Here is a 72,089-nt window from a genome sequence, read left to right on the forward strand (position 1 = left end):
TCCCATTAACAGATGAGGAAACTTAGAGAAGTTAGGTAACTTGCCCATCATCACTGAGTTAATAACGGGTAAGCTGAAGACAAAATATAGCAATCTGACTCCAAGGCTGATTTAACTATGCAATAATACCAACAAGCTTATGAAAAGATGTTAAATTCAGCAGCAATGAGAGAACTCTGAATAAAACAGGAAATTATGTCACCACTGTCTAGATATGAGATAGAAACTTTAGAATGGTGGAGATAGATAATACTATCAAGTGTTGAGAATGAAAGTTTTAGACTCACATAACTACTTAGAAGAATAATTTAAGAATATCTAGTAAATTTGAAAGTTCTAAACTCTGCCACATTCACTATTACACATAAATCCTGGGAAAAATACTTACATAAGGAGAAATGTCTAAAACATTTGTGGCAGAATTTTTTAGATAATGAAAAACTGAAAATAAACAAATATTCAATAATAATTAGATAAATTAAATGTGATACATACATTAAATGCTTGTTAAAGAGAAAGGGTTAGGCCTATATGTGTTCAGTAGGTAGATGTCAGAAACATGATTGTTGAGTTAAATATTTTCAGAGTGGTACTGATTTCTTGATATCATTATAAAATTTTAAGTTCATACAAAAACAACTGTATGTATTGCTTATGGATACAATTATATTTAAGGAAAAACTTAAAGACACACTAAATAGACATGGATATAATGATACTGGTAGATTCAGAGGAGTTGGAAATAATCAAAGCACACTTCAACTATACCTGTGTTGGGGCCAGTGTGAGGAAAGCAGGGGAGACTCCATCTTGAAGCCTGTCATCCGTCTTAAAGACAGAATGTGAACTGGGCCTGAACCCTGCGCAAGAGTGAGGAAATCACTACTAGTGAAAACCAGGTCTCCTGGAGACTTCCCTCCCTACAAATGACAAACGGAGATTGTAACTGAGGTCAGGCTGCCCCTATTAGATTAACCATGGAGACATTTCCCCTTGATGTATAATCATTGTACCCCCCTCTTTTAACCTTAATTGCTTGTTCTCCTAGCACCTACTTGTTGTAAAACTCAATCATATATAACAAAGAAGTTGCTAACATGTAGCCAGTCATGTAGTTGGGGGGTATAAAACTGGGCTTCTCAGAAACATTAGGGTCTTTGTTGGGAACTGATTCCCTTTGGACCCACTGGCGTAATAAACTGTACTCCGCTTGCTTGAGTGTCCTCCGAGATGTGTTTTGCAACTCTGGATTCCACAACATCCATAATTATTTAAACCTTTTTTAAAGAAAAAAAAGACTCAAATTAATATGGCAAAATATTAAACATGTTTTTGCTATACTCTTTTCTATAAATACTTTCTGCATATTTCTGACTCTGACTCTCTCATTATATAAATATACATAGAGAGACACAGATAGATAGATAAACATACATGTATTTTTCTTTCATGAAATATACAGTTTTATTTTCTGAGAGTAAAAGTGAAATTTAAAATGTAAAACCAGGAAAGAGTCATTTTTACAACCTGAGTCAGACCAGATTATTAGCCACACTGTTTCACAGATGTGTTAAAAATAATTCTAGCTTACATTTTATAGCACCAAGTGCAAAAAGCAAAGCTAAAATTACTTGTGAGCACTTGTCAGACAGTAACGCCAGACTGTTCCTACATAATCTGTCTACTCTTTATGTCATCTTCACCCCCAACCCTTTAGACTGCAGAAAAGCATGTATGCATGTTGAACACTTGACTATGATTATATTGAACTGATAAATAATTTTCCAGAGGTGAGGCGAGAACCCAGGAAAACCAAGAAATCAATGGCCTTGGGCCATAAGGACATCCTTGTTATAATATAAATTCTTTGCCTTCAATACTCAACCAAGTCCATTAATGGTAGCAGTTGAAAATTTTTAAGCCAGTGGGGAGGACTTCAGTGTAAGAGTGGCCTCACCTTTTCTGGGTATCTCATAGATATAGGAAGGTTCAGATTGGTCGGAAATTATGTACTTTAATGATACCATATGAGCCCCATCAGATCTGTCCATGATTCTGGAAAACTCTGAAACATCCTGAGTCATTGAACTGTGCCTCTCTGGCCAAGTACTTTCAGAAAGGCCCTCTTTACATCTTTGTTCCGGAGACTGTAGATGATGGGATTGAGGAAGGCAGAGATGACATTGTAGAGCAGGTCCAGCTTCCTGTCTCTCTCTGGGTCATACCAGGACCTAGGCCTCATGTACATGATCATGGCTGGCCCATAAAACATGGTGACCACAGTGATGTGGGTAGCACACGTGGCATCTCCCCTGGGATGTACGGATGCTTAAGGTGGAGGCAAAGAGGCAAACACAGGAGGCCGGGATGAAGGAGAGTGGGATCAAAAGAGGGATGAAACCCCAAATAAAGTCCAACTGGTCATTGAGGGATGTGTCTGCACAAGCCAACTTCAGGTCTTTAAGCACTAGCTGCCTGGACCCCCTGCTTGGCGCCTGCAATAAACACTGCACTTTCCTTTACTACAACCTGGTGTCAGTAGATTGGCTTTACTGCTCAAGTGAGCAGACCCAAGTTTAGTATGGCAACAGAATTTCTTCCTTAAAGTTCTGGTAGAATTCACAAGTAAATCCATCTAGGTCTAGAGTTTTCTCTGTGAAAAGATTTTACTCAACATTCAATTTAAAAAACAGATGTATGGCTATTTAGGTTTCTTATGTATTTTCAAATGAGCTTTGATAGTTAATTTGTTCATTTTATCTAAGATATATATATATTTTGGAATTAAGTTCTTCATACTATTCTCTTATTAATCTGTTAGCTTCCTTCATCCTCTGGTGTTTCCTCATATGCAAGCACTGAGCAGCCCTCATCTGAAGACTGGAGAGGGGCCTTCTGCAGACTCCTGGGCTTACTCTCCGTGAAGCTTTCCTCTCTAGTCCTCTGCTCTGAATTCTAGCCACCTTGACCTCTGTCTTAATCAATTCAAGCTGCTATAATAGAATACCACAGACTTGGTGGTTTAAATTACAAGCATTTATTTCTTGCAGTTCTGGAAGCTGCAAGTTGGAGATCAGGGTAAAATGCTTATCACATAATATTAAGTTTTTAAAAGGCAGAACACTTGATTCATGAGGATTTGCCTGCACAACCCAGGAAACCCAGCTAACAGCTGCTCAGATATACAAGAATTCATTTTTTCACTTAAGAAGAAGACTTGAGGCAAATGGCATCATGTATTAGCTCACAGATGGATAATGTTGATGAGAGGACCCCTGTGCTTCTCTGAGCTCTTTCCTCAGGATCTCAAGACAGGTGCCCATTTCCACTTATGGCATCTCATTCATGGTGATAGAAAGGAGGTTTGAGGGAAGGGGTTTGTATCATAGTCACTCTATTCCATTTTTGTAGGAAAACAAACATTTCACTAACATTCCTCAGCTGAATTCCTCTGGAATCTTGCTGGAAAGGACCAAGTTATGTCACTGCCCTCACTGAGAGGAATTCTGGGAAAGGGGGAAATGGAACCAATGTCTGGGCTTGGTCCATGATGTATTCACTGCACCTAACAAGAGTTGTCAGCAAGAGGATGTTTCTCCCAGCAAAGAAGAAATGGATAGTCATTCAACTAGTGTCTGCCATGATAAAACGTATGTAAAGCGTGACGTCACTGAGGTGAGGAAAAAAAATCCACTTTCATTTAAGGATAGGAAAAAATATGAGAAATATCCACAAGTCATAACTAAAATTTTCTTTGTCGTGTGGAAGGAACTAGAAGGTAATTATTTTCTCCTTTCTACCTTCCTGGGTCTGTGAATTTTCCTTGATGAACACGATCACTGTTGTAACTCAGAAACAAGGGAAGACTCTCTCAGGAGTTATCCTGGGTGTGAAGGAATCCAGACTGAGAATCAGAAATCTCGATTTCCCATTCAGCCTCCACCAACTTGCAGCTCAGGTAGAGTCCGGAGAAACAACTCAAGACCCTGAAAAGTCTGCAGTTCAACTTGGGGGAAGGGGTGTTAGTAAAGCCGAGGGAAGGGCTGCAGGTGAGAGACTTGGGTGGTCCTGACTCGTCATCCCCACTGCCCACCTCAAGCAGAGTGAGCTTGCGGCCCTTTACAATCAGGCAGGCCTAGACGGGGATCTCAGCCATTTGCCCTTGGAGAGGGCTTTGCATGGCTCTGAACTTTAGTGTCCTCTTCTTGAACGTGGAAATAATGTGCTTCTTGTACAGAGTAGTTGGAGGACTAAATGGAATGATGCCTCTGAAGTGCTGGGCACACAGAAGGTGTTCAGTAAATGTTGGTTCCTTTCCTCTCCTAGCCCCAGGAGAACATGTATCCGACAGAAGCCCCCAAAGAGCTTTCTGCCTTTAAAACTTGTGGCTCTTGAGTTTAGAGTGAGTTAGTCAACCACTTCCCACTGTACGTGTGACACTGTCCTTCCTACCCGAGAGGCTGTGAGGCTCCCCGCCTCTGGTCTGACTTGTGTTGGATCATGACAGTGGGTTCAGTGCTGGTTAGGAGCAGAGCTTGGTGGTCTGACAAGAATCCCAGCTCCGCACAGCCTGCTTAGTGCTCCAAGTTTCCTTTTCTGTATCTGTAAAATGAGGGTAATAATGCTGCATGAATTTAGTATACATCAAATGTCTTGCCCATAATCACTACTCAACACAAAGAAACCCAATGAGAAGTCTTGTTATGTTACAGGGAACACAGCTCCATTTCACAGAGAGGAAGCTGAATGACTTGGCCAGGTCACAGTGACCGGGTCTCTCTGACAACAAATCCTTGTGCATCGGATGTTTCCCCAGAGGTTGTTCCTGGGAGCCCTTAGCCGCTGAGCAGAGGGGTGGGGCCATCCCTGTGATGCCAGCAGGAAGTCTGCTGGGGCTGCTGCCTGGCATTAGATGCAAGAGATGGGAGTAGGGATCAGCTTAAGCAGAAAGGGCAGGATCAGGGCATGAGAGCTTATCAAGGGGAAGAGGATGACCCAGACAGCCCCACTTACCCTCATAAGGAGAGGTGAGACAGGTAAGCCTATGGCATTGAAATGCAGACTGGGGACTCAGGAGAACAGAGGAGAGGTGGGAGAGTGCAGGGGCAGAGTCTGAGACAGAGGGGTGCTTTAGAGAGAACACCACTGGGGTCATAATGGACCAGAACTTAGCTAAGAATGAGAAAGTATTTTATGAAGGGTAGATTCAAGGCTACATAAGCTTCCTTGAGAGGTAATGAGCCTGCTGTCCTTGGAAGAATGTGAACAGGAGCTGGAACATCTTTTGCCAGGTAGGTTGCAGAGCAGATGTGTGCCCTGGTAGGGGCTGGATTCTCCAAGACTGCCTCCAGCCCCAAGGTCTGATGAATCTCTGAAGTTGCCCAGAACAGATCTGTGGGGTGTCACCAAGGACTCAGGGAGAGACCTGCAACACAGAACACAACAAAGCAAGATGCTCTGGACTGCTTGCTCTGGACCTGGGCCCGAAATTATCCTGAGCTCAGCATCAGCCACTGTAGTCTCAGGCCCCTCCCAGACACAGACCTGAGAAGGACTGGGTGAGCCCTATTTGACTGGGAGGGGAAGACCAGGGCTGGGTCAGGGTCTTACTCTGAAGGTAGCATCTGTCTGCAGTGTGTGGGGAGGCTGAAAGTTTCTGGCATTTGTCTAGGTGTGCCCTGGCAAGAGTGGGTGGTTGAAGGTAGCAGCTGCCCCAGGCTTCCTGCCAGAAGCTCCTGAGAGCCAACACTGCTCCCTGGGGGTAGGCTCCAAGGGCTCTCTGGCCCATGGATTCTGTTTCCAGTTTTCGACCTTTTTCAGTCTAGTGATACTGCCCAGTTCTTTTTCTTCTTCCCACACTGAGAGATTCAGAGCACTTGGTGCCAACTCTCCCAATCTTCCTCCTCCAACCACCTTACGCCCTGATTTCTCCTGGGCAACAATCTTCTCTGCATCTCTGAGGAACAGGAACGAAAAGTGTAGGGAGAGAAAGAATGTCTATACTCTTTCTTTTCTCTTTTTACCCTGGCTTCTCCACGTCTCCCTCTATGTAGATCATTGAATAAGTACTTACCAGGTCTTACTATCTGTCAGGCTCTGCATTAAGTAAGGAAGTTACTGTGGGGGAAAAGTAAAATTATGCACGGTGAAGTCAAACTGCTAATGGGTGATATGTCTGATCTGCAGAATTTCCAAGTTATCTTGGGCTTGCCTTAAGTTAAGACAGAACCCAAAGAGCTGGCCAGCTGGCATCCTGGAGTTCTGGGTCCTCATCTCTGTGACAAAACCCCTCTGTGACTTGGAATGCATCTCCTGTCTATGTCTCCTCCTTGTACCTGGCATCTCAGGCCACTGTGATGCCGTTTCAGTCCTTGCAGCAGCTGGAGATCTCTTTAAAGTGTCTGATCGACCTTGGAGTCTGGTAAACAAAACTGAGCCTTGCTTTAAGGAGTGAAGCCAGGGTATTTGTCTACCTCTCTTAGTCTTTTCCCTGTAGGTAAGGGAGTCACCAAAAGATTGAAGGGGGAGCCCAGTCAGATTTTTGTTTTAGAACGGGTACTCTGAAGTCCAGGGCAGACAAAATGGGCTGAAACCAGACTCTTAAACAGCAAACACATTCATTGACTATAAGGGAAAACTGAAAACTTAGAAATGGCAGCACATTTGTCAACTCTTGGCCCCAAGAATGAATATTCTCATATTTTTGGAATTCCTCTAAGGAAGAACGTGACTTATAAGGTAGATATTTTTATTCCCATTTTACAGTTGAGGTAACTGAGACCTAGGAAGTAAACTAACAACCCAAGTTCACATAGTGAGTAAAGCCAGAGACAGGATTCAAATAAAACACGCTGTCTCTAAATCTTTCACCCTTTCCACACTCTTGTATGGTTTCTCTTCTTGTAGACCACGTGCCCCAAATACATAATACTTTCTATGGAAACTGAGGCCAACCTGTGGGTACAATGTGACCTACAAAGTCTCTATGGTGAAAGGGATTTAATAAGAATAATTACCTGTCAGCTACTGGATAATGTCTGTGAAGGTCTTAGAAAAGGGCATAGCATAAGGGAGGTTCCAACTGCGTGCAGTCCTTTAAACAAAGTCAAGAAACCATCCAGTGTAGTGAATGTAGACACAGGTTCTTGTGAAGACTCATTAATGGTATCTGAAGGAAAACAAGCAGATTGGAGAACAAGTAGGATGAGTCCAATAAAATGGTACCAGGAGAAGGAATAATACTGACAGCATCAAGATTGCTTCATTCCCTGAGTACTGACAATACACATGACGCCTCTTCAGTGATGCTGGCTCCTTCCTGTTCTCCATGAAGAAATAAAGGTTCAGGAAGGCTAAGTTGGGGAAGAGCTAAGAGTCAGTAAGAAGTTAAAGGATGGAATGAAATGCTGGCTTTTGTGGGGAGAAGAAACAGAAGGTAGGCATCTAGGGGAGTGAAAATTGATTGTGAGCACCAAATATGGTGAAGTAGTTCTCAAGATGTTTGCTTGCATAGCTTGGACCTGAATCCTAGTCCCTGTATATGGAGAACCATCCAGAAATGCAATTTACATTTATTATGTATCTGTCACATTAGGTCCTCTGTATGATGCTTTCATGCCAAAATACCGTTCAACCTTTGCAGCAGATTTGTAACAAAGAGATAATTACTCTCATTTTGTACTCAAGAAAGTGGCCTCAAAGGGTTAGAGGGCAGGGTAAAGTGCTTACTCAAGGTCATTTGCTTAATAAACCTTAAAACTGGGACTTAGCACTCAGTGTGCCTTCTAACACACCACGACTTGTGATGGAGTAGGTGTTGGTCAGAGAGCTGTCCTCACCGGGAGCAATCTGAGGGTATAATTAAAGTGGAAAAATAAACTGATGTCCTCAACAAGACCAAGTAGTTTTTCTCACTGTAATGTGCCAAATTGCATATCTGTATGACAATGTTTATCTGTAAACAGCTGGCTGCCTTACTAAGGAGAAGAGGATGCTAAGAGGAGGTAGAGATCACCTAACCAGTGCTTTCACTTCACAGCTGAGTAAAGTGAGGCTGAGATGGGCAATTGCTGGTGGGTCAGAGGCAGAGCCAGGCTAGATGTGGAAGCCCTTCCCTCTTCATAAATTTCCTGAAAGTGGTGGCAGTGGACAAGGGGAGGTAAAATAACCTGTCGTGGGGGATCATGATGTTTCATTATAACTGGACACTGACCGCTACCCCAACCCCATCCGCAACCCTTATCCTGGTACATAGTTTAGCTAATCTTCTGTCTAAATTGGTGTCTTACTTTTTCATTCAGAAATAGAACACAATGCAAGAGACTAATCAGTCTTGTGTGACTGAATTCATCCTTCTGGGTTTCTCCTTCAGCCCCAGAACCACTCCTCTCTTCTTCTCAGCCTTCCTGACCACCTACCTGTTGATCATTCTGGGCAATGGTTTAATCATCATCCTCATCTCCCTGGACTCACACCTCCACACACCCATGTACTTCTTCATTGTCACCCTTTCCATGTTAGATCTGGGCTATACCACCACAACTATGCCCCAGATGTTGGCACATCTGGCAAGCCAGAAGAAGACTATCTCTTTTGCCAGCTGTGTGGCCCAAATGTACATTTTCTTGGTGTTAGGCATTACTGAGTCCTGGCTCTTTGCCATCATGTCTATAGACAGGTATGTGGCCATCTGCCACCCACTCAGGTACAAGGTCATCATGAGTCCACGGCTGTGTAGGGTAATGGTCTTGTTCTGTGGACTCTGGGGTGTCGTCTCTGCTCTTGTCTACACTGTTTTTGCCATGCGTCTGCCCTACTGTGGTCCCAACAAGATCAACCACTTCTTCTGTGAAGTCCCTGCTGTCTTGAAACTGGCCTGTGCAGACACCTCAGTCAACGACCAGGTAGACTTCATTCTTGGCTTTAGTGTCATCCTGGTTCCACTTTCTCTCATCCTTGTCATTTACATCAATATCTTCATTGCCATCTTAAGGATTCATTCAGCCCAGGGGCGGCTGAAGGCCTTCTCCACCTGTGCCTCCCACATCACTGTAGTCACCATGTTCTGTGTGCCTGCCATGGTCATGTACATGAAGCCTGGCTCAGAGGCCTCCCCAGAAGAGGACAAGAAGCTGGCCCTGTTTTACAATGTCATCTCTGCCTTCCTCAACCCCATCATCTATAGCCTCCGGAACAAAGATGTGAAGAGGGCTTTCCTCAAGGTGATGGGCTGGGGCAGGGCCCCAGAATGAGGCTGTGAAAGAGGTGCTGGGGGGGTCAGAGGAACAAGACTCATGATACAGTCAATGACCTAAACACTCATTCATATGACCCACCAGGACCAGTACCTCCCCGTCCCTATGCCCAGCCTGGAATCTCAACTTTATTCAGGCCTTTGGGGACAGACCTACCAGGTAATGTCTTCCAAGCATATCAATCTTTTATTTTCATCTTGTTCTAGTCTTGGTGGTTTACAAAAAAAGGGTATCTGAGCCATTAAAATCTTTGATTGAAACAGAGGAATGAGCATTGGGGAATGGCTTGTAGCTGAATTTTGAGAAAGGTACAATACCCTCCAGAAACTGCACTCATGGTGTTAGGTCAGTTGGAGAGAAGGGCAAGGACACAGACATTGCAGGATTCCTGGCCAAGGGAGGAGACAGGGTGAATGAGGCCATGTACAATCTGGCCCCCGTGGCCTTCCCAGACTCATCTCAGGTCACTCTGCTCCTCTTTCTCTCACTCCAAGTAAGTTGGATTTCTATCTTTGCCTTGAATGTGTCATGCTCTTTCCCATTCATTTCAGGGTTTCTACATAGGCTATGCCTTCGCTTCTAACACTTAACCTCACCCCATTATGCCATTGATGTCCTATTCATCTGTCAGGTCTTGGATTAAACTGCAGCTGCTCAAAGAAGCCTTTCCTTGAGCTCCCAGAGTGCGTTAACCTTCCAAAGCACGCTGTACCTCTCATAATAACAAAGGCACATGGTTCTGAGTTCTCTATTAGACAGCAAGTTCCACAAGGCAGGGATCATGATTATCTAGTTGAGTGCTGTATCCCTAGAATCTAGCCCATGCTGCTTACCTACTGGCCTTCAATGGATATTTTATGAGTGAAGGCGTAACAGTCCACCCAGTCAGAGAGGGAAGATGAAGTCAGTGAGTGGAAGAGTTGATGGATTTGGACTAGTAAAATGTAAGAAACACTGGCAGATACAAAAAGTATGTGTGCAACTCAGTCATGTCAGACTCTTTGTGACCCCATAGACTATAGCCTGCCAGGCTCCTCTGTACATAGAATTCTCCAGATAAGAATGTCAAGGAGATAAAAAGGATTACATCTTGTTCAGCTATCATCACATGGAAGAAATGTTTTGCTTTTGTTATTAATAAAGATGAATTGAATCATTTTCATCATCAAACTAGCAAAGTTTATGAAAATGATGATGCCCAATGCTGGGCAGTGTGCAGTAAGACTTACACTCATGTTTGTTACTGAAAAGAATATTATTGGCTTTACCTTTTCAGAGCAGTGCCTTCCACAGAGTAGGCACTCAATATATCTGTTAAATAAGGAATTATGTCTGTACTTATTAAACACTTTTGTGCCAATAAAGTTTTAAGAATTTTACATATATTCATTTACTTAATAAGAATATCGTATGGAAAGCATATAATAATCTGTATCATGAACCTTCACAATGTTATAATCGGGTCCAGAAATTTCACTTCTAGGACTTTGTCCTAATGTTAGAGTCCCAGCTTGCTGACTGAGAAGATGGCAGACTGATGTCTCAAAAGAACCATATCATCTATCAGGGTCTGGATACCAGGTTGTTTTGTAGATCAGAGATGGGGGGAGGTGAGGAAACAATATAAAAAGACCTTTTAATCTTGCAAATATCACCCAGAATGGCAAGTCTTAGGTAGGGAATGTGTTAATTTCTTCCTTCCTGCCATCTACACAAGTACAGAGTTCTGAACAAAGGCACTTTAGTTTAATAGTCAGGCAGAGGGGCAAGTCCCTTGGACTGCAAGGAGATCCAACCAGTCCATCCTAAAGGAAATCAGTCCTGAATATTCATTGGAAGGACAGATGCTGAAGCTGAAACTCCAATACTTTGACCACCTGATATGAAGAACTGACTCACTGGAAAAGATCCTGATGTTGGGAAAGATTGAAAGCAGGAGGAGAAGGGGATGACAGGGGATGAGATGGTTGGATGGCATCACCAACTCAATGGACATGAGTTTGAGTAAGCTCTGGGAGTTGGTGATGGACAGGGAAGCCTGGCATGCTGCAGTCCATGGGGTCGCAAAGAGTCAGACACGACTGAGTGACTGAACTGAGTGAGAGGGGCAAGATTCCGAGGCAGGCCATTATGTATGATTATAATAACAAAAGCAATGAAAAGCAAGTCAAAGTGACAGTTCCAACAGGGAGTCAGAACTGGCTTTTCCTGGCAACACTAAGAACAAAGTCAGAAACATGGACAAAGTTTTCTGTTCAAATATGTTCATCAAAGAACTATTGGAAGACTTCCCTGGTGTTCCAGTGGTTAAGAATCTGCCTTCTAGTGCAGGGGACGTGGGTTTGATCCCTGGTCAGGGAACTAAGATCCCACATGTGCATGCTAAGTCACTTCATTTGTGTCATACTCTTTGTGACCCCATGGACTCTAGCCCACCAGGCTCTTCTGTCTATAGGATTCTCCAGGCAAGAATACTGAAGTGGGTTGCTGTGCCCTCCTGTAGGGAATCTTCCTGACCCAGGAACCCCAGCCTCTTATGTCTCCTGCAATGGCAGGGAGGTTCTTTACCACTAGGGCCACCTGGGAAGCTCAAGATCCCACATGCTGTGGGGCAAAAGAGCCTGCGGGCCTCAACTAGAGAGAAATCGTGCTCCACAGTGAAAGGTCCCACATGTCATAATGAAAATCCTGCATACCACAACTAAGACTCAAAGAAGTAAAAAATAAAATAAATAGTAGAGTAAATATTAAAAAAGAATGATTGGAAACAGCTGCAAATATCATATGTCAACTTTATGAAATACTTTGCAGCTAATATTATTTATCATATTTAAAGCATTAGTCAATCACAGTGAAAAGTATGATATAATGTTAGGTGGAAAAATTCAAAATGTAAAATTGTATGTATAAAGTTAATCCAATTTTTATAAAATATGCATACATTCATATTTAAAAGCCTGAAAAGATATATATTAACATGTTAACATTGGCTCTCTCTGGGTAGTAAGATAACAATTGATTTTTATTTTTGGTCATATTTTTCTCTATTTTCTAAAATTTCTACAATCAGCACAGATTGTCTTTATAGCAGAAAGAAATAAAGATGACTTGAAAAATATCTGTTATCAGAGAAAAGAAAGTGAGCCATGATGTTGGCATCATTTATTCATTCATCAAATATTAATTGATGCTTACTGGCATCTCATGTCAGGCATAATGCTAGGTTCTGTGGATGCAGGCATAAATAATGCAAGTCCCAGTCTAGTCGGGGAGAGACACATACTAAGACAAGGATGCTATAAGATGCTGCTGGAAACATTCAAAGCTCTGAAAGAGTGCAAGGGGGTGGTCCAGGCTCTAAAGACAGAGTTGAAGTTCTGCTGGGTCTTCAAATGGTGAGTAGAAGTTTGATAATTGGATTAAAGGGCAGGGAGCAGAGGTTGAAGTGTTCTGGAAGAGGAAATGGGATGCTGAAAGCCTAGAGACATGGAGGTTTTGGAGAATGGGCAGAGTGGCTGGAATGCAGTCCCAGACAGAGGAGAGTAGATGTGACAGGTAGGGCCTGGCACATTGTGTTGAAGAAATTAGATTTTTTTCTCTAGACAAGCATTTTTCAAGGACCTTACTTGAAACTCTGGTCCTATGAAACATTTTGTGATGAAAAGATTTCTTGCCCAAATAGGCTTAGAAACATTGTTCTATTCATGCTTCATGCAATAGTAAAGAGTCTTGAGAATTCGGAGACTGTCTTTAGAGCCTGGACCACCTGCTTGCCACTCTTTCAGTTTTGAATGTGTTCCCAGCAGGACCTTATAGCATCCTTGTCTAAGTATGTGTCTCTCCCCCACTAGACTGGGACTTGCATTATTTATGCCTGCATCCACAGAACCTAGAATTAGGTCTGACATGCAATGACAGTAAGCATCAATTAATGTTTGATGAATGAATAAATAGGAAGCAAATAGGTAAATGAGCTATTAAAAACAAGGAAAATATAACACTGACTCTATTTAACATAATATTTATCAAGGTTGGATCATAAAACCCTTGCTTTCTGCAACATTTATTAGTTAAAGAAACTTTGTTGTTGTTTAGTGGCTCAGTCGTATCCGACTCTTTGTGACCCCATGGACTGCAGCACGCCAGGCTTCCCTATCCTTCACTATCTCCCAGAGTTTGCTCAGATTCATGTCCATTGAGCCAATGATGCCATCCAACCATCTCACCCTCTACCATCACCTTCTCCTCCTGCCTTCAATCTTTCTCAGCATCAGGGTCTTTTCCAATGAGTCAGTACTTTGCATCAGGTGGCCAAAGGATTGGAGCTTCAGTATCAGTCCTTCCAATGAATATTCAGGGTTGATTTCCTTTAGGATTGACTGGTTTGATCTTGCTGTCCAAGGGACTCTCAAGAGTCTTCTCCAACACCACAGTTCAATGTATATGCAGAGTACATTGTGCAAAATGCCAGGCTGGATGCATCACAAGCTGGAATCAAGATTGCCAGGAGAAATATCAGCAACCTCAGATTTGCAGATGATACCACTCTATTGGTAGAAAGTGAAGAGGAACTAAAGAACCTCTTGATGAGGGTGAAAGAGGAGAGTGAAAAAGTTGACTTAAAACTAAATATTAAAAAAACTAAGATCATGGCATCCAGTCCCATCACTTCATGCCGGATAAATGGGGGGAAATACCAGCAGAGCAGCTAAAACTTGGGTCCTGGTATTAACTGCCTAACTGTACTCATCTAGCATGCCCCCACATGGAGGCCTGAGTAAAGGGACAAAACTTCACACCGCTTCTGTAGTTCTGCTGCTGCTGCTAAGTCACATTAGTCGTGTCCGACTCTGTGTGACCCCATAGACGGCAGCCCACCAGGCTCCCGTCCCTGGGATTCTCCAGGCAAGAATACTGGAGTGGGTTGCCATTTCCTTCTCCAGTGCATGAAAGTGAAAAGTGAACGTGAAGTCGCACAGTCGTGTCCGACTCTTCGCGACCCCATGGACTGCAGCCCACCAGGCTCCTCCATCCATGGGATTTTTCCAGGCAAGAGTACTGGAGTGGGGTGCCATTGCCTTCTCCTTTCTGTAGTTCTAGTTCCCCCCCAATCTTAGGATTCCTTTGGGGGCACATTCAGCCCTTCTTTCTCTATTCAGATGACTCCCTCCTTACTGAACAATCCCTTGAAGAATGGTATCCCTTAGGATTAGAAGGCTCCTGAGGTGACATCAGGATCTATTTGTCTGCACCCTTAGGGACTCTTTGATCCCCAATACCCATGGGCCTCATTAATACACCAACTAGGTATTTCCCAGGGAGCTGCTGAGATGTGGCAACTTCTGGAGAGTAGCTAAAACAGGATTCTCTTATACCCAAGGCAGTTATGGCACATGGGTGTGGAGGAAGGGTGTGTATTGGACTTGGGATAAGGTGAGGGTAAAAAAGACAGGTAAGGGGCATGAAAGACAAAACCAGAATCCTGGGACGGGTTCTCCCACCAGATCACTGTCAGCAATAGTCCTGACAGAGCATCACCTGTAGATGGTGCAGAAGCAGCAGAGCCCAGTGAAGAATGGCCTTTGGAGAAAGACCTGGGTTATGCCCTTTAATGCTGTGCAACATCAGAAAAGCTACCCTGTTTCCCAATTTCCTTTTTTCTAAAAATTCATAGTTTTTTAGAAAGACTTGTTGTGGGTTAAAATAGTAATAATAATAATAGCTACTCACTTTAGAACAATACTCTGCAGGCTTAGTGTTAAGCAACTTCACATGTGCTGTTTCAATTAATCATTAAGACAATCCTTTGAGATTAGTGCTATCATTATCACAGGTTTCTAGAAGAAGATGTAGACACACACAGTTTAGGTAACACTCCCAAGGTCACTCTGCTAATTAGCAATGGAGTCAGTACTCAAACCCAAGTCTGATTCTAGTGCTGTATGTGCTGTATTCAGTTACTCAGTCAAGTCCGACTCTTTTGGACCTCGTGGACTGTAGTGCCATACTCTTAATGATTTTCTTATCCTGGATGTAAACTAATTGGCCCACAATGAGCGCTTAATGAAAATGGGTTTTATCTCTGCTTCATCCCCTACCTAATGACATGTCTAGTTGCACAGACCAAGACTGGAAGAGAAGCACATTTGAGGAAGATAATACAAGGACTGCCTGTGTGTTCTTGATTTCATTTTTCCTGTTTCCCTTTTAACGTTATTTCAATTACCAACTTGCCAGGAAGAGGATTTTAGTTATTCTGGGCATGGATAACCCAGGTAGACGTCACCGAGAAAGAAGACCTGGGTAGTGATTTTGAAAGAGAAAGTGATGGGGAAACCATGGGACTGGGAGTCCATTCTTGCAATAAACTCACTCTTATGCCATTGACATAACTTCACAAAGGCATTAATCTGACATTTATTAGCAATGACCCATATATTGTGCTAAGAATTGGAGATAGAAAGGTAAGATATGGTTTTTCATCTTCAAGGAGTTCCACAAACTGGTGTGTATACGGGTGTGGGGAATAATAAAAGCACATTAAAGGTGTATCAGAGCCCAGAGGAAGAAGAAGTTATGAGGAGACTCACAGAATACTTCCATGAATAGGATTTTTACCAAGAGATAAAAGCAGGGGAGGACATTTCAACTGGAGGGTGATTTAACATTAGCAGTAATAATAACTGACATTTATTGCTATAGTTTACATACACTTAAAATATCATTTAACCTTCACAAAAACCTTCAAGTTATATGCTATTCTCCCATTTTTGCAGATGATGAAATGGGATTTGAGGTTAATGACTTTCTCTGGGTTGTGCTGTTGGTAAGTGGCAGAGCGAGACTCAAACCAAATTTGACCCCAGAGCCCTACTGTCTCCTTGGTTCATACTGCCTCACGGAAAATAGATTTGTGAAGGGACCTGGACTATTTGGAGGGTCATGAATGAGCTGGTTTGCCTTCAGCTGGAGTCAGCAAACCGTTCTTGTAAAGGACCAGATCGTAAATATTTTAAGTTCTGTGGGACATATATGACCTCTATTACAGTTTCTCAACTCTTGTTGTAAGGCAAAGCAGCCACAGACATAAATGAATATTTTTTCAACCATATCAAAAAGCAAAAACCATTCCATTCCTAGATAGCAAGTCATATAAAGCACACAAGATGAATCAAAATACAGGAAATAAAGCTAGAATGCCAGGTAGGTAAGAATCAAGTTCCAAAGAGTTTTGAAAACCAAGCTAAGGAATTTAGGCATTAGCTCATAGATAGTGAGAGTTTTTTTTAAGGGTTTGTAAACAGGGGAATATCATGATCATCTCTGCCTTGTTTGAAAGTCATTCTGGCAGTGTGTAGATTGGGTTGGATGGAAAGAAGACTAGAACAGGAAAGATCAGGGAAGACACTCCTCTTCTCCTTCAGTGAAAATATTCTTCTGAAATGTTTCTCTTCTCCACTCTGTCTTGGATGTTGTATAGTCCTCCTGTGATTTAAATATAGTTGCTACTTAACAACTTTTAAAATTGTCTATATTTTCCCAATTTGATTCTTAGAACATTCTCTCAAAGACACAAGCATAAAGAACTTTAAACAAGAAAGCATAACAAAGATTTAATGTAGGGTTTATAATAGTGTTCTCCCTTCAGCTTGTAGTCTGCTATTTTTCCTAAGCTTTCTTTTCTTCTTTCTGGATAGAGACTAGGTGGGACCTTCTCAGGAGCAGGAGAGTAACCCCTCCTAGGTATCAATCATAGCTCCCAAAGGAGTTCCATATCTGCACAAATAAGACAGTAGGAACTTTAAATTATCTTTTGAAATTTTATATTACAGTTGATAAATACTGTATTCTCACTTTCTTTCAGACTTCCTTGGTTCTCATTATTAACATATGATTTTGTTTTGACTCTAGACTCTGTTATGAGGTTGGGTACATAGTGAGAAGTCACCCCTAAAATGATAGATTCTCTGAATCTTGGTGTCATTGAGCTTTAGAATCTTAGGATGTTTATGACAAAGCTTAATTTTAATGTAATACATCATAATCTCACATCCAAAGCAGTGATACTACACCTGAGTGACATGGCCTTATAGCTTATGCTTGAAAACGAAAAATGAAGATACTACTCATTATTGAGTAGTATTAATCACCACAAGTTTCTTGCTTTTTTTTTTTTTTTTTGGTAACTGAGCTTAAAATTTTCCTTTTTACAACTTTTGCCAAAATAGTTCTAATTTTCTTCCCTTCAGGAATATACAGTACACATTTCTACCTTTTTATGCATGACAACTATCAGAATATTTAGTGAGATCTCTTAAGTTCCTCATTAATCTCCCAGCTAAGCTTTCTCAGTCTCTTCCATTCTTTCATAAATAACAAGGTTTCATGGATTCCTTACTGATAAGCTCTTTTCTCCATATAGAGAAGCTCCAGTTTGTGTTTTTTCCTTCTAAATTGCAGGTTCAAGAGTTAAAAACAGTGCTCTGGGTGGCCCTTGGGTTTTTTGCTTAACTCTGATAAATATCAGTTTCCTTAGTTGTAAAATGCAGCTAATAGTAGGTATTGACTTTGTGGGATGACCATGGATAATGTGTGTAAATGGTCTGGACCAGTCTGAGTTCAGAAATCTGTTGTTTAGTCGCTAAGTCATGTCTGACTCTTTTGCAGCCGTTTAGACTGTAGCCCTCCAAGCTCTTCTGTCCATGTGATTTCCCAGGCAAGAATACTGGAATGGGTTGCCATTTCCCTCTGCAGGGGATTTTCCCAACCCAGGGATCAAACCTGTGTCTCCTTTGTCTCTTGCATTGCAGCTGGATTCTTTACCGCTGAGCCACCAGGAAAGAAATCTGTTGATAGCTATGTAAATCCAAAGGAAAGCCTCAGAATGTGGTCAACTCCATTGCTAGCTCAGTGGGAAGCAAAGTTCAGCAACAAGGATAGCTCCCCTAAGTACAAATAGCACCAACTGATGCCCTTAGTGGGTCAGCTTGGACTCAGCCCTTTCATTTATCCAACATTTAAAATGCCTATATGCTAGGCACTGCTCTAGAATCTGGTAATATACAATAAATCAAGAAGATAAAAATTCCTGAATTCTTGTGAGGGAAACTGATGATTTCAAAAAATCATTTTGTACATTAGAAGTTGCTAACTATTATGAAGATAGATAAAACAGAAAATGTATGGTGTACGGGATATTTCAGATTCAAACAGGATGATCAGGAAAGATTCAAGTCTTCCCTGCAAAGATGACAATTGAGTAAATTCTTAAATGAGAGAAGAGCATGAACCATATCCACTAACTCTTATACTACTGCAAACAGCCTCTAATGTGAGTAGTAATATCATTTTTCTCATTTATCCAAGCCTGAGTCCTGTCCACGGCTTTATGTAGTGTTATTTTAACACATATTGTGAGCTACCAGCCAGCCTTGTCATGCCAGTGCAATGCTCTAAATGTTGAAATTCTGATCCAAAGTTTTGAGATTCTCTATGAAAAACACTTGATAATTTGCAATGTTTTGCAAAATGAATTTTCTGCTCTCTAAAAGTGTTGATACACAGGTCAGCTTTCTCTCACAATGTTACCTAAAGTGGGTCTATTTTGTGTTTGTGTGTTCTTAGTCACTCAGTTATGTCCAACTCTTTGTGACCGCATGGACTATAGCCCATCAAGCTCCTCTGTCTATGGGATTTTCTAGGCAAGAATACTGGAGTGGATAGCCTTTCCCTTCCCCAGGAGATCTTCCTAACCAAGAAATCAAACCCAGGTCTCCTACATTTGCAAGAGGACACTTTACTGTCTGAGCCATCAGGGAAACCTGCTAAACCCTGCATGAAATTGGTGTGAGGGACACATTTGGGACTTGGACTTTGAGTCCTGGCTCCATCATTTACTCTGCCCAACCTTGGACAGGTGATTTTATGAAAAGGAAGTATTGATATTGACCTCAGTGGGTTGTGGTAATAATCAAATGAGATTACATTTATTAAAACATTTTCATGGAATGCCATTTCAAAAAAGACTGTTTCCTTCTTTGGTGTCTGGAAAAGGTGTGTATCCAGCAGTTATGGTTCTGTTGCAAAAGGGCTACGAAAAAAGGACTGGTCAGCATTGTGTTCTGCTGTCTAGGCCTGCCAAGGTGAGATGGAGGATTGAGTTCAAATCACACTGAAGATCCATTCCCACCCAATGTTCAACTCTCTCCTGTGAGCAACATGGCTGTGGAGGAGTCCTTACTAGTTTTCAAGAAAAGCTTCGAGACACACAGGCACCTAATTTCCAGGTAAATAAGCTTCATTTTCTTGAGAAATGCCAGGAGCACAGACATGTTCTCTAGGTTTCAATTCTTGAATCTCTGGCTGTCTTTATACATCAATTTATCTTTATAGTTGTAACCACTGCAGGTAATGCTGGAATGGTGGGAGTGAGGGAAATAAAGTTCTATAGGAAAGATTTCTTTTCCCATAAAAGCTTCCTTGAAACTCCCCCTTTTTCTGAAAATTTATGGTATGTGGGTTTTCAAAGGTACAGCATCAGAGAGGAAGGCAAAGGCAAGAAGCAAGGGTTTTTGTTTGTTTCACATTTACACTGTCCTTGGTAGCACCTGCTTGTCTTGACATTTGAAAGAATGACTTTAGGATCTATAGAGTGCTCTACAACTTTCTGGTTTACTGTAAAACATTATATATTTCCCTAGCCTCCTTCCTTTGATGTATGGGATGGGTATGTGTGTGTGTTCTTCAAAATAAGATTTATGCCATGTACGTGTTTTCCATAGGGCCCTTGGAACTTTATTAAAGCTAATTAGACAGATCAATATTATTTCTATAATCCCCACCAAGTGCCTATAGCAATGTGAAGCCAATTTAGATAGAATGTTCCCTGGCATGGAGGAGGATATCTTGGTTTGATTGCTTGCTTAGTTCTGAGATGTCTTCAGTCCCTGCAGCTGTGGATCTTACACGGCATTCTCTCACTGAGACTACAAGGTATGTAGGAATATGTCCTTTTCTTTCCCCAGAAGGAAGGCCACCCATAGCCAAAGTTGGAAAAATCAAAGCTCTGTAACCCAGTTTATCCTCCTGGGCTTCTCCAGAAATCCCAGAACCAACTGGATCCTTTTCTTTCTTTTCCTCTTCTTTTACTTATTTACAGTCCTGGGCAATGGTCTCATTGTTACTTTGATCAGAGCAGATGCACGGCTCCACACCCCCATGTACTTCTTCCTCAGCATCCTCTCTCTACTGGATCTCAGCTATGCTACCACCACAGTGCCCCAGATGTTGATCCATCTAGTAAGCAAGAGTAAAACTATCTCTTACGTTGGGTGTGTGGTCCAGATGTATGTTTTCCTAACCTTGGGCATCACTGAGACCTGGATTTTTGCAGCTATGGCCTATGACAGATATGTTGCCATATGCCACCCACTCCATTATGGGGTCAAGATGAGCCAAACCCTGTGTGTACTCCTGGCAGTCAGCTCTGCCCTTTGCGGTCTCACCTGTGCCCTTGTCTACACAGTCTTTGCAATGAATCTGCCCTACTGTGGCCCCAATGAGATCAACCACTTCTTTTGTGAAATTCCTGCTGTCTTGAAGTTGGCTTGTGCAGATACATCCCTCAATGACCAAGTGGACTTTATCTTGGGCTTCATCTTGCTCCTGATTCCTTTGTCCCTCATTTTGGCCTCATATGTTCGCATCTTCATTGCTATTCTAAAGATTCGCTCCACCCAGGGCAGAATCAAGGCTTTCTCCACCTGTGCCTCACACATCACTGTGGTCACCATGTTTTGTATTCCATGTATGGTCATGTACATGAGGCCTGGCTCTGAAGCCTCCCCAGAGGATGACAAGAAGTTGGCTCTATTCTACAACGTCATTTCTGCCTTCCTCAACCCCATCATCTACAGCCTCCGGAACAAGGATGTAAAGAGGGCTTTCTTCAAGTTAGTTGGAGTGAGTGAGGACACTCAGTAGGCCACGGATGAGGGCTGTCTGCTGTGCCTCCGGTCTCTGTCTATGACATCCACACTTTCACTGAAATCACTGGACTGAAGAAGGAGCCTAGGATAGGGAAGATATCTAGAAAAAAATACTTTTGCATTTAAATAGGCTACTAGAAACAGTAGGAAAGAAAGAATTGTGTTCAGGGATGAAATACATCATTGACTTTCTGTGATTTTGAAAACGTCCACTCATTTCCCTGAGATTTAGTTTTTATATCTGTACAATGTGTTCCAGAATATTCTTTGGGCCTAAATAATAACTGCCTTTATTGATCACTTTCCACATGACAAGCATTGTCTAAGTACTTTATATGTACTTTATTGTAATTCTTATAACAACTCCAGAGGTATGTGTTATGATCTTCTTCATAAAATTTAAAACAAACAAACAAAAAACTGAGGCACAAGATTAAACAAGTTGCAAAGGCCACCCAGCTGGAAAGTAACACAATTGAGATTTGACCCCAGGTTGTATAGTTCCAGAGCCCAGGTTCTTCTCTGTTATATTATGCCACATCTCAAGGAGTTAGGAGAGCTTTTTGAGGCTCAGCTGAGATAGTGGATAGGATACCACTGAGGAAAATTCAAAATATTGAGGATTATGATTCTAAGTCACAGCTATAGGGTCAGATCCATCAAGTCAGAGCTCTATTGGCTACTTTAGATCTTCCTCACAAGTGTTTCATAGCCTAAGCAAGTAGCATCTTGCAATGGAATAGTAACTTCTCAATAAATGTTTGTTGAGTGATTTCCTAGCCCTTCTCCATCCCTGGTCTGTCCACCTCCACACTTCTTCTTTTAGCTCTTCTTCACTTTCATGGATTCCTCTCTTATTTCCATTGTACCTAACCCACCATGGCTTTCAGCAATCCAGACCTTTATTTACAAAAAGAGTATGTTGGTTTCCACAACTGACTTACCCTTAAATTTCCTCTGCCACCTTAGAGAACAGGGGGAAGGGCCCCAGACTTTAATCTTGACATAATTTGATCTTGGAAAAACCACCTAATCTCTCTGGAGCTCAGGCCCCTATCCATAAATTGGAGTCTGATATGGGGATAATGATCATATCAGACTCTGACTATACCATAATATTATTCTTAGGTTCAAGTAGAAATAGGCCTTAGAACTTAAATAATTGTATAAATTATCATTCAATAGTCATTGCCTTCAAAGCCAGATACCTTAGAAAATAGTCATTACTTTATTAACAGTAGCTTGTATTTGTCAACTACAATGTTAATATCAGGCTTATTGTGAGGTCAGAATATATGAGTTAGATACTAATGATGGTAATTGAAAGCATATAAGGGCTTCCCTGGTAGTTCAGATAGTAAAGAATCTGCCTGAAATGCAGGAGACCTGGGTTTGATCCCTGGGTCTGGAAGATCCTCTGGAGAAGGGACTGGCACCCCACTGCAGTATTCTTGCCTAGAGAATTCCATGGACAGAGGATCCTGGTGGGCTATAGTGCATGGGGTCACAAAGAGTCAGACACAACTGCACAACTAACACTTTCTCTTTCACAGAGTCCTACCTTCAACACACACACACACACACACACACACACACACATCAAGATTAGTGGAATGCAATCACATCAGTTTTCATTCCAATCCCAAAGAAGGGCAATGCCAAAGAATGTTCAAACAACTGCACTCATCTCACATGCTAGTAAAGTAATGCTCAAAATTCTCCAAGTCAGGCTTCAAGAGTACCTGAACCGTGAAATTCCAGATGTTCAAGCTGGATTTAGAAAAGGCAGAAGAACCAGAGATCAAATTGCCAACATCTGTTGGATCATCAAAAAACAAGGGAATTCCAGAAAAATATCTTTTCTGCTTTATTAGGGGCTTCCCTGGTGGCTCAAATGGTAAAGCACCTGCCTGCAATGGGGGACACCCGGGTTCCATCCTTGGGTCGGGAAGATCCTCCAGAGAAAGAAATGGCAACCCACTCCAGTACTCTTGTCTGGAAAATTCCATGGACGGAGGAGCCTGACAGGCTACAGTCCATGGGGTTGCAAAGCGTCGGACACAACTGAGTGAATTCACTTTCTTTCTTTCTTTCTGATTTATTGATTACACCAAAGTCTTTGACTGTGTGGATCACAACAAACTGTGGAAAATTCTTCAAGAGATGGGAACACCAGACCACCTTAGCTGCCTCCTGAGAAATCTCTATGTAGGTCAAGAATCAACAGTTAGAACTGGACGTGGAAAAACAGACTGGTTCCAAATTGGGAAAGGAGTATGTTAGGGCTGTATATTGTCACCCTGCTTATTTAACTTATATACAGAGTACATCATGTGAAATGCTAGGCTGGATGAAGCACAAGCTGGAATCAAGATTGCCGGGAGAAATATCAATAATCTCAGATATGCAGAAGACACCACCGTTATGGCAGAGTGAAGAGGAACTAAAGAGCCTCTTGATGAAAGTGAAAGAGGAGAGTGAAAAAGCTGGCTTGAAACTCAACATTCAAAAAACTAAGATCATGGCATCCGGTCCCATCACTTCATGGCAAATAGATGGAGAAACAATGGAAACAGTGAGAGACTTTATTTTGGGGGGCTCCAAAATCACTGCAGATGGTGACTGCAGCCATGAAATTAAAAGATGCTTGCTCCTTGAAAGAAAAGCTATGACCAACCTAGACAGCATATTAAAAAGCAAAGACATTATGTTGCCAACCAAGGTCCATCTAGTCAAAGCTATGGTTTTTCCAGTAGTCATGTATGGATCTGACAGTTGGACCATAAAGAAAGCTGAGCACCGAAGAATTGGTGCTTTTGAACTGTAGTATTGGAGAAGACTCTTGAGAGTCCCTTGGACTGCAAGGAGATCAAACCAGTGAATTCTAAAGGAAATTAATCCTGAATATTCATTGGAAGGACTGCTAAAGCTGAAGCTCCAATACTTTGGCCACCTGATGCAAAGAACTGACTCGTTGGAAAAGACCCTGATGCTGAGAAGGATTGAAGGCAGGAGGAGAAGGGAATGACAGGGAATGAGATGGTTGGATGGCATCACTGACTTGATGGACATGAGTTTGAGCAAGCACCGGGAGTTGGTGATGGACAGGGAAGCCTGGCGTGCTGCAGTCCATGGGGTGGCAAAGAGTCGGACATGATTGAGTGACTGAACTGAATTGAAATGAATCATATCAGCTGCCACAGTAACCAGGAATTAAACTCGTGCTATCAAAGTAAATTTAAATTTATCTCCTCTGGGGTCAGATAAATATTAATTGCTTTGTAAAAAGCAATACAAGATAAATCTTGTAAATTGGCTGCTCTCTACAAGTCTAATAGGATTCAATTATCAAAATATTCTAATTGCACTTAGTTGCTTAGAAACAAGTTTTATTTGTAAACCAAGGATTATCTGGATGTTGAGAAAATACTAAAGAGTACTAGATGCTAAGAGTGCATTTTGCTTATTAGCAACTTTCCCCAGGAGATAAATTTAAGGGAGTTGACAGCCTAGAGAGCTCTTAGCAATCCCCAAGCATTAAGGGAACATAGGCCCTAAGAGTGATATGGATGGATTGTGAGAAGGGAAGAGCCTACTCTAGTCCCAGGGTTTCTGCCTGAAGGCCGTAGCCTCTAAAAAGAGAAGTCCGAAGGAAAGAGGAGCCTTGATTTTCCTGAGGAAAAAAAAATGAAATTGTCAGCAAGACATTCTGATTGTGTTTCCTGAGGGCTTATAAAGAATTGTTCTGGGGCCATTAGAAACGATATGTGAGAGGACTTCCCCAGCAGTCCAGGCGTTAGGACGCCATGCTTCTAAAGCACAGGGTGCAGATAGATATGATCCCTGGTTGGGGAATTAAGATCCCACATGCTGAATGGCATGGCCAGTAAATAAATAAATAAAAAGGAAGTGTATGTGAGGATTATCTGCTGACACGATTGGACCTTATTTTTCAGAGCTCTCAGGGCAGTAGAAAGCCACAGCAGGCCCACCTAATTTCCCCACCTCCCAACATGATCCCTTACTCTGGCCAGTCCTGTCTCCCCAAGTCTTTGCATAGGCTACTCCACCTGGAGTGTCCTCCTCACTCTTGCCTACTATCCCCTTACTTGTTCATTAAGGCCTCGTATGGGTCTCTTCTCAGGAAGCTTTCTAACTACTTTCATCTAGGATGAGAGATTTTTTTCTACTCCCCAAACTCAGTGCCACCAACTAAGCTCTCAACTTTGGCCTCAGAAACACATAGAGATCTTAAAGGGTCTAACTCTCATCTCATCCCTCTGAATCCCTTTGACAACAAGAACTACTAACGCATCATTCAGATATATTTGCATAAAGCTATTTCAAATGTTTATGACTACAAACGTCCGTTTTCCACATTGATGATTTGAAAAAGAATATCTCAGTGAACTGGAAATAAAAGTAAATTTCCTTATTCTAACCAAAAAAAAAAAAAAAAATCTGTATTAAAACCTCCAACTAACATCACAAAGTGATGAAAGATTAAATGCTTTCCCTCCTAAAATCAGTACCAAAATAAGGATGCTGGCTCTCAACAATCCTATTCAAAATAGCACTGTAAACTTTAGCCAGTACAATAAGGCTAGGAAAGAGAATGCAGGAAAGGAAGAAGTAAAATTGCATCTATTTTCAAATAACCTAATTGTCTATGTAAAAAATCAAGGATTCTACATTAAAACTTCTATAAGTAATTAGTTTAATGATGTTACAGGGTTCAGGATGAACACATAAAAATCAATTTTATTCCTATATACTAGCAATGAACAATTGGAAACTAGAATTAAATACATAATATTATTTATGATGGGCTTCCCAGGCAGTTCAGTGGTAAAGAATCTGCCTGCTAATCCAGGAGCCGCAGGAGATGCAGGTTCGATCCCTGGGTCAGCAAGATCCACTGGAGAAGGAAATGTCAACCCACTCCAGTATTCTTGCTGAGATAATCCTGTGGACAGAGGGGCCTGGTGGGCTACAGTCCATGGGAGTTGCAAAGAGTCAGAAACAACTGAACACCTGAGTGTGCATGAACATTATTTTTAACTCCATAAAAATGAAATTCTTAGGAATAAATTAACAAAACATAAACTATCATACCCTTCAAAACAGCCTAAAGAGGGTAGATTTTGTAGTAATAGAGATAAAATAGGCATGACATCATCCATTAAGAACCGTGACATTAGATTTACATCTGGAATGATCACTCTGGCTCTCATGTGGAAACTAAATTGAAGGAGAAGGATACCAGCTGCTGCACTCACTCAGGCAGGAACTGATGAGAAACTGAACTATTAAATAAAAGAGTAATTACTGAACATGAGAGGTTGGTTTTAAATAAGAGGTCTTTATGAGGTAGACTCTATGGGTCTAGGTAGCTCATTAGGAAATGCTGAGGTAGACAGAGGAGTCAAGGATGAATCCCAGGTCTGGTTAATCAAATGAGTGATGGAGCCATTCACTGAGATTGGGAACAGGGGATTGGGAAAGGAGGTCAGGAGGACAGATAATTAGTTTAGTTGGACTAAGGGAGCTTGTGGGGCCCCCGTTATCTATTGAATTGATGAGGTTAGCGCTCAAGAGAAAGCTCTAAAGATAGGAATCTGAGTGTCATTAGCACTTCTGTAGAAACTGAAGCCATTGGAGGGGATGAGATTACCCAGAGGAAGTGTGTAGAAGGAGAAAAGAGCTACAAACAGAATTCTGCCCAATACTACAGGTATCTTGTCCAATACTGCACCATCAGTTAAGTGGCAGAACCAGGATTTGATCACAGGTCTTTGAATTGTTCAAGGCTTTGCTCCTATGTTGGAGAAGGAAATGGCAACCCACTCCAGTATTCTGGAGAACACCATGGACAGAGGAGCCTGGTAGGCTACAGTCCATGTGGTTGCAAGAGTCAGACATGACTTAGTGATTAAACCACCATTGCTCCTATGTGGAATATTTATCAGCTGTTCATCCTGATCCAGGTTCCATGAAGGATCTCTTAGGGCATATTCACTTCTCTACAGGATGCCACAGTCTTTTGAAACCCTAAGATATCAGGATATAATGCAGACCAGTACCCAGCAGGGCATGATGAAGACAGGGTCCTGGGGGATGAGTGCAGAGTATAGCCCTTTCTTGCCCCCCAAACCTATTCTTTATGGTGCATAGAAACCTTCCCTGGCTCGCCTGCCCAGCCACACCAGCCCCACTGCCATTTCTCAATCCAAGCACTTGCTCTAATTGATACTCATATTTCTGGCCCTTTGAACTGTAAAGCTGAGTAGGGAGCGCCTGAAAGAAACAGGAGGCATGGGGATGGGAGGATCAGACTCTTGAGTGTTTGGTCTTCAGTGCTACACTGGGAGGGTGAAAAGTGAGTTTGGGGCTTGGAAGGGCTGCTGTGGGGCTTGGAGAATCCCACAGAGGCTCATTAAAAAAATCTGATCTGTTCTCCCTGAGGATCAGGAGCAGAATACTAAAGGAGGACCCAGCAGGCCCCATTGCATCCCACCCTGAGCCCAGCACCAGGTAAGGAGAAAGGCCTGAGACAGGGAACTGAAGCATGCTCTCTCACTCCTGGGCAACCCTGTTTTCCACATGTCTGACTATGTGCCTGCCTGCTTCCACCTCCTTTCCATCTACATCAGGCCACCCAGGCCTGCTCCCTGATCTTTGTCCTCCTCTGTTCACTGATTTCTCTGTGAACAGTGATCTGTCTGTCTCTTTGTCATATTCTTTCCTTCTTTATTTGTTTTCTGGGTGAGCTTCTCAACTGAGGGAGAGGAAAGTAGAAGAAAGTGAAGGCTGTTGTATGGAGCTGAGGCATTTGACTCTCCTTTGAAGCCCAGTGAGGATACAGGTCAAGACATTGGTAAGGATAGATAAAGGTGTTGATGACAAGTTAATAGAAGTTGGAGCCTGGAAGGAGACATTAGAAGTGGGAAGAGCTGTGAAGTTCTCATTTGGGAAGGGGAAAGATGTAACTGCTTCTAAACAGGATATTGGTATCCTAGCATTCTTTTCTGGTACAGCCTTAGGCCAGGCCTTGGGATGGATGGAAAGAAGGCTCATAGTGGGCTTGGAGCTCCCCATTCACTTCCTCCTGGTCCTTCTATCCCTCTGCACATTCCTCATTCTGGTTCCTGAGTATGTGGCAAAGACTACCAGTGGGATGCTTACTGAGAGACTACTACGATGGTCCAGGCATCAGGCATCAGGTCCAGATGAAGCTGAAAGAAGAAGTGCATAGAAGGATGACAAAGTCCTAACTCCTCCAGAGATAGTGAACCAGAGACCTTCCTACCTGACCAGCAGGACTGGTCCCAGTGACACTTTGTTTGATCCTCTTATGGGGTCAGCAAGTTCACTATCTCCCAGGTCAGTTGATCCTATCCATGATCTGCCCTCACTAATGTAAGTTAGTTATACTTTGCTGGAACTTACCTCCCTAGTATAATTTACAAGTGCACTTTTTAGGATCTGGAACAAGTCTCATCCATCTTCCACAGGAAAGCCTTTCAGAGAGTAGGCCCTCAGCTTCCAGAATTCTCCTACCCTTTCATTCCACATGGCAAACACCCTACTTGCCTCAACTCTTCCTCACATCATGTTTCCAGACATTTCATTATAACTTCTTTCAACTTACCTATTGTCCCCTTAAAATGTGGCCCCAGAAGGTGGTCTGGCTTCTGCAGACACAGTTCCATGACACCTCCTGTGATCTCACAGCATCTTTTCTCAGTTTTGTCACTTTATGATGATGTTTTAGAAACATCCTTGTATTGATCCCCTTTCAGTCTTCAGGTATTTCTCAGCTGAGCTGGCTATGTATGGCTGGCTCTGTGAGCACAAGGGAGGGACAGGGAACTTTACATTGATGCTATAGCATCTCTTTTGGCTGGCATACACTTCTTGTTCTATCCAGTTGAGATTTGAAATCTGATTTGCAATCACATGATCAGAGCTTCTTCCTCACCACCTACATGAGATGTGAAAAAGAAGCTGTGAGACTGGTCCATGGGAATGTGATCTTGAATTTCCTGGTGGTCACAGTTAAATGTCGGACACGACTGAGTGCATACACACACACACAGAGTTAAATGATCTGTATCCTCCTCATTCGTACATCTTCCCCTTTGTTTCTGCTCTATTGAAACTGCCTCTCAAGACTGGTGCTCTTAGTTTTGTTGCTGTCTGCTTCCTCAGAGCCCATGCAATAGCACCTCTTTCCCTCTCTTTTGGATTTCCCCCAGTGTAATACACAGTCTGAACTCTCTTTTACCTTAAGAAAATGACAAAGGAAACAAAACACTCTGTCCACCTTATGGCCCAATCTTAGATATCTCCTCATCTCAGTCCTTCTCTTTGTAGTCAAGTTCACTTCTCATAACTCACTGATACCTGATTTCTGCCTTCATCACTGCACAGAGATTTCCCACATCCAAGCCACTAATAACTTTGGCATTTTACATCTTTTGAACAGTTTTAATTCCTCTTGCTCTCTCTATAGCATTTAGCATCATATGCACCCTTGGAGATGGTGGCTTCCTGAACTTACACTGTCAAGCTCTCCTGCCTCCTGGGATGCTCTTGTTCAAGCTGATCTCTTCTCCTGCTGATCTCTCCAGTGTTCCTCCTCCCAGCTTGCATGTTTGGAGCTTTTGCACTCTCTCTGAGCTACCCCTGAGAGTTCTCCTCCATTCTGTGCCTTAATTACCTTCTAAAGTTTGATTTTCTGCTCAGATCTCTTTCCTGAGCTCCAAGGCAATCTGTCTAACTCTTTGATGATCAGATCCTCAAGGACACTCAGTGTTTCAAACTCTGCATGTCTATAATAGAATTAATAATGACTTTCTGGCCATTTTCTCCCCCACCCATCACTCTTTCTTTCACCCCCACCTGTCTTGTAATGGTATTACTGTCAACTTAGCTTCCCAGGTCTGAAACCTCAAACTCTTCCTTGTTTCCTCCCTCTTCCTCATCTTCTGTACCTCTCAGTTACCAAGTCCTGCACACCTCTCTCTAATCTCGCTTCTCTTCTTTGTTGTCTGGAATATTACCCTTCTGTCTCTCCTTCATACCTCCCAGCTGGTCTTTCTCCAATGTCTTTTCCTAACTTCCACCCAAACAGTGATTTTCTAAAATCTAAGCCTCAATGAATTACTTCTCTGCTTAAAACTCATCTGATACTTGACATGGCCTAAATGATCGAGTCCATGCTCATTACCAAGGTACACAATACCTTTTTCTTTCTATTGTTTGCAAACCAGCCTGCCCTCAGACCTTATCACATGTGTTCCCTGGTTGCACAAAGCTTGCTCTTCACTTGACGCTTTGTACATACTACTCCATTTGCTTGCAAAACTCTTCCTTGATTTCTTTGCTTAGCTAATTCCTATTCATGTTTTAAGATTCACATCATGGGCCCTCTTCTTGGAGAAGTCTAGCTTTCAAAGGCTAGTTCAGGAGCTCCTTTAATGGGTCCCCATGACCCCCTATACTTACTCTTGTCACAGCACTTATCATTTGAGTACCATTAATTGTTTATCTGTCTCCTTCCTATATGTGTTCTTTGCGGTAGAAGTTTTTTATTTCTGTATCCCTAGTGCTTAGCACAGAGCATTGACTGCCAGCCCATATTTCCATCAGAGTGCTAAATACATTGGAATGTGGTTTGTGTCTTTATTCTATTTCCCCCAAAAGACCGTGAACTTCTTCAAGATTAGGAATATACCATGTTTGTTTTGGTCTCTTTCAGTTTTTGTTTACCATCTGATGAACAACACCAGGAAGATAGTTTGACTGGAATGAACATCATTGAGCTTCCAGTTTGTGCCGGCAACAGTGCCGTGTGTGCCATGCATGTCATATATTACTTCTCACAGGTTCCGTTCCTATTCCTGGTAGATAGTATGTAGATTTTACAGAGAAGGGAATGAGGCTCAAGGAGATTAAATTATTTGAACAGGCCGCAGTTGAAGTACCAAGACTCGACTATCAATCTTCTGATTTCAAATCCCATGTTCCTCCACTAGAACCACTTCCTATGACGCCACAAACGAAGAATCAACTCTAACTTTTGACATATAAACTAAACTCTGGGGCTCCCTAACTGTTATAAATCTCAACTCTAGGAGAAAAAGAGACCCCAAAGTACTGATTACCACTGGGAGGGTATTCCCATCAAGCAGACAGGGTCAGAGACGGCAAAGCCAACTTTAGGCCAAAAAGACAGCTATTACTCTGCCTCAGTGATAGTTTGAGCGTCAAACAGGAAGACTTATTTTCAGTTGTGAATCAGGCCAGGAAGAGGCCCAGTGGTGAGCAACTCCATCTGAAAGAAAATCGGATATGAGGAAGCTTCCAGAGACACCAAAGACTCAAGAAACACAGGCCTGGGTAAAATTTCCAAAAAATTTTTCATGTTTCTGGAATCATATAATCTTGCCCATATTTCTGACTTGCCCTGCCTATATATATGTAGTGATCCGAAGTTCAAAGTACCAAAGGAAAGAGTTTTGAGTGATTTGGTTTTTTACAGGAGGGAGAAGGAAACTTCAAATCTTTGTCATCACACTCTACACCAAGACTAAGGCAGAAGAACCTCAAGCAATGCGCTGTGTGGTGGTGGCTCCTGAAGCACAGAAAGGGTGCCCTTTCCTAATAAAATCTCTTCCTTTGTCAGCAAAAAAAACAAAAAAAGACTAAGACTTAGTCTTAGCAAGACTTAGTCTTGCTAGGACTAAGAGAGGGAACACAATGAGAAACTGGAAGTTTTGATGAAAAATTCACACTTGAGAAAATGAAAATCTCATAAAGTTTTCCCTCCCCTTTCCAAATTTAGCCTCATCCTAGATAGACTTCAGTCAATGACCTGGTATTAATCCCGAGTAGTATCTAAATAAAATCATCAGCCTTGCCAACAACTGAACAATCATGGTAATTGATATGCATCCTAAGCTGGGCCAATAGTTGGTTCATTTCTCTTTCTGCAGCTGAAGGAGAATGCAGAATTTCCTCTGGGAGAACCAGAGCTCTGTGTCTGAGTTCATCCTTCTGGGCTTCTCCAAAGATTCCCAAATTAATGCAATCCTCTTCAACATCTTCCTCTTCCTCTACCTCTCTACCCTTGTGGGCAACGGGCTCATTGTCACTGTAATCCACCTGGACTCCCGCCTCCACACACCCATGTACTTTTTCCTAAGTGTCCTCTCTCTGCTGGATATGAGCTATGTCACCACCACTGTGCCCCAGATGCTGGTGCATCTGGTCTGTCGGAAGAAAACTATCTCTTATGTTGGGTGTGTGGCCCAGATGTACATCTTTCTGGTGCTGGGCATCACTGAGGGCTGGCTGTTCTCTGTCATGGCTTATGATAGATATGTGGCCATCTGCTACCCACTCAGGTACAAGGTTATCATGAGCCCATGGCTGTGTGGGGCAATGGTGGTCTTTTGTGGACTTTGGGGGGTCAGCTGCTCTCTAGTTTACACTGTCTTCACTATGCGCCTGCCCTACTGTGGCCCCAATGAGATCAACCACTTCTTCTGCGAGGTTCCTGCTGTTCTTAAACTGGCCTGTGCAGATACATCCCTCAATGACCAAGTAGATTTCATCCTAGGTTTCATCCTTCTTCTGGTACCCCTTTCCTTCATTCTGGCCTCTTACATCCGCATCTTTGCCACCATATTGAGAATTCGCTCAGCCCAAGGTCGGCTCAAGGCCTTCTCCACCTGTGCCTCCCACATCACTGTGGTCACCATGTTCTGTGGACCTGCCATGTTTATGTACATGAACCCTGGGGCCAATGCCTCCCCAGAGCGGGACAAGAAACTGGCCCTGTTCTACAACGTCATCTCTGCCTTTCTCAACCCCATCATCTACAGCCTCAGAAACAAAGATGTAAAGAGGGCTTTCCTCAAGCTAACAGGCTGGGGCAGGACCACTGAATGAGGTCCCTGGAACACAGAAGGCTACGACCAGACCTGAAACCATAGGTTCTGTGGTCCTTCCACCCCATTCCCTCCTATAACCCTATGGACAGGCAAGAATCACTGACTGTTAGGGGAGATGATATGTGAAAGTAAGTACCTAGTAGGACATGATGATGGCTCCAGCGGGCTGTCTTCAAACACCAAGAGACTAAACTATGGACATCTTGCCGAGGAAAGACCCATGTCTAATTCTTTCCTGTTTCCCCAGGGCCCAGCAAAGAGTCTGATAAATCAAAGCATTTACTGAAAGCAAATGTTGAGTAACTGAAGTCATGAAGATTGGACCTATTAAATCAACTCTAGGTAGATGGGACAAGATGTCTCATAGGACCCAGATTAGTGAACTTTATTTTATCTCAATCAAGAGCATGAACAGATCTAAAGAAACATAGTTTCAGGGTAAAGGAAAGGTGACCTTTGGAATGGGATTCAAGGGTTGGTGATTGTCCATCCAGAATTTCCATGATGTGCACCTGCTATGGTGAAGAGATACTTTGAGGGAGTCTCTCAGTACACAGGTAAAATGTCACCCAAAAGAAACTGTAGTGGGTCAGAGCTCATATTTTGCAGCAAACCATCACTTTATAGGGTTGTTGTGAGAAGTCAATGTAGGTAACATTCTCAAAACAGTGCTTGATACACTGCTTGCTTTACATAAACATTGCCATTCTTCTTGTTATAGTTGACTTCTTTTTCCTAACGCCTCAATTACCAAGCAAACAACTGAGACCATTTCCACTTACAGAGAGAAGCCATTCTGCTCTCTGGAAAGGGATAGCTAGCAATACAGTTGAAAAGGTTGGTATTTGTGTATATTTCATTCTTACGTGGATTTAGTGAGTTTAATAAATAGGATCTGTCACCAAGAACCTTATCAGCAAAACTGTAGAAAAATAATATCCCTTCAAGATACCAAACAAAGAGGTCCTGATTGCAAACAACCACTGCTCCTCAGGGATACCTTCATCTATGTTCTCCCAGGGTAGAGCTTTCAAAATAAATATTTGTTCAAATCTGAATTGAGTAATAATGGTGTTAACAGAGTACTTTATTCAAGAGGATATCAACAGGTATGGAAGGATATAAAGATCATAATGGGTACTGGCTTCTCTTACCAGTGTCAGAGCCTTTTATCCATGGCTGTGGCCCCTTAGAGTCCCCAGCACCTTCTAGGAGGCACAGAAAAATTGCTCCACAGAATCTTAGGACTTGTACTGGCCACACAGCATCTATCATACCAAGAAAAGCAAGGAATACCTCAGTGAAGCCTGAGTCAGAGAGGTAAGCTTTCACCCTGAGAGAATCACCTCCAAGTTTTGCTTTCACTCTTTCTACTACTAGAGAACAAACAGAAAAAGAGGCAGAAGTCCCTGGCATTTATTTTATCCTTGTCATCATCCTGATATCCCACAGTTTGTAGAGCCATCCCAGACTTTCCCATTCCAAATTTAGCTTTGAATTTGAAAGTCTAAATCACCTAGTGGAACAAATGACAGGTTATTCAAAGAAATGGTGCCATGGTGAAATACTGTTAGAGTCTTGCTTTGAACCCAAAGGAAATTTAAAACTATTAGGCTCCCTTCCGACAAATACTGGGCCTCTTTAGCACCAGAATTGTTGCATATACATTAATTAAGAGTCCTCAGTAAAAAAGTGATGGTTCCCATGAAGGTGATACAGATTCAATCTAACTGAATATCAGTGAAGCTGCTTTGGACTCAATAAGAAAGAACTGATGATTGTGGTGTTGATGCCAGTTAGGATGAATATAACCTGTAGAGAAAGAAAAATGTTTGACCTTCCCACTCCACCGCAGGTTATAGAATGTTTGCTGACCATAGTTTGAAAAGTAGTAAGGAGCGAGTCTTGAGGAGAGATCCTGGGGCACTGGGAGAGCAAGCAAGCATGTACAAAGACTGGCAGGATGCACCAAGCCCCCAAATCACAAAGGCAAAGGAAGGATAGGAGTTGATGACGCTATCCCAGCTACATCAAGATATTAGTGGTACAATAGGAAGAAATGGGAAGACAAAGGGTTTTGATTAAGCCAGAGAACAGCATGGTAGGATTAGAAGTTGGAGAGAAAAGAGAAGAGACTGTGTTGCAGAAAGTTTAGAATTAAGAGTGGAAACTACTGAAAGAGCTTATGAATAAGCCCATCTGAGAGTGTTGTCCCTAGGGAAATTTCAGATTTTTGGTAAAGAGATAGAAGGCAAATTCAGTGAAGAGATTTGGGGTGTGGTTTAACTTTAGGAAACAGGATTTCAGAGAGAAGTTGCAGGGAGAAGAGATGAAGCTCAGTATGGGATGGAACATATGGGATACATGGATGCTCAGGGGCTAAATATTTTGGTAGGCCAATATTTTGTATTGACCATATTTTTGGCCAGTACATTGGCTAAAGATGAAACAGACAAAACAGGCTTGGTAACCCAGCTCCTCCATTTACTAATTTTGAGACTTCGGCTGCGGTTTCTAACCACACTGAGCAATTGTTATTCAAGCTTCAGATTTTCTCTACAGTAAAATGGAGATAATGATACTTACTTTGAAAGGTTTAGAGAGATTGTAGCTCTCTAGGTCCAAAAAAGAGATACCTCTCTAGGTCCAAAAGGTTACAGAAGGGAAACTTGATGTAAAGGAGTGTTAACCACAATAAGAGTAACATATAAGAAGCTCAATATGGTATCCAAGGGCCAAGGGATAGTAGCCAAGGAAGAATAGACCTGGGAGGGATTCAGACCTCATTGGAGAAGGTATGGTTCAGGCACTGAATTGTAAAGGAGTTCACGGATATCTTCTGGTTCCTCCCTATAGCTCAGATGGTAAAGAACCTACCCGCAGTGTAGGAGACCTGGGTTCGATTCCTGGGTCGGGAAGATCCCCTGGAGAAGGGAATGGCAACCCACTCCAGTATTCTCGCCTGGAGAATTCCATGGACAGAGGAGCCTGGCGGGTTACAGTCCATGGGATTGCAGAGGGTTGGACACGACTGAGTGACTAACACTTACTTACTTCATGGATTTAGACAAGCCAGAGTTAGTCTGAAGTTAGTCTGAAGCAACCTATAGGTCACCTTCCAGGGAGCAAGTAAGCTGAAACTATATATTTTTAAGGTGAACTTATATATTTTTAAAGAAATATGAATTGGACATTTTTAGCTATTGGTTTGTTTGCATTCTCTGAATTCTGAAGCTATTTTAGTAGCTTTGGAAAGTTCAGTTCAGTTCATTCACTCAGTTGTGTCCAACTCTTTGTGACCCCATGGTCTGCAACACACCAGGCCTCCCTGTCCATCACCAACTCCCAGAGTTCACTCAAACTCATGTCCATTGAGTCAGTGATGCCATCCAAACACCTCATCCTCTGTCGTCCCCTTCTCCTCCTGCCTTCAATATATGTGAAATGAATAACAGATGTGCAGTGACTGACAGCCTTAGAAAGAAGTGATAATTGTTCACTAATCATTATGCATCTGCTATTTATGTAGTGATTTACGGACTGAAGAGCTAGTAGTAAGTTGCATTTACTCAGTTACTTGGTGAACAGTATTGTTGAGAAGCTACTATTATTCAATTTCACCTTGACAGCTGAAGTCCATTCATGTTTGTAGTTGCTTAGTCGCTACGTTGTGTCCAACTCTTGTGATCCCATGGCTTTAGCCTCCCAGGCTCCTCTGTCCATGGGATTTTCCAGACAAGAATACTGGAGTGGGTTGTCATTTCCTTCTCCAGGGGATCTTCCCAACCCTGGGATCGAACCTATGTCTCCTGTATTGGCAGGCAGTTTCTTTACTACTGAGCCACCAGGGAAGCCCCCCATGCATGCTAAAATCAAGCAAAACAAGAATACCCTGCACTCGTGTTGGGAACTGCTGGTTCCTGCCTGTCGTTCAATGTATGGAATTGTATTTTAAACCAATGTGACGGATAATACTTCCTACACCCTGATTATGCTTTATTTAAGGGCTGTAATGGCAGAAGATGTGATGTAAATGAGTTCTTTGAAGTATACCTCTCAAATTAAGTGAATTGATTCCATTTTCTATGCGCAAAAAAAAAAAAAAAAAAAAAGGCAGAGGAGGAGGGAAGAAGAAAGGTACATAGTTTTCAAATCCTTTAAACTACTTGTATCAATAACTTACTATTGTCTTTACCAGTGTGAACTGCTGTCAACCTGAGTTCTCTCTCTCTCTCTCTCTTTTTTTTTTTTTTTGAGTAATAAGGGGTTTTTATTTCAGTATAGGGTACAAGAAACATGTGTCAACAGAATATATTTTTACAGCCTCCAAATAGATTACTTACAAATATTTGCAAAGTTTATTCTTATGGGATTCATGTAGTTTTGTACTTGATATAACAGTTTACAGAGATGAAAAATTAAAATAGAGCTTCTTACTAGAAAGACAACAGTATACAATTTAGCCCTTGCTAAAGGTATTCAAGAAAAAAGTGGAGATATTTTTATTCTCAGTTAAGCGTCACATGTAAGTCTCTACTCTCCATTTCTGCTCCATTCTTTTGGCATCACTCTAGTATGTTTATCTCCCGATAATGCTCTCTATGCACTTTCCCTCCTCTGTACGCATCCATGCCACGGCATCTGGCGTCACTTCTGTCCCACTCTTCACTTGGACTGCGCCGCGGCCGTTTCCTTATTTCTCTCGGCTTGTGACCGCCGTGACTTCTGCTTCGGCTTCTCCTGCTCCCCTCATCCCAGCTCTGGCTCCTGCTGCTCCTCTCCTTTCTCCCAGATCCTCTCTTCTCTGGACTCTGGTCATGGCTTCTGGGCTTTCTGTCAGAATCAGAATGGCTCCATTTGCTGTTCTCCCCAGAACTCTCTTGTTTTAAAAACTTAGGCTTTTCCTTGTTACTGTGACTGCAAGAACGTTCTTCATCCCATTTTCTCTTCTTAGACTTGTCTGTCTCTTCAGAATCACTGTTGTTATTCCCTGAATGCTTGTTTTTCTTTCTTTTCTTCTTCCGTACTTTTTTTCCTTTGCTGTCACTCTCACTGCTGCTTTCTGAACTGTCACTAGAGGAGGAGGGGGAGGAGGAGGAGGAGGAGGGCTTGTTTTTATGTTTTTTTGTGTTTACTTCTGCTCTTCTGAAGCTTTTTCTTTTTTCTATCTTTTTTCTTTTTCTATTTTTTCTTCTCAAGTCGATCTAATTTCCTGAGGAGTTTCTGTTTTTGTTTGGTTGTTAGTGACTTTAAAAATTCAACTTCTGGATCTTCTTCACCCTCGCTTGCAACATACTCCTGTGATGGATCATTCACGGTCAAGTTTCTCCCCAGTACATTTCGTTTCAGTGCAAACCCACTGTTCCTCATCTCCACTATTAGCTCCGAGGGGTGCATCGATGGCCCTGAGCCATCAGTGGGAACTGAACTTGCATTAATTCTGGAAAGACCAAACAAAGGACATTCTCGATTTGTGCTGACATGACCCCATTTGTGACATTTAATGCATCTCACATTTCGAACCTGATTACCAAAGGGCTGATCTCTGATGTTCATGTCATCTTTGGCATATTTTTCCCATGGGGCCCCTTTCTGCCATTCAAATTTGTATTCGGTCTCTCCTTCTGTTTCTTCTTTCTCTTTGTTTTCTTTCTTAGCCCCTGGTGGAGCCTCATACGTGAAATTAAGACCATTCTTTACACGATCATCTCCCATTAGCAATCTATTATCATATGATTCTTGTTCTTTTAGATATTGTTGCATTAACTTTTCTTGTTTCTTCTTATCATATGATATTTTCTGTTCTGCCATCCAAACTTTTTTGATGTTGGATTTAGAAGCAGGATGAAAGTCCTTCTTGCACATGAAATTGGCGAAGGATTTCCCCATTTTGGAGGTTGAGCTGGGGTATGCAACCACTAGGTCTGAGAGCAACATAAACAAACTCTGCCACCTAACCGGAACTGCACCTCCTCTTTTCTTAAAACTCTCAATATGTCCCATGTATAATCCAAAATCTCTAATTAATTACTTATTAATTACTATGTGTGCTAAGTTGCTTCAGTCATGTCTGACTCATTGCAACCCTATGGGCTGTAATCTGCATACTATGCATTAACCCATTCAATATGGTATAGATTGTCAAACATAGATCAGGGTAAAAAACACTGTGGTATTCTGAAAATGTGACCTGTTTGCTCAAAATTTTGTTCATTGAAATTAATTTACAAAAACAAAATTCACTCTTTTTGCACTAGAAAATCATTTTCATAATGCTACAAGAAAGGAAATGATGTAAAAATATATATATTTTTCTGTTTGAGAATATATAGTTCTCAGATATCTCTAGCTTCCTAAAAGTATGGTCTCTAAACTGGAATGGACAGAAGGGGAGTCAATAGGCTGCCTTCAACACAGGGGAAAGTCCAACAGCTAATGGGGCCTGCCCGCCTCGTCCTACCTGTTCAGAGCTTCCAGATAGCATTTGAGAATGTCTCAAATATGTACCACCAGGGTTCAGCAGACATTAAGAAAAACCACCTCATCCAGAAAAATAATCCTATACAAGTGTATATTCTCACTATATGGCAGACAATGTTCTAAGGGTTTTATGTATATATATTACCTCACTTAATGCTGACAGGAGCCCTCTTTGGTAGATACTATTATTATGTCTACATACAGGTTACAAAGTACAGAAAAATAGCAAGTATGACGCAGAGCCAGGCGTCAAACCCAGCAGCGTGGCCCCAGCGTCCACACTATCAACTTCCACTTGGCTCAACATGAAAAAAGGAGGCTGAAATGCACAGGGAGGGGCTGAGGAAACAGAAGGAAGAGAAGAGAAGAAAACTTTTAAAAAACCAAAACTATAATTCATATCCTGAGAGATATGATTGAACACATCATCTATAGAATAAGTAAGTGATATGAAAGAAGAGCAATCAGAGAATAAAGAACTCTCAGGTGATAAAATAAAAAATGAAAACTAAAATAAATATTCAATGACATAGAAAAAAATCAAAAGAAATCTTTCTTCTAAATAAAACTAAATCAAAAGAGGTTCAAATCTGACTAACAGAAATTCCAGAGTTAGAACAAAGAAAATAAAAGGGATGTTGTAAAATAAAATTTCCCATAACTGTAGAATCTGAATCTTTCCAAATTCCCTAATCGAGGAATGAAAACAGGCCCACACCAAGGCAAATCACCACAGAACTTCAGATGCTGGGAGAAGGAAGCTTCTAGAGAGGAGAATGAGAACTAGCACGGCACTGACTTCTCAATGGCAGCACTTGGGGCTGTAAGGCAAAAAAGCAGTGCCTGCAGTATTCTCAGGAATAATCCCACACCAGCCAAGTTAAAGGCAACTGCAGAGATGCAGGCAGATACAAGTCCATCTTCCATGTTCCCTTTCCTACCAGAAAGTGGTATACAGCAGAAGGCGCAAGCTAAGATAGGAAAACATGGGATCCAGGAAATAGTGAACCCAAAGTAGAATCTCTAAAGAGAGAGGGAACAGGTGTACGACAGATCTAGATTAGAGTGGGAAAATTATAAGGTGGGTAAGATGACAAAGCATTAAGAAGAAATAAGGATAAAGAAGGAAAAAAAGGCACAGAGAAAGATATAAGGTGACAGTTAACTCAAGAAAAAAAAAAGCTGCACTAGAAAGTAAACTTTTTTATAGTATACCTAACTGTAAAGTGATTGGTATTTAAACAATCGTAATGACATAAGCACTGATTACTGATTTATCTGAGATCATGATACAACTATTTGAAAGGATGATAAAGAGGAATAGGGTGGGGAGTGTACTAATGTACACTATTCATCTATCATAATGGGAAGGTAATTAGGACTTAAAATCAGTCTTACGTGCAATATAAAAAATTGATAAACAATAAATAAATGAATAAACCAAACAAAATAAACGCATAGATACAGAGAACAGAGTAACGTTTGCCAGATTGGGGTGGGGGTGGGGGTTGGGGTTGAGGAGGAAGAAATGGGTGAAAGGGATTAAAATGTATGGTGACAAACAGAAGGTAAGTCTTTGATGGGGAGCATGTTGTAAGATACACAGAAGGGGAAATATAATGTACATGTGAAAATTATATGATGCTATAAATCAGTGTAACCTCAATAAAATTATTTTTTTTAATTTTTAAGTTTTTTTTCATGTGGGTCATTTTTAAACTCTTTATTGAATTTGTCACAATACTGCTTCTATTGTTTATGTTCTGGTTTTTTGACCATGAGCCATGTGGGATCTTAGCTTCCCGGCCAAGGATCAAACCCTCACCTCCTACGCTGAAAGTCTCAACCACTGGACCACCAGGAAAATCCCCCCAAAATAATTCTTAAGCTAATTCTTTTTAAGGTTATTTAATTAAAATATTTTAGAATTTTTTTCTTCAGTATCATTGTTTTTGTCATCACCAAGGCCACTTTTTGACTTCTCTAACAGTTTTCTGGAGTACACCACTTACTACAGTCTCTTTGAATCCATGTATGGTGAAAACACTGGGGATTTTATCCCAAGCCACAAATAGCCATTTATATGCTGCAACATTTGGTTTTGTTTGCTTTGGTCCTGCTAATGAAATAAATGATTTCCACACCTTATCTACCTGCTCTTTTTTTCTTCTCTTTTTTTGCATGCAGCATGTTTTCTTGTAACAACCATACAAAAGACTGTATGCTACATGTATGTAATATTTAAAGAACTATAATAAAATGAAGATCTGTGAACCCACCAACAGGAGAGCAAATAGAAAATTACCAGTTCCAGTGCATCCCCTGATTACATTCTTCTCATCTACGCACACTCCCACTCTGTCTTGGACTTTGTAATTATTCCCTTATTTCTCTATGTAGTTTTACCACATATATGTATGGCTTTATGTAAGACATAGGTTTTTTTTTTTTTTTTACCAACTTTATATACATGCAACCATAGTGTATGGATTCTGTGGCTTGCTTTTGTTCAACATCATGCTTTTGACTTTCATGTTATCTTGATCACTTGATAACTGAGTTCATTTTACTGCTCTCCAGTATTCCATCATATGAATCTAATGTCTCCAGAATATGCACCCATTGTTTTGTTGATGGACATTTGGGAAACAAAAGGCTTTTGCTATTTCAAAGCAGGTCACCATAAACATTCTTGTATTCATGTGTATTCATCCACTTATACTGAGATTCTCCCAGTTGCATTGCCAGGATTAACATTACTGGGTAATGTAGTACTATAATTCACACTCCCACCAGGTGTGTATGAGATGGGCCAGCCTCTACAAGCTCACCACCCCTTTGCTATTCTCCTACTTCCCAGTTTTGTGGTCATCTAGTGATTGAGAATAGGTATCTTATTGTTTGTACTAATGAAGATTAATGATATCCTTTCACATGCTTAAGGGAAATTCCTATTTCATCATTTGTGAAGTGTTTTAAGTCTTTTACTTACTTTTCTACTGTTTTTTTTTTTTTGGTAATTCTCTTATACATACTAAATATATTCTATGTGCTCATCCTTTGTCATATATATATATATTTCAAATAATTATATATATATATATATATATACACACACACACCCATATTGCAATAATTTCTCCCAGTCTGGGGTTTGTATTTTTCCCCTCTTCACACTCACATACACATATACACACTTATAAACACAAACATATACATAAAAATAAACACACTCACACACACTTTCAACTATGTGCACACACATAGTGCTTGGCTTCTATCCAGCACCTGGGACAACAGAGGGAACCTGTGGGTGCTGTGGGCAAGTTGAGGGACCGTCAGGGCCCACTTAGCCTAGGGCAGTCAGGGAAGGCTGCGCAGAGCCCTCACTGTCCTGGTGAAGCAGGAGGACGGGATAGGAGGTGCCGAGGAAGACAAGGCAGAGAGAGGGTGGCTCAGGAACCCAGGGTATTTGGGAGGGATGGTGCCAAGCTTACTGCTGCAGGTTCTAGAAAAGCCCATGTAAAAATAAAAAAAAAACAACAACCCTCTTAGAGACCAAATTAACAGAGAATGAATTTAACAACATTTTCTTCAACCCCAACCACATGTTCCTATAGGCTTCCTAAGGACTGCTGGTGTGTGGAATGCAAATTCCATGAGGACAGGGGCTGTGACGTCCTGTCACCAGTGCCAGGGATCAGTGATGACAGTTGACAACCAACCGTCCCCATCAGCGGACTGCAAGGAAGCAGAGACAGTAGTAAATCTGCTTTAAACCCCAGAAGCTTCCTTGATTTCTCCCCTTTTCACCTACCCATCAAGAGGCTCTTGCTTCTTTCCTCATCACATCTTTCAACACCTCCCCACTCTGTGCCACCATCCAAGTCTAGCACCTTCAGATATTATGCCTAGGTCTTCCCCACTAACTGTTCCTCTTCAATCCAAGCCCCTCATCGGCACTCCCAAGCCATTCTTCTGAAAATAGTGTCACCCTCTCTTCTCCACCCTGGTCCTCATCCCAGGTTCTTAAAAATAGGGGAGAGACAGATAAAACCTCATCACTTCACCCACAAGATTCACTCTCCACTATTTTGATTCCTGACTCTAGTTGTAGGAGAGCCACCAGATAGACTCCACATCTTCTGGAAGGAACTCTAAGAGACAAGACTTCTTCCCCAGGCAGCCCCCTTCCCCACAAACCCAGAAGCAGGAAGCTCTCAAAAGTTTTAAGTTCCTTCCACCAGCCACACAGCTCCTTACTGCTTCCCAGATGGAGGGAACATTCCAACAACCTATGGGACCCTTCACTTTCTGCTTGAAATCCTCTGAAATGCTGCCTGGAACTTTGCCACACCATATGTGCATCAGTACTCAACCCCCTGCCTAGCCAGCTCTGTTACATCTCTCAGTAAATGCTTTGGAACCATACTACCACCCAAATTTGTGTCTAAGTGCTACAGGTAAAATTACTGTCTCACTGGAAGTTCACAGGTCCTTAGTCATTCATTATTCCCAGATGCCCACATCTCATTAAAACCTCATCTCATTCCCCAAATCTCCTCTTCTGCCTTTTCTTAGTTCTCCCTCTGTCTTCTCAACATTAACCTCACTATCAGCAATCACCTCTCCCAACATCCTCAACCTGGAATTTTCCCGTGGATACCACATGCCCCTCAGCTCTCCAAGAGGGAAGTTCCTTTTCCTCACTCCTGGCCTAGGAGTTCCCAAACATTCTCATCCCCAATGGCCTTTTCTCTCACCTCCTTTCCAAGCACCTCAAGTCACACTTGCAGCAGAGCTTATCACCCATAAAACTGCATCACTTCCCCAGTAAGAATCTAAGCATTACCAGTGCACCTAGAGTAAAATAAACACTTTTCATAAGGATCTGTAGGATTGTCCTTTGCCTACTTCTCAATGTTATCTCTACCTCTCCTGCTCACTTGCTTGTGACTATATAAGCCTTCTTCCAGCTCTGCAGACAATTCAAAGCCCTTTCCTGAAAACTCAAAGTCTTTTCCTGGGCCTTTCTACCTGGAATCTTCTTGCCAGAAATGCCCTTCTCCTGGCTCTTTGCATGGGTGATGCTCATCCTCGGGTATCAGCTAAATTTTAATTCGTGACCACAACCTTACCTGTCAGCTCTTGGTAAGTGGGTTTCCCTTCTCCATTTTTTCTATATCATAGAACACCTGAGAGGTCTATAACTTCATTTCTCAGTAATTAAGCTTAATTTTTATTTTATCCTATCTCTCCACTGGTTGGAGAAAAAATAGAAACTAGCATAAAATTTTAAAAGAAATTATATTCCAATTTAAAGAGAGAGAGAGAGACAAAAAAAGCTTTCTTGTGTTTCCCTTCCTCTACCTGATGCTAAGCTCTGGAGAGAATACGAAGTGATGAGATACGCGGTGGTGATGGGAGTGGGGTGAGGTGTAGCCTGGTTCCCACTGAGAGAATCTCCCTCCTATGAGGCCATCAGTCTCCACAGGTCACTGTGGCACCTTCATTAGTTGTGATGTTATAATTTCAAGACTGTAAATCTCTCCATGTATCTGTCTTGGTTTCCACAGGACCCGGTATTGGTTGGGTCTTAATGGATGCTCAAGAAATAGTGGAATTGACTCTTCCGAAGACCTCTTGGTCACCCATGATACATGAAAGAAAGTTGGATTCCATGCTAAGTCTGATGCTGAGAGCCCCAAGTGGGCTGCACACGTGCAGATCATTTATTCTTCTGCGGTTTCCTAGTTCATTTTAGGGTTCATAGAAGATTCACAAGTTTACTGCATTTGAGTTTCACGCACCCCACCTACTGTGACATAGAATTTTAGAGACACAGAGGTCTTAGAAACCGTTGAAAGTGAAAGTGAAATTTGCTCAGTCGTATCTGACTCTTTGCAACCCCATGGACTGTATCCATGGAATTCTCAAGGCCAGAATACTGAAGCAGGTAGTCTTCCCTTTCTCCAGGGGATCGTCAACCCGGGGATCAAACCCAGGTCTCCCACATTGCTGGTGGATTCTTTACCAGTTGAGCCACAAGGGAAGCCCAAGAATACTGGAGTGTGTAGCCTATCCCTTCTCCAGCAGATCTTTCCAACCCAGGAGTTGAACCAGGGTCTCCTACATTGTAGGCAGATTCTTTACCAACTGAGCTATGAGGGAAGCCCTTGAAGTTGAGGTGCTCAGTAAAGTAAGTCCCAGAGAAAGGAAGTAAATTGCCCAAAGGAACAAAACAAGTTAGCAAGGTTGGGACTAGAGCTCAGGTCAATTAATGCCAAGTTCTGTGTCCTTCCACAAGATGATACAGAATATACCACATCAGCCCATGAACCATATCAGATCCATCCACCAAGTCTGGTCTGTGGGTTACATTGGCTTAAATTTCCTTTCTTCTTTTATAAATTTTTATTTGAGTATAATTATGTGTGATGTTGTGTTAGTCTCAGGTACACAGTAAAGTGAGTCAGTTATACATGTATCTACTGTTTTTAGAAACTTTTCCCATATAGGCCATTACAGAGTATTCATTAGTGTCTTGATTTTCAAAATGTTGGCTACAGATAGATATCTATTGTTTACATGTACCACTTTGACTGCTTATATCACCTTGACCGTCTACTGTGTCCATGTACCATGTCACTTACAGGTACCATGTTTCATGTTGATTGCAAGTATTCTATTGGTTTCAGTGCCCCTAGAGTAGGTTATATTATCACCTCCATTATTTGCTGCTCTCACTGTAGAAGGAATATACATCCATCCCCACTGCCATGCGACCTGCATTAGTTTTCTGTGGGAGGAAAATACTTCCTGCCCTTTTGCCATGAGGCTTAACCATAGGATGTTTTTGACCAATAGGATGTGAGCAGAGAGATGAGTGTCACTTCTGAGTGGAAGCTTTAAGAGGTATCATACTAAGTGAAGTAAGTCTGATAGAAAAAGACAAATATTATATGATATTGCTAATAAGTGGGATCTAAAAGAAAAACACAAATGAACTTACTTCTGATAGTTTCAGCTTACCTCTCAAAATGATGGCTTACACCTTGTCTTGGGATCCTGGATGAGCCCCCAGGATGACAGACAAAAGCTTATGGTACTCCATTGGATTCATGGTCTCCAAAGGAGAAGATTTAACTCCAGGACCAAAGACAGTCTCAGTCACTCAGAGTTTTGTGTAGTAGAAATTTTGTTAAAGTGATAGTGACAGAAAAAAGTTTCTGACATAGACATCAGATGGGGGTAGAAAGATTACCCATCTCACTAGTGTAAGCAGAGCATTGAATAATTTTCTGCTAACTGCTGAGAATAGAAAAAATACTTCAAGGCTGTGAAAATTTTGCCCAGACCCTTTCCTGTAACATATATCCTTGGGATGACATCAGCATGAGATTAGCCAGAAGGAACAGGTTAACCCTGAGCTCAAGGCTATGGAAGTTGTACCCAGACCTTCTCCCATAGAATACATTCTGAGCTCAAAAAAGCATGTCCTTGAGCAAGAAATACTGCTGCCTATGAGGCCTACATGTCCAAGGCAAAAGAATGTGAAAAAGAAAGAATGTTCACCTCCTCCTTAAAGGACCTTTAGACTTGGACTCCTTATCAACCTGGCTAAGTTAATGCTCTAACTTACAAAATAGAAATAGATTCACAGACACAGAAGACAGACTTATCTCTACCATAGGGTAAAGGTCAGGGGAGAAGGATAAACACAGAGCTTGGAATCAATATATGACACTACTATATATAAAATGGATAACCAACAGGGGCCTACTGTATAACACAGGGAACTACTTTCAATATGTCATAATAATCTATAAGAGGAAAGAATCTGAAAAAAATAGATTTATGTATACATATATACATATAACTGAGTCAGTTTGTTGTATACCTGAAATTGACACAACATTGTAAATCAACTATACTTCAATTTAAAAAGAAAGGAAAAAATATATCTTCCCTTATGCCTTCTTGTTTGTAAGCTGGAAGAAATGTTCCCTATCTGTCTTTATTTCTTCCTTCATAAGCGTCAGCATACATCCATTCTCACTTAAATAGAGAACATGGAAATAGATTAGAGAATGAAATTAAATGACTAAAGATTAATTTTTATGCCTCCATTTTAATGTGATGCATCTTAGTTTCTAAAAATTTTGTAACCTAACAAGTATAATTTTACCTAGTCTGAAAGATAATTATATATAAAATATTATCAAAAGTTGTATTTTTCTCCTATGCATACATATTTTACTCACATGGTTCCATGCTGTATATTCTTTGCAATAACCTGTTATGTAACATATTATTCTATTGTTCTTCTGATCATTCTGTCATATTCTTCAAAAAAATGTATTAAAACATTAGGGAGGGAGGTGAAAGTGAAGTTCAAGAGGGAAGGGACATATGTATACCTATGGCCAATTCATGTTGATATATGGCAGAAACCATCACAATATTGTAAAGTAATTATCCTCTAATTCAAAATTTAAAAAAGGAAACAATGTATAAAAACATTAAAAAAGAACTATCATGTATTAATATTTCAGCCATTATTCCTTTCTCTCTGTCATAAGACTAGCATTTTCAAGATAGAACCTCCTACTTTGGGTGGGATCCAAGAATCCGGTGGCAGAAGGCCACAGTCTATTTACATCTGACATTGAATATGAACATAAATGAACTCTCACTGTTGTAACCCACTGAGATTGAGTTATTGTGCCACAGTGTATCAACTTGATCAAGACAGCCATGTTGGTTTCATGTTCCACCTTTGTGCAACTGACCAAGTACTATTTTGTTTCAGATGTATAATGTTGGTTTCATGCATTATAGATACTCCACCTTTTCTCAACATTGGGCATTCTACCTTAGACTCTGCCTGCCTCCCAATTCACCAGGCCACTCTACCCTTCCCCATCACTTTGAGAAAAGCCCCCTTGATGTCTTTGTTCCTCAGACTGTAGACCACAGGATTAAGCAGGACAGTGAACACATTATAAAAGAGTGATACCTGCTTGTCTTGCTCAGGGGAATAGCTTGCATTGGGCCTCATGTAGAGGTAGGTGGCTGGAGCATAGAAGAATGTGATCACAGTCAGGTGGGAAGCACAGGTGGAGAAAGCCTTGCAGCGGGCCTGCATGGACTTGATCTTAACAATGGCCTGGGCAATACGGATGTAGGAGGCCACAATGAGGGACAGTGGGGCAACAACCATGAAAACACTGATGACTAGGTCCACCATTTCAATGAGGTGTGTATCCATGCAAGCCAAATTTCGTACTGAGGGGCTTTCACAGAAGTAGTGGTTGACCCTGTTGGGCCCACCGTATGGCAGCCTCATGGTGAAAAAAGTGTGGATAAGAGAGACGAAGAAACCACAGGTCCCAGCTGACAGTCATGTGCACAGGCCCCAGCTGAGGATGACAATATAACGCAGTGGATAGCAGATGGCCACGTATCTGTCATAGGCCATGACTACAAGGAAAAAACACTCAGTCAAGGCCAGGGCACCAAACATGTACATCTGTAGCCAACAGCCAGCAAAGGAGATGGTCTGAGATAGAGAAAGAAGATGCACTAACATCTGGGGCATGGTGGTAGTTACATAGGCCATATCTAGCAGGGAGAGGATACAGAGGAAGAAATACATGGGAGTGTGGAGATGCATATCCAGGCATACCAGGGTGATGATGAGCCCATTGCCCAGGACTGAGCTCAGGTAAAGAAGAAGGAAGGCACTGAAGAGGATCCTGTTGGTTGTGGGGTCACTGGAGAAGCCAAGCAGGATAAATTCAGAAACCCAGCTTTGGTTCTGCCCTGGAGGCATCCACATGATGGGCCTATAAGACGATCACATTCATTTAAATGCCATCTAAAATATGATAGTTGAATAAGAACTGGAGGCAGACAGGCTATGATTTTAATTTTGAGTCCACTACTCACCTAGAGCCTTGCACAGTTACTTAACCTCTCTGAGCCTCATCTATAAAATGAGGCTAATAACACTCATCTTTCAGGGCGTTTAGGAAGAGTTGGGGCAATGTATGTGAAGTATCTCATATTAAAACAATACCTTAAAACACTAAATAGTAATAAATACTCATTTGCAATCTCCCAGGCTTATTCCCCAACCCTCAGCAACCAACTGAAAAATTGGTTGCTCAAATATCTAGTAACAATCAACTTACACAATATCATCTCCAGCCCCCAAACCTGCAGAATTGCTCTTCCCTTCTGCCTTAAGGTCATTTGTCTGGATGTATTACAAGCCTCTCCTCACCCTGAGAACATGTTTCTTTGACAACTGACAATAGGAAGCTTTATCAATAAAGGGTGACAGAGGGGCAATGTGATGATAGGAGGAGACTGAGGTTGGGGCTTCAATTTCTCCTTCCTCAGTTACTCACCTGGATGCCAGTGGGTTGGTGGGGACCATCCACAGTCACATACTCAGGCCACACACATTCTCCCTACCCAGTGATCACTTCTAGGAGAACTCTGGCCTGTGACTCCACCCTAACTTCCAGTAGCAGACTGTGTATTCCTGTGGCAGTCACACCCTCTCTGAAAAAGTCTGAGCTTAGTTTTTTTTTTTTTCTTTCTGGTTAGAGAAGATAGTGGTGTCAAAAGGAGGAGGAAGAAGGAGGGAAAGTGAAAGTCATTCAAACGTGACCAACTCACTGCAACCCCATGGATTATACAGTTTATGGAATTCTCCAGGCCAGAATACTGGAGTGGGTACCCTTTCCCTTCTCCAGGGGATCTTCCCAACCCAGGAATTGAACCCCAGTCTCCTGCATTGCAGGCGGATTCTTTACCAGCTGAACCACAAGGGAAGTCCAAGAAGGACGGAAGTAACTCCTAAATCCTTAGGCCCTGTGAACTCTTCTTTAGCTATAAGACAATAGCTGTTTTTTTTCTTTTTTTTATTTGCTACTTCTGGATTTCTTCAAGTTCCTTTTTATACCTTTTAGCAGTTATCTACCTTTAACTAGTCTAGTCAAGGCTATGGTTTTTCCAGTAGTCATGTATGGATGTGAGAGTTGGACTATAAAGAAAGCTGAGCGCCGAAGAATTGATGCTTTTGAACTGTGGTGTTGGAGAAGGCTCTTGAGAGTCCCTTGGACTGAAAGGAGATCCAACCAGTGCATCCTTAAGGATGTCAGTCCTGGGTGTTCATTGGAAGGACTGATGTTGAAGCTGAAACTCCAATACTTTGGCCACCTGATGCGGAGAGCTGACTCATTTGAAAAGACCCTGATGCTGGGAAAGATTGAGGGCAGGAGGAGAAGGGGATGACAGAGGATGAGATGCTTGGATGGCATCACCGACACAATGGACATGGGTTTGGGTGGACTCCGGGAATTGGTGGTGGACAGGGAGGCCTGGTGTGCTGTGGTTCATGGGGTCACAAAGAGTCGGACATGACTGAGTGACTGAACTGAACTGAATTGAACCTTTAACTAGCTAACAATTCTGTATAGTAAATTTTCCCTGTTCACATTACTGGTGTGTTCTGTCTCCTGCCAGGATCCTAACCGAGGCAGATACTAAATCTATGGGGAGTGAGTCTGATAAGGAACAAAACGCTGTATAGTTACAAGCTATCTATCCGTAAAGTAATTACTAATTATGAAAGTAAAAAGTGGTAGCTATCAGTGGAGAAGTTGGACATCTTAACAGTGATTCAATTAATGTCACCAATAAGGAGCATATAGAAACCATGTGTCTCCATATGTGAAATCCTTACAATAGACCACCTATATATTACTTGAGATAAAAAAGCAAAACCTGAATCTAATCATGAGAAAACATCAAAGAAACCTAAATTGAGGAATATTCTACAAAATAATTAGCTTCTAGTCTTCAAAAAATATCTATCATGAAAGACAAAGAAAGTTCTAATCTGTAATAGAAGCAAGGAAACCAAAAAAAAAAAAAACTATTGCAAAAGGTAAACCTGGAAGGGGGGAATGCTACAAATAACATTAATTTGATAACCGATAAGCCTGGAATATGAATTAGATTAGTTTAGATATGTGTGTCAGTGTTAAAATTCCTGAACTTGACAACTACTATTCTCTTACATCTTAGAAGCTATTCTCTGAAGTATTAAAGGGTAAATGAACATGATATTTACAAATTATTCTCAAATAGTTCTGGAAATTACAAGAATAACAATGCTAAAAATTTAATAAATGTAGTTATGGGACATACAGGATTTCTTTGTAGTATTCTTTCAGCTTTTCTGAGGGTTTTTTACTTCCAAAAAAAGTTTTTGAAAAAAAATTTAAATGTGAAATAAAAACAGTTTCAGAAAAACAAAAAGTGAGATAATTTAAATGGAGTTCTTCAAGCAGAAAGAAAGCGACAGAAACAAAAAAATTTTAAAGGAATGAAGAGCCCCTCAAAGAAAGGTTAAATATAAATTAATAATGAACATAAACCAATAATAAAAACAAAAACAAAAGACTAAAGATTATGGCAACAATACACAAGAAGTGGAATTAGTAACTAGAGTTAGTGTCTAAACATTTTGTATAGTTGGAAAAATGGTAAAACTAATCTCTAGAATTAGACTGCAAAAAATCAAAGATTTATGTTAAAATATCTAGGAAAAATCAGTAAATGAATGAATACTATATAAAACCAACAGCGTAAAATAGGAGAAAATTAACTAATAAAAATGTTCATTGTTCCAAAGTCATACTCTTTTAAGAGAGGAAGAAAAATCAAACAAAAAATAGCCAGCTCAATAGAAAATAGGTGGAACTTAACTATGTATGCAATTACTTTAAATACAAAACGACAAATGCTTTCATCACAGGCATACTTTCAAGCTGAGTTTTTAAAAACCCTATATATAATTCACAAGATGCATACCTTCTTCAATCTACAATGCGTAAATATATCAACATTTGTCAAAATGGACTATATGCTGCATCATAAATGTAAACAAAAAATCCAAAGCATGAAATCAGTCAGAATATACTCTCTAAACCATGATATTGGCTAGAAATCAATTTCAAAGCAAATATAATGAGTAAATACCTGACTTCTTTGAAATTAGCACACACTTCTAAATAATTTGGCTTCCCAAGTGGCTCAGTGGTAAAGAATCCTCTTGCAAATGCAGGAGATGCAGGAGTTGCAGGTTCGATCCCTGGGCTGAGAAGATCCCTCAGAGAAGGAAATGGCAACCCACTCCAGTATTGCTTGTGCTTCTGCACAGTCGTGTCCGGCTCTGTGCAACCCTATGGACTGTAGCCTGCAAGGCTCCTCTGTTCGTGGGATTGATTCTCCTTCAGGCAAGAATACTGAAGTGGGTTGCTATTTTCTCCTCCAGGCTATCTTACCCACCCAGGGATAAATCGAACCCCATATTCTGTGTCTCCTGTGTTGCAGGTGGATTCTTTACCTGCTGAGCCATCGGGGAAGCCTTTAATATTCTTGCCTGGGAAATTCCACAGACAGAGGAGACTGGCAGGCTACAGTCCTTGGGGTCACAAAGAGTCAGACACAACTTAGTGGCTAAACAACAACAACAACTAAACAATTTATGGGATAAAGAAAATCTAAATGGAAATTAAATATATTAAATAAATGATGATTAAAATAAAACATTATCAGTGCTTAGGGCAGGAACTTTATAGCCTTAAATTCATATATGAAAATATTTTTAAAAAGGTAAAATAAACTGAAATTTTCATCTCAAAAAGCTAGAAAAGGAGCTACAAATCAAGCCCAAAAAGAAGTTGAAGGAAGGAAATAATAAAGATAAGAGCAGAAAACAATGAAATGGTAAAGAAGTTTACAAGGAGAAAAGTTGACAGCACTCAAATTTTTCCTTTGAAATAATACCTAAGTCCTTAACAAGTTTGATAAAGAGTAGTAAATAAAACACGAATTACCAACATCAGGAATGAAAAGGGGAACATTACTACGATCCTGAAAGTGAAGTGAAAGTTGCTCAGTAATGTCCAATTCTTTGCAACCCCATGGACTGTCAGTGGGTAGCCTTTCCCTTCTCCAGAGGATCTTCCCAACCCAGGATTGAACCAAGGTCACCCACATTACAGGCTGATTCTTTACCTGCTGAGCCACAGGGAAGCCCAAGAATACTGGGGTGGGTAGCCTATCCCTTCTCCAGCAGATCCTCCCAACCCAGGAATCAAACCAGGGTCTCCTGCATTGCAGGCAGATTCTTTACCAACTGAGCTATCAGGGAAGTCCACTATAGATCCTACAGGCCTTTAAAACTAATTTCAAAAATTACAACTTTATAACAATAAATTTGACGATTAAACAAAATGGACAAATGAAAACACAAACTGCCAAAACTGACAAAGAAGAACTAAAAGTTAGAAGAGTTCACTGTCTTTCCAGAAAATTGAATCAATAATTTTAAAATATCCTAGAAAGAAAACTAGGTCCAGACAGCTTTACTGGTGAATTTTTCTAACATTTCAGACAGGAATAATACCAATCATAACAAGCTCTTTCAAAGCATAGAAAAAGAGTGAAATAAGTTTACGAGACCAGCACTAACCCAGTACCAAAAAATAAGAAAAACATCACAAGAAGGAAAACTCATAAATGAATCTCATGGGCATTGGTGCAAAACTCCTTAATATATTAGAAATTTTAATTTAACAATATATTAAAAAGGATAGCACATCATAATCAAATTGGGTTTGATTACTATAGGAACTCTAGATTGATTTAGTATTTGATAAGCAAGTACTGTAATTCATCTGATTAACACAAGTTAAAGGAGAAAAATTATGTGATATAGAAAAGTATCTGGTAAAATTCAACAATCAACTAAGATTACAAATAAACCTCTTAGCAAAGTATAAGATAACTTTCTTAATGTGACAAATATTATCTCTAATAAAAGAAGTGACCTACAGTAAATGTAGTACTACAAGGAAATACTAACAACTTACTCCTTAACACAGAAAGTTAAGCAAAAGTGTTCACCATTGGAATTTCTGCTATCCATTGCACTAGTGGTCATAGCCACTGAAAAAAGTCAAGAGAAAGAAATAAAAGACCAAAGGATTGGAAAGAAAGAAACAAAACTGTCATTACTTGCATAACACCTAGTGGTGTAGGTAGAACACTTAAAAGAACTCAAAGACAAACTGGAATTAATAAGCACACAAATATCCAACATGTTGTTCTACACCAAAAGCTAGAAAATAATTTACAAGAACATTTTAAAAAACCAAAGATGTAGTAATAACTGTAATAAAATATGTAGGAAAACATTATTTAAGAAATTAAGGTAGAAAAAAATAAGAAATTAAGGTAGGGACAACTAAGTGAAGGAGTACATCATGTTCATACATGGGCTGGACAATTCAACATTATAAAGATGTAAAATTGATTTATAAATTCAATGCAATCCCCATCTAAAGGCCAGAAGGTTTTTTAACAGAAAGCTGACAAGCTGGTTATAACATTTATAAAGAAAATTTGAAGAATCTCAACAAAAAACCAAAGCTGGATGACTTATCATATATTAAGAATTACCATAATGCTGCGATAATTAAGCAAGTATGAAATTGGCACAAAAATAAACAAATAGATCAATGAAACACAATAAAGTCTAGCACAGACCCATGAATACAGAGTCAATCAATATATGACAAAGTTGATCTCACAATGCAATGAGGAAAGCACTGTCTTTTCAACAAATTCTGCTGGATCATGTGGATTTTCACATAGGAAAAAAAAAATTCTTTCTGTATACTACCTCACCTTGTGCACAAAAATTAATTCCAGATATATTATAGATTTAAATTATAAAGACAGACAATAAGAATTTTAGGATCAAACACAGAAAAATATCTATGTCACCTTGCAATAGGCAGATATTTCTTAAACAGGATGCAAAAAGCATTAAATATAGAGAAAGAATAATAAATTATATATCTTCATATAGTTACATATACAGATAATTATATGCAATTTTATATATCAGGGGTCTCCAACCCCTGGGCCACTAGAAGCAGTCCATGACCTGTTAGGAACCAGGTCGAACAGCAGGAGGTGACCAGTGGGCTAGCAAGCAAAGCTTCATCTGTGTCTCCCTGTCGTTGGCATTACCACCTGAACCATTCCCATCCCACAACTTGCCCTGTTCCTGGAAAACTTGTCTTCCACAAAATCAGTCCCTGGTGCCAAAAAGATGGGGGACCACTATAATTGCACATAATTATATACACAGATTATATTAAAATGAAGAACTTAAGATTTGTATCCAGAATAAAGAACTCTTACAAATAAACAGAAAAGCAAAGCCTTCCCAACAGAATAATGGGCAAAGTATTTTAAAAGACACTTCACAAATGAGGCTATCTACTCAGTCATCAAGTAAAACTCAACCTTTTTAGTCATCCAGGAATTTCAAATTAAGACCACAGCTCAGCACCACTACACACTCACTGAGACAGCTAAAATGAAAAATAAATGGTGTTGGCAAGAATAACCAAAACTTTCTTACACTGTTGATGAGAGGCTAATCTGTACAATCCCTCTGGAAAACATTGGTGGTACCTCTTAAAATAGAGGGCTTCCCTGGTGGCTCAGATGGTAAAGAATCTGCCTGCAATGTGGAAGACCTAGGTTCGATCCCTGGGTCAGGAAGATCCCCTGGAGAAGGGAATGGCAACCCACTCCTGTATTCTTGCCTGGAGAATTCCATGGACAGAGGAGCCTGGCAGGCTACTGTCCACGGGATTGCAAAGAGTCAGGCAGGACAGAGTGACTAACACTTTCATTTCACTTAAAGTAGAACATATGCATTCCATATTACTCAGCAATTCTATTCCTAAACATACCCCACATACGTATATATACATACATATATTCTAGGAAAGACATGCACAAAAATGTTCAGAAGACTAATCAAAATACCCCCAAAGAGGAAACTACCCACGTTTCAATCAACAGTAAAATGGATGAAAAACATTGCAGTGTGTTCATGTAGAGGCTGCATCTGGTGGGGGTAAAATCTCACAGGAAACATCAGGCCATCCTCAGTCTTCACTATCCCTGCCCCCATCTTCTCACCTGACCAATGGACCACCTACATATCCCTCAAAGCCATCCCTTCCTTTGTTGTGGGTCAGGAGCCCAGCATTTCTCATCCATAATCTTGTACAAGTCCCTCTTTAGTCTCCCTGCCTCTGGACTCTTTTCCTTTAATGCATTCTCCATTTGGACTACTATAAATGATTGGTGAAAATACAACACTGGCCTGGCTGTCTCCTGCTTAAAACTCTTAAAGCATTCCCAAAGCCAGATCATGTTAGACACAGAGCCCTTCCTAAATGACCTACCTCCTGTAGACTTGAGCCACAGCACCCAGCTTTGTTCCCCATCCCATCTTCTCCATACAAGCTTAATTCGAGCAAACAACAATGCCAATTTCATGTAATGTCTCTTCCTCTATCACATCTGCAGATGCTTGCCTAGGTCTCTAGCATGGAAGAATATATCCCCTGTATCCCCACCACCCACACACACTCTGTTACACATCCAACCTTTTCCACATTAGGACCCAGTGGACACAGTGACAGATTTTATTTTCTTGGGCTCCAAAATCACTGCAGATGGTGACTGCAGCCATGAAATTAAAAGATGCTTGCTCCTTGAAAGAAAAGCTATGACCAACCTAGACAGCATATTAAAAAGCAGAAACTACTTTGCCAACAAAAGTCCATATAGTCAAAGTTATGGTTTTCCAGTAGTCATGTATGGATGTGAGAGTTGGACCATAAAGAAGGCTGAGTGCTGAAGAACTGCTGCTATTGAACTGTGGTGTTGAAGACTCTTGAGAGTACATTGGACTGCAAGCAGATCAAACCAGCAATCCTAAAGGAAATCAGTTCTGACTGTTCATTGGAAGGACTGATGCTAAAGCTGAAGCTCCAATCCTTTGGCTACCTGATATGAAGAACTGACTCATTGGAAAAGACCCTGATGCTGGGAAAGATTGTAGGCAGGGGGAGAAGGGAACGACAGAGGATGAGATGGGTGGATGGCATCACCGAATCAGTGGACATGAGTTTGAGCAAGCTCCAGGAGATGGTGATGGACAGGGAAGTGTGGCCTGCTGCAGTCCATGAGGTCACCAAGAGTCAGACACGACTTAGCAACTGAGCAACAACAACAAAGACCCAGCTTAGCATTATCCCACTACGAAGCCTTTTCAGACCTATTCCACCATCTCCCACTCCCAAACCTTGATTAGATGCTTTCTCTATTTCTCAGAACCCCTTGTTCTGGCAAGTTATAACCCTGGTAACCCTAGAAGGTTCTGATAAAAGCTCTATAGCATCTCAGGAAAAATTTTTCCCTCTCATATTAGCTTTGTTCTCACTCATTGACTTGGAATATCTATTATAAAGTATGGATAAGGGTGTGAGTATATAACCTCCTTTCAGAAATAGTAATAGCTAATGTTTAGAGAAAAATTTCTATGTGCCAGGCATTGCTATGTGAACTTATCCTCATAACAACTCATTGAGGTAAGTACTACTACCTCTTTTTACTGATGGAAAAAAAATAAACTAAATCATACAGAAAGTAAGTGATTTGTTCCAAATTATACAATTTCTGTGATGGACCTGGGATTTGAACCAAGGCATTTTGGCTTCAGAGCCAACTCTTAATCATTAAATTCTCCTGCTACATGGGAACAGGTTCTAATTGGGAGGGGTAAAGAATGCAAACTGCCCCTATCTGCTCCTCCATTTGAGTTCCTTGAAGTTTAGCAGGAGATACTACAGAATCATGGCCTACAATTTATGACCTCCAGATAAGACAGAATCAGACTCCTCCTAGGATAAAGAGCTAAACTGGAAGCCATAGACTCTCTCTCCTGATAAAGCTTCCTCCATCTCTCCCATCACTCGGATGTGGGAGCCCTGGAGTTACTCTGGAAGTAGAGGGAATCCATAGAAAGAGACTTGGGAAATACCACCCTGCATGCACGCATGCTCAGTCACTTCAGTTGTGCCCAATTCTTTGTGACCTATGGACTATATAGGTCCTCGGTCCTTGGGATTCTCCAGGCAAGAATACTGGAGTGGACTGCCGTGCCCTCCTCCAGGGGATCTTCCCCACCTAGGAATCGAACCCATATCTCGTGCATCTCCTGCATTGCAGTCAGGTTCTTTAACTGCTGAGCCACCTGGGAAGTCAATTACCAGACTAGAGCTTAGTAAACCCTTGTAAAAGCCTCCCTCTTAGTCAACCTTGATTTCCATAGGAACTGGGACATCATTTAGTTTAAAAAAAAAAAAAATGTCTCCTAAGATTCCTTTAGCCCAGCAGTCTCTGTCTCAACTTGCGATAGCCAAAGTCTCTAGAGGGGGCAGTGGGTCCTAGTCATTGTGGTCACTGATGTCATTGTTAAAGGCTTCTCCCAGCACAACCACCATTGTCCTTTCATGACATCTCTTAGCTGGACTTGGAGATCTGGAGCTTAGGAAATTCATTTTCTGTGAATTTCTCCTAGAACGTGGGTTGGCAGAGAGGACCTTTCCATATATACTCCCTAAATTTACAAATGGAAGAAGGTGGAGGTCTAGGAAGAAAAAAGGGGAAGGGACGGAAGTGTGAAGTGAGGAGGAAAGAAGAGTGGGGAACGAGGGAGGGGCTGGGGGGATGTTGAGCACAGCACAGAGGACCCAGTGGCTGGGTGACCCTGGCCAGTGCTGACCACCAGCCCCACAGATGCCTGGATCCCACCCACAGCCCCAAGCCCAGTGACCATCTCACCCCTCTGGAATCCACAGAAACAGTTCACGGAGAGGGACTGTCACTTGTTCTTAAGGGAAAGGGATGGAACAGGAAGTACTCAGTACTCCAGGGAAGCAGGATTCCAGGCAACCCAGTCTCCAGAAAAACACTAGGCTTCTGAGAGGTGGAAGGATTAACTCCCTGCCTTTTCTCCATTGCTCAGCTCCTTGCACTTGACCTGGCCAGCCCTGACTCCTGAAGGCCTTTCCTATCAGGTCCTCAGGTATAGATGGAGGGAGCCTCAGCCAATCCAAGCTCCTCTCAATGGACCAAGCTACTGAGGCTTTATGGCCCTGCCTCCTTAACCAGACTTTCCTGGGAGAGCAAGGGGAGGGCCATCCCCCTGCCTCCTGCCTCCTGCCTCCTGCCACTACCATTCCTGTGCCCTGTGAAGATGCCAATTGGAATTCCCTGAATGTCGTCATCAAGAACCCCACAAGGAAGAGGTCCCTGTGGACAGAGCAGGAGAAAACCTCCCCACTGGGCAGGCATAGTGACCTGTCTATTTCCTTTTCCAGCCTTCTGAGGGATATGACCAGCCTAGGGGAGAGGATATTGTATCTGGTCTTCTCATAGAGATGTCAAGAACTGAAGGCCTCATGTTGATTCTCCTCTTACCTCCAAAATCCCTGTGCCCAAATTTGTCAGCTAGAACATGTTTGGGTCACACACTTATATCTTCTGAACAACTTTGCTCTTTTGAGCAAATCAAAATCTCCCTCTATTCCTGACCAGAATAACAACTCTACTGAACTCTAACTGAAATTCTTCCTGTTGTGCCAGAGCTGGTTCTGATTACTAGTGGGGTTGGGCCAGATGGGGGTTTGGTAGGAGGAGGAAGAATGGACTCTGGATGCTGAATTCTGAGCCAGGTCTGCCTGCAGGTCTCAAGGAGATGAGGGTGGGCTGGAAAGAGGGGAAAAAGCTGGGGCTGCGGCAGTCCTAACAATGGGGGACTCTCTGTGGAGGTTGAGAATACCTCTGGGAAGGACTCTGGGAATTATCTCTCATTTGCTAAGACAGGTGCTCCAGAAAGTCTTCTGATTTTATGTCTGGGGAGGGAGCTGAGGGAAATGGCAGGAGGAGATGATGGTACTAAGGATCAAGAGCACATTCGTGGTCCTTTGGGACAGCCTCACACACAAAGCACTTTCATGTGTATTTTCTCATCAGGTCCTTCTGGCACACCTGGGAGGGAGCGTTGTGATCCTTGTCTTACAGATAATGACAATGATGGTGACCCACCGAGTGCTTGTGATGGGCCAAGTCTTGAGGGAGTCAGTGATGCTCATTTTGGTCACTTCACTGCTAAGTCATTAAGGGCCTTCAAGGTCAACATGTCCATTTCCTCACTCTCTTTTACAGCCATGAAAATTAAGGCTCAGAGAAGCAAAGTCATTGCCCTACATGAGTTAGTGTAGGTGATTCAGACTTAGAAATCCTGCCTCCTAGCCATGTCCCCATTCCATTGACCTCAGACTTCTTCCTCTTGCTTCATTCTCTATCAATTGGCAGAAAAAGCTGTCTACCTGTCCAGTGATAATTAGTTAATTGCAGCCATCTCATCATGCATGCCCTCAACATTTTGATCCCTGGGAATCTGTATCCCCCAGTGCTGTAAATCTTGTTTGAGCCAATGAAAGTACACAAAGCTCAGATCAGGTAATAGGATAGTAATAATAATGATAAGAACAACAAAACAATAACAATAGTGATGTTAATTATTATGTGTGCATGCATGCTAAGTCACTTCTATGCTGTCCAACTCTGTGACGCTGTAAGCTAAGGCCTGCCAGGCTCTTCTGTCCATGGGATTTTCCAAGCAAGAATACTGGAGTTGGCTGCCATTTCCTTCTCTGGTTATTATAATAACAGTAAAACCTTATAGGTATTGTTTCATATGTGCTTTACTTATAATAACCCATGTAATATTCAAATGTCTCAAGATGACATCTCATCTTGACATTCAGTGGAAACATTGTTTTGACCACCAGTGGAAACACTCCCTACTGGGACACTAACATCTCTACACTAGCAGAGCTCAGAGTTCTGAAACAAATATTCTGTGAGTGAGTTACTGGTTATAAGAGTCACAGAATCCACTCCCATTTCACGACTTGATTCCCATGTCCATGCATTCTGGCATTGGAGGAAACAATGCCATATAGTCTCTGACTCAAAGGTTAAACTTAACATCACGTTTAATTTAAAGAAGTATGTAAGATAGGGTCCTATTCTTTCAAAGTGTTGTTACCTATGAATAGCAATAATGGAGTCTTAATAAATCTTTTCATCTTTCAACTTGTCCAGCTTATTCCAAGTGTTGGAGGTTAGTTAAGGTCACTGATTCTATAATTATGAACCCACAGAAGTGAAATGAGTTTCTTGATCAGATGCAATGCTGTGGTGGGAAAAGGGAAAAGAATTGGAGAGGCTGACATTTCAGTCTAGTAGCAAAATATTTCCCCCAAATAGATGAACTGAGTCCCACCAGACAGGTGCTATGATCCACTCTGCCATTTTCTTTGTTCAAGGAAACAGGAAAAAGTGAAAAATAAAAATAAAACAAAAAACAACAATCCTCATAGAGACCAATTCTCTGATGGTGGATTAGGCACACTGTGAATTCATAGATAATGATGCTAGCAAAAGGTTTGTGGGCAAGGGAGGCAAATTCGTATCTAGAATCTGCATATGCTCCCATGAAGACAAATCACTGTCCCCTCCCTGATGGAAGAGATCCAATATAATCAAGCTGCCACTAGTGGCAGCTGTTCTCCTGAGGCATGGTGTCATAGAGCTCATCTCTGCTATTTGTGATTTAAGCACTCATCAGTAGTGGCAACCAGGTCAGCCGTGGAAAAAGGAAACCCTGGTCCTAAGCCCATATGAATAGCCTCCATCCTTGCTTAATGGACATTTTGTTCATGCATCCACTGAATGAAGGTCTCGGGAAGAAGCCTGACTGACATTCACAGAGCGTGTCATTTTTTCCACCTGATTTGTCTCCTCTGAAGCTGATAGGCTTTCATGAACATTCACATGGGACACACAGATTCTGTGTCCACTCGAAGGAAGTCCATCCACATATCTCTCCTTTCCTCAAACTTTCTTGCCACCAATCTTTATATCTTGTTGTGGCATAGTTACTTAGTAGCTTTTGCTCATTTTTGCATTTTCCTCTGGAAATCAATCTGTGAAAACTTTCTATCTTTAAAAGTTTTAATTTGGTAATCTACATCTCCCTTGGAAAACATCCATTCCATCTAAGTTTGCAATTTTATTTGCATCAGTCATTCAGTCAGTCAGTTCAGTCACTCAGTCGTGTCTGACTCTTTGCGACCCCATGAATCGCAGCATGCCAGGCCTCCCTGTCCATCACCAACTTCTGGAGTTTACTCAAACTCACGTCCATCGAGTCGGTGATGCCATCCAACCATCTCAGCCTCTGTCGTCCCCTTCTCCTCCTGCCCCCAATCCCTCCCAGCATCAGGGTCTTTTCCAATGAGTCAACTCTTCGCATGAGGTGGCCAAAGTACTGGAGTTTCAGCTTCAGCATCAGTCCTTCCAATGAACACCCAGGACTGATTTCCTTTAGGATGGACTGGTTGGATCTCCTTGCAGTCCAAGGGACACTCAAGAGTTTTCTCCAACACCACAGTTCAAAAGCGTCAATTTTTTGGCGCTCAGCTTTATTTGCATAGAGATCAGCCAACAGAGAAAGCAGAGTTGTGGGACTTAAGTGTTTTGCACAGAAACACACAGCTGATAAGCGGTAGTTTACCTATCTGCCCAAACAGAAACTTTGAGATCATTAGTGCAGAAATGGATCAAAAGGGAAAAGAATTGGAGAGGCTGACATTTCAGTCTAGTAGCAAAATATTTCCCCCAAATAGATGAACTGAGTCCCACCAGACAGGTGCTATGATCCACTCTGCCATTTTCTTTGTTCAAGGAAACAGGAAAAAGTAAAAAATAAAAATAAAACAAAAAACAACAATCCTCATAGAGACCAAATTAACAGAGAATTAATTAACAACATTTTTAAACTGCACCCCTTAGTACCTGTACACTTCCTAAGAACTGCTGGTTTGTGGACTGCAAATTCCACGAAGACAGGTGTTCTGACTTTCTGTCACCAGTGCCAGGAATTAGTGATGACAGTTGACAATCAAAGGCTCCCATCAGTGAACTACAGGGAATCAGAGATACTGGTAAAGCTGGATTAAAACCCTGATAGCTTCCTTGATTGCTCCCTTTTTTGCCTACACACCCAAGTCATCACATGCTCTTGCTTCTTTCCTTGTCACTTCAGCACTTCCCCACTCACTGCCACCATTAAGCCTAGGACCTCAGAAATTATGCCTAGGTCTAGCCCACTAAATGTTGCTCTTTAATCCAACACTCTCATCCATGGTCCCAGGTCATTCTTCTGAATATACTATGGCACCCTCTCTCCTCTACTCTGGTCTGCATCCCAGGTTCTTAAAAATAGAGGTTGTTTATCTTTAAAATAAAATCTATTATCATCTTCAATTATGAACTCTGTTACTATCTATCCAAGTAGAGAGACAAACAAAACCTCATCACATCACCCACAAGACTCTCACTCTCCATTATCCTGATTCCTGACTCGAGATGTAGCAGAGCCACCAGGTAGACTCCACACCTTCTGGAAGGAACTCCAAGAGCCAATAACACCTCTTCCCCAGTATCCAGGCAACCCCCTTCCCCACAAAGGCAAAAGCAGGAAGCTCTCAAAAGTTTTAAGTCCCTTCCACCAGCCACATAGCTTCTTACCCTCTCCCAAGATGGAGGAACCCTCCAACAGCTTTTGGGACCCTTCATTTTCTGCCTGAAACCTCCTGGAAAAGTTGTCTGGAACTTTGCCACAACATTGGTGCCGTGGTACTCACCTACCTAAATCCCTCCTTAGCTCAGCCGTGTTACATCTCTCATCCGCAAGACATCTGAGCCATCAATGAGGCCTGAAAGTAAGATGGATTCCCATGTTAACTCTGAGGCTTGTGCCAGGGTTCTTATAGAGTCTCATATGTCATTTGGGTCCCTTAAAAGAATCAGAAGCACTGTTTAAAATGTACTATAACTGTAACAACTTTAATTCTTCTATGGTTTTGTAATTCGCCCTACAGTTCACAGAAAATACACTAGTTTACTGCATTTGGTTTTATGCATTTCACCTACTGTGACATAGAATTTTGGAGACACAGAGGTCTTAGAGACCTTTCAATTTGAGGTGCTCATTCTATAGATGAATAAAGTGAGATCCAGAGAAAGAAAGTAAATGGCCCAAAGTTACATAACAAGTTAGCAAGGTTGGAACTAGAACCCAGGTCAATTAATGTCAAGTTCTGTTCCTTCCACAAGATGATGTAGAGAATACCATATCAACCCCATAAACCATATTCCTTCCATGCATCAGGCCAGGTCCATGGGTTACATTGGCTCCATATACCATTGACTTAATTTTTGATGTTGGTCACACGTATTTATTACTTTCCTGTACCACTATGATTGCCTACTACTTGACATTCTACTATGTCCATATACCACATCACTTTCAGGTACCACGTTTCATATTAGTTATAGGCATACTATTGGTCCCAGTGCCTTTGTTGTAGATTACATTATCACCCATAGTATTTGTTGTTCTCACTGTAGAGGGAATACACATCCACCCCCAGGTCACATGACTTGTATTACTTTTCTGTGGGAAGAAAATACTTCCTGCCCTTTTGTCAGAAGGCCTAAACATAGGACTTGCTTTGGTCAATAAGATGTCAACAAAGAGATGTGTGTTCAGTTCAGTTCATTTCAGTTGCTCAGTTGTGTCCGATTCTTTGTGACCCCATGGACTGCAGCACACCAGGCCTCCCTGTCCATCACCAACTCCCGGAGTTTATTCAAACTCATGTCCATTGACATATGTGTTACTTTTGAGCAGAAGCTTTAAGAGTCGTCATGTATTTCAGCCATTGCCCATTTCTCTCTCTCATAAGTCTGACCTGTTCCAGATAGGGCCTCCTCCTTCAGGCTGGATCCAAGAATCCCATGGCAGAAGACCACAGTCTACTTACAACTGATTGGAACAGGACAAATAAATGGACTTTTATCGTGTAATCCCATGAGATTATGGAGTTGTTTCTAACTGCACCACAATGTAGAAAGATAATCAAGACAGCAATCCTTAGTTTCATGTTCCACATTTGTTCCACTGACTGAGTACTGTGTGGGTTCTATTGTATAATGTTGGTTTCATATGTTATAGATGCTGTCCCTTTCCTCATCATTGGACACTTTATCCCATACTCCTCCTGTCTCCCAGTTCAGCAGGCCAGTCTACCTCCCCATCACTTTGAGAAAAGCCCTCTTCATGTCCTTATTCCTCAGACTGTAGACCACAGGATTCAGCAGAGCAGTGAAGACATTATAAAAGAGTGATACCTGCTTGTCTTGCTCAGGGGAATAGCTTGCATTGGGCCTCATGTAGAGGTAGGTGGCTGGAGCATAGAAGAATGTGATCACAGTCAGGTGGGAGGCACAGGTGGAGAAAGCCTTGCAGCGGGCCTGCATGGACTTGAACTTGAGAATGGCCTGGGCAATACGGATGTAGGAGGCCACAATGAGGGACAGTGGGGCAACAACCATGAAGACACTGATGACTAGGTCCACCATCTCAATGACGTGGGTATCCAGGCAAGCCAAATCTCGTACTGAAGGGCCTTCACAGAAGTAGTGGTTGACCCTGTTGGGCCCACAGTATGGCAGCCTCATGGTGGAAAAAGTGTGGATCAGAGAGAAGAAGAAACCACAGGCCCAGGTCCCAGCAGACAGCTGTGTGCACAGGCCCCAGCTGAGGATGACAGTGTAACGCAGTGGATAGCAGATGGCCACGTACCGGTCAAAGGCCATGACGACAAATAAAATGCACTCAGTCAGGCCCACGGCACCAAAGATGTACATTTGTAGCCAGCAACCAGCAAAGGAGATGGTCTGAGATTGAGCAAGAAGATGCACCAGCATCTGGGGCACAGTGGTGGTGACACAGCTCATATCCAGCAGGGAGAGGATACAGAGGAAGAAATACATGGGAGTGTGGAGATACATGTCCAGGCATACCAGGGTGATGATGAGCCCATTGCCAAGGACTGAGCTCAGGTAAAGAAGAAGGAAGGCACTGAAGAGGATCCTGTTGGTCGTGGTATCACTGGAGAAGCCAAGCAGGATAAATTCAGAAACCCAGCTTTGGTTCTGCCCTGGAGGCATCCACATTATGGGCCTATAAGAGGATCACATTCATTTAAATGCCATCTAAAATATGATAGTTTAGTAAGATCTGGAGGGAGGCAGCTGTGATTTTAATTCTTGGCCCACCACTTACCTTCTGCCTTGTATAGTTACTTATCTTCTCTGAGCCTCAATCTCCTCAACTATAAAATGTGGCTAATAATACTCATTTCTCAGAGTTTTTAGAAGGAGTTGGGGAGTTGTATGTGAATCATCTCCTACAATGCCTTAAAACACTAAATAGTAGTAAATGCTCATTTGCAATCTCCCCAGGCCTAGTTCCAACCCCTCAGAGGAGAAATTGGTCGCTCAAGTGTCTAATAACAATTAACTTCCACAGTATCTGCTCCAGATCCCCAGCCTGCAGATGCAACCTATCTCTCTGTCTTAGAAATTATTTATCTGGATGTGCAACAAGCCTTTCCTCACCCTGAGCATTTGTCTTTCTGGCAGCTGACAGAGAAGCATTATCAATAGTGGCGCCAGGGCGAGGGTGGAGGGACAGGGGAAACTGTTGGGGGGTGGCTTCCCTGATGGCTCAGATGATAAAAAATGTGCCTACAGTGCAGGAGACCCAGGTTTGATTACTGGGTCAGGAAGATCTCCCAGAAAAAGGAATGGTAACCCATTCTGATGTTCTTGCCTGGAGAATTTCATGGACAGAGTATCCTAGCAATGTGATGATGGAAGGAGGGAGGCACTGAGGTTGGGGCTTCAATTCTCCTTCCTCAGTTGCTCAACTAGAGAGCCACTGGGTTAATAGTGACGAACCACAGTCACATACTCAGGCCACGCACACTCTCCCTACCCAGTGGTCGCTTCTAGGAGAGCTCTGGCTTGTGGCTCCACCCCCACTCCCAGTTCAGTTCAGTTCAGTTCAGTCCCTCAATTGTGTCTAACTCTTTGCAACCCCATGAACTGCAGCACTCCAGGCCTCCCTGTCCATCACCAACTCCTGGAGTCCACCCAAACCTATTTCCATTGAGTCGGTGATGCCATCCAAGCATCTCATCCTCTGTCATCCCCTTCTCCTTCTGCCCTCAATCTTTACCAGCATCAGGGTCTTTTCAAATGAGTCAGCTCTTCGCATCAGGTGGCCAAAGTATTGGAGTTTCAGCTTCAACATCAGTCCCTCCAATGAACACCCAGGACTGATCTCCTTTAGGATGGACTGGTTGGATCTCCTTGCAGTCCAAGGGACTCTCAAGAGTCTTCTCCAACACCACAGTTCAAAAGCATCAATTCTTCAGAGCTCATCTTTCTTTATAGTCCAACTCTCACATCCATACATGACCACTGGAAAAACCATAGCCTTGACTAGCCGGATCTTTGTTGGCAAAGTAATGTCTCTGCTTTTTAATATGCTCTCTAGGTTGGTCATAACTTTCCTTTCAAGGAGTAAATGTCTTTTAATTTCATTGCTGCAGTCACCATGTGCAGTGATTTTGGAGCCCAGGAAAATAAAGTCAGCCACTCTTTCTACTGTTTCCCCATCTATTTGCCATGAAGTGATGGGACCTGATGCCATGATCTTAGTTTTCTGAATGTTGAGCTTTAAGCCAACTTTTTCACTCTCCTCTTTCACTTTCATCAAGAGGCTCTTTAGTTCTTCTTCACTTTCTGCCATAAGGGTAGTGTCATCTGCATATCTGAGGTTATTGCTATTTCTCCTGGCAATCTTGATTCCAGCTTGTGCTTCCTCCAGCCCAGTGTTTCTCATGATGTACTCTGCATATAAGTTAAATAAGCAGGGTGACAATAGCAGACTGTATTCCTGTGGCAGTCACACACTTTTTGAAAAAGTCTGACCTCAGCCTTTTCTCTTTTTTTTTCTGATCAGGGAATATAGTGGTGTCAAGAGCAGGGGGAAGGAGGGAAATAACTCCTAAATCCTTAGTCACTGTGGACTCTTCTTAATCCATAAGGCAGTAGCTGCTTTTTTTGTTTTTAATTGCTACTTCTGGATCTCTTCAAGTCCTTTTTTAAGCCTTTTAGCAGTTATCTACGTTTAACTGGCTAATAATTCTATATAGTAAATTTTCCCTGTTCACATTACTGGCGTGTTCTGTCTCCTTCAGGATCTGAACTGATGCAGATGATAAATCTATGGGGAGTGAATTTGATAAGGAACAGAATGTTATATAATTAAAAGCTATCTATCCATAAAGTAATTATTAATTACAAAAGTAAAAAGTGGTAGCGATCAGTAGAAACTGGACAACATCTTAACTGAGTGATTAAAGACACTGATAAGGAGCAGATAGACACCTGGTGTCTCCATATGTGAAAACCAACAATATATTACTTATATATTGTTTCAGACAAAAAAAAGCAAAACCTGAATCCAATCATGAAAAACCATCAAAGAAACCTAAGTTGAGAAATATTCTGCAAAATAACTAGCTTCTGAAATTGAAAGTTGCTCAGTCATGTCCGACTCTTTGCGACCCCATGGACTATACAGTCCACGAATTCTCCAGGCCAGGATACTGGAGTGGGTGGTTGTTCCCTTCTCTAGGGGATCTTCCCAACATAGGGATTGAACCCCAGTCTCCCGCATTGCAAGCAGGTTCTTAACCAGCTGAGCCACCCTAGTCTTCAAAAAATATCTATCATTAAAGACAAAGAAAGTTCTAATCTGTAATAGAGGCAACAGACTAAAACATGTATAACAACTATTGCAAAATGTAAACCTGGAAGAGTGGAATACTACAAATAACATTAATTTGATAACTGGTAAGCCTAGAATATTAATGAGATTAGTTTAGATAAGAGTACCAGAGTTAAAATTCCTGAGTTTGACAACTATATGTAAGAGAATTCTCTTACATTCTGAAAACTATTCTCTGAAGTATTAAAGGGTAAAGGAACATGATGTTTACAAATTATTCTCAACTAGTTCTGAAAATTACAGTAACAGCAAGCTAAAAATTTAACACATCTTGTCATGGGACATACAGGTTTCTTTGTAGCATTCTTTCAGGTTTTCTGATGGGTTTTATTCTAATCCCAAAGAACGTCAATGCCAAAAAATGTTCAACCTACTGCACTATTGCACTCATCTCACATGCTAGCAAAGTAATGCTCAAAATTCTCCAAGCCAGGCTTCAACAGTACGTAAACTGAGAACTTCCAGATGTTCAAGCTGGATTTAGAAAAGGCAGAGGAACCAGAGATCAAATTGCCAACGTCCATTGGATCATGTAAAAAGTGAGAGAGTTCGAGAAAAACATCTACTTCTGCTTTATTGACTACACCAAAGCCTTTGACTGTGTGGATCACAACAAACTGTGGAAAATTCTGAAAGAGATGGAAATACCAGACTACCTCACCTGCCTCCTGAGAAATCCATATGCAGGTCAAGAAGCAACAGTTAGAACTGGATATGGTACAAAGGCTGGTTCCAAATTGGGAAAGGAGTATGGGAAGGCTGTTTATTCTAACCCCAATTATTTAACTTCGATGCAGAGTAAATCATGTAAAATGCAAGGATGGATGAAGCACAAGCTGGAAAGATGATCTTCATTTTTTGAATGTTGAGCTTTAAGCCAGCTTTTTCACTCTCCTCTTTCACCCTCATCAAAAGGCTCTTTAGTTCATCTTTGCTTTCTGCCATAAGAGTGGTATCATCTGCATATCTGAGGTTTTGATATTTTTCCTGGCAATCTTGATTCCAGGAGACTCAAGTTTGTGAGTTGTCCAGCCCAGAGTTTCAAATAATGTACTTTGCATATAAGTTAAATAAACAAGGTGACAATAAGCAACCTTGATGTAATTCTTTCCTAATTTGAAACCATTCCGTTGTTACATATCCAATTCTAACTGTTGCTTCTTATCTTGCATACAGGTTTCTCAGGAGGCAGGTCAGGTGGTCTGGTATCCCAATCTCTTGAAGAATTTTCCACAGCAGTTGAGATCCAGACAGTCAAAGGACTTAGCCTAGTCAATGAAGCAGAAGTGGAAGTTTTTCTGGAACTGTCTTGCTTTTTCTATGATCCAACAGATGTTGGCAATGTGGTCTCTGAGTCCTCTGCCTTTTCTAAATCCAGCTTGTACATCTGGAAGTATGGCTTGAAGGATTGTGAGCATTACCTTGCTAACATGTGAAACGAGCACAATTGTGCAGTGGTTTGGAAATTCTTTGTCATTGTCCTTCTTCGGAGTTGGATAAAAACTGACCTTTTCCAGTCCTTTGGCCACTGCTGGGTTTCCCAAATTTGCTGGCATATTGAGTGCAGCACTACAGCATCATCTTTTAGGATTTGAAAATGCTCAGCCAGAGTTCCATCACCTCCACTAGCTTTGTTCATAGGTGGGCTTCCTAAGGCCTACACACTTCACACTCCAGAATGTCTGACCCTAAGTGAGTGACCACACTTTGTGGTTATCCAGGTCATTAAGACCATTTTTGTACAGTTTGTCTGTGTATTCTTGCCAGAATTCTTTTCTGTGTATTCTTTTCTGTGTATTCTTCTGTGTATTCTTAATCTCTTCTCATATCTTTTCCACCATCTCCCACTCTCAAACATTGATTAGATTGTTTCTCTACTCCTAGAACCCCTTGTGGTTTTTGGCAAGGTATAACCCTAGAATGTTATATACTGTTCTGATATAAAGTTTGAGCTCTAATACCCTGAGAAAAATTTCTCCCTCTCATGGTAAGTTTATTCCCACTCATTGAGTTGGAATATCTTTAATAAAGTATGGAAAAAGGGGTGAGTGGCAGGCTCCCCCGTGGCTCAGTTGTAAAGAATCTACCTGCAAGGCAGGAGCTGCAGGAGACATGAGCTCAATCCCTGGGTCAGGAAAATCCCCTGGAGAAGGGAGTGGCAACCAACGCCAGTATTCTTATCTGGAGAATCATATGCAAGGGGCCTGGTGGGCTACAATCCATAGTGTCTTAGAGAGTCAGACATGACTGAAGCAATGGGCAGGCATGCACAAAGGAGTGAGTATATAAACTACTTTCAGAAACAGTAATAGCTAATGTTTACTGAAAACTTTCTGTGTGCCAGGCATTGTTACATGAATTGATCTCATCCTTATAACAACCCACTGAAGTGAGTACTAGTACTTCCACTTTTAAGATGGGAAAAAACAAACTAAGCCAGAGAGAAAGTAAGTGATTCACTACAAATTATACTTTTTGCGTGATTTAACCTGGGATTTGAACCAAGGCAGTCAACTCTTAATCATTAAATTCTCTTGCTTCAGGGGAACAGGCTCTAAGAGGGAAGGGCAAAGAATGCAAACTGCCCCCATCTGCTCCTCAATTT

The 72,089-nt window shown here is 41.6% G+C and overlaps 5 protein-coding genes and 1 pseudogene across 5 annotated transcripts; 3 read left to right on the top strand and 3 right to left on the bottom strand.

The window, feature by feature from the left end:
• Positions 1 to 8,312: 8,312 nt before the first annotated feature.
• LOC133041492 (olfactory receptor 2A12-like) lies at positions 8,313 to 9,251 on the top strand. Its single transcript, XM_061122199.1, has one exon. The coding sequence runs from the start codon at positions 8,313 to 8,315 to the stop codon at positions 9,249 to 9,251; it is 939 nt and encodes a 312-aa protein (XP_060978182.1).
• Positions 9,252 to 20,258: 11,007 nt separating this feature from the next.
• On the top strand, positions 20,259 to 21,236 carry LOC133040002 (olfactory receptor 2A5-like). Its single transcript, XM_061119758.1, has one exon. It carries the CDS (start codon positions 20,259 to 20,261, stop codon positions 21,234 to 21,236), a length of 978 nt encoding a protein of 325 aa, XP_060975741.1.
• Positions 21,237 to 32,251: 11,015 nt separating this feature from the next.
• On the top strand, positions 32,252 to 33,199 carry LOC133041490 (putative olfactory receptor 2B3). Its single transcript, XM_061122198.1, has one exon. It carries the CDS (start codon positions 32,252 to 32,254, stop codon positions 33,197 to 33,199), a length of 948 nt encoding a protein of 315 aa, XP_060978181.1.
• A 4,555-nt stretch (positions 33,200 to 37,754) lies between these two features.
• LOC133041489 (corepressor interacting with RBPJ 1-like) lies at positions 37,755 to 39,146 on the bottom strand. Its single transcript, XM_061122197.1, is given in 2 exon segments — positions 37,755 to 38,327; positions 38,329 to 39,146. Coding segments are annotated over 2 exon segments (1,371 nt in total). The 5' UTR covers positions 39,139 to 39,146; the 3' UTR covers positions 37,755 to 37,766.
• Positions 39,147 to 48,580: 9,434 nt separating this feature from the next.
• LOC133041491 (olfactory receptor 2A12-like) lies at positions 48,581 to 49,522 on the bottom strand (annotated as a pseudogene).
• Positions 49,523 to 65,865: 16,343 nt separating this feature from the next.
• LOC133040003 (olfactory receptor 2A12-like) lies at positions 65,866 to 66,798 on the bottom strand. Its single transcript, XM_061119760.1, has one exon. The coding sequence runs from the start codon at positions 66,796 to 66,798 to the stop codon at positions 65,866 to 65,868; it is 933 nt and encodes a 310-aa protein (XP_060975743.1).
• Between the last annotated feature and the right edge of the window lie 5,291 nt (positions 66,799 to 72,089).

The sequence above is a fragment of the Dama dama genome, chromosome 20 (genome assembly GCF_033118175.1).
Source record: "Dama dama isolate Ldn47 chromosome 20, ASM3311817v1, whole genome shotgun sequence".
Lineage (NCBI taxonomy): Eukaryota > Metazoa > Chordata > Mammalia > Artiodactyla > Cervidae > Dama > Dama dama.

Excerpts from the sequence above, each read along its gene's own strand:
- LOC133040002 (XM_061119758.1), top strand. The coding sequence starts at position 20,259 with ATGTCCTTTTCTTTCCCCAGAAGGAAGGCCACCCATAGCCAAAGTTGG.
- LOC133040003 (XM_061119760.1), bottom strand. The coding sequence starts at position 66,798 with ATGTGGATGCCTCCAGGGCAGAACCAAAGCTGGGTTTCTGAATTTATC.
- LOC133041490 (XM_061122198.1), top strand. The coding sequence starts at position 32,252 with ATGCAGAATTTCCTCTGGGAGAACCAGAGCTCTGTGTCTGAGTTCATC.
- LOC133041492 (XM_061122199.1), top strand. The coding sequence starts at position 8,313 with ATGCAAGAGACTAATCAGTCTTGTGTGACTGAATTCATCCTTCTGGGT.